Source organism: Malus domestica, chromosome 08, assembly GCF_042453785.1.
Source record: "Malus domestica chromosome 08, GDT2T_hap1".
NCBI lineage: Eukaryota > Viridiplantae > Streptophyta > Magnoliopsida > Rosales > Rosaceae > Malus > Malus domestica.
Window position 1 is genome coordinate 28,388,084 of NC_091668.1, and position 72,089 is coordinate 28,460,172.

Genomic DNA, 72,089 nt, shown 5'->3' on the forward strand with positions numbered 1-72,089 from the left:
TGGAAACTTTGTGGCGCGTGAGACGCGTTGGGAAGATTGGGTTTTCGGGTGTGGGCTTCACAGTCCATTTTTCACTCTCATCCGTGGGTCCCACGTCAATTTGTGGGCTAAATTGTGGCTGGTATTTGCCTTCCTTTTAGGTTTTAGGTTTTGGGTTAGAGTGGATTTTTGGGGGGGGGCGAGGGAAAATTTAGGTTTTAGCCCATGGTTGGAGTGGGTTTAAGGAGGGACCTTGGGTTACAAAACGTGTCGCCGCAAGGTGGTGGCTCCAACGACCACGTGTCGTTGTACGCACCTAGATAGGTCGTCAAAAAAGTCAACGGGGCCACCGTGGACGGCAGCAGAGCACAATGCCTCTAGCGGAGGAGCTTGTGCTCCACGTGCCGACCAAGGCTCAGCCTCATGTGCTGCCTATGCACAGCCTAGGGTTATGTGATCTGGCTGGGTTGGGCCAGATCCAGGTCTAATATGAGCGGGGGTCTTGGGCCGGTCTAGTTCGTTTTGGGCTTAGGTTCATGGGTCGAAGACCCAAGTCCTACACGACCTGAAAGCCTGGAGTAGGTTTAGGCTGAGTAGGCTGGGCCTAGGCTCTTTAAGCTTAAGGCCCAAGTCAATACGACCCAAAGACCTGGGCTTCTAGGTTTAGCGGGCCAAAAGCCCTAGGTTTGGGTTAAGGGGATTTGGGCTTGAAAGCTTGGCCTAAAAGGTTGAATTTGGGTCTTGTCGGGGAAGAAGACTGATGCGAAAATTAACTTAACACACAAATTAAACTCTCTTGTTGACAATTGTAGTATGGATAAGTAGGGATCATTCTTAAACCGGGTCATGAGGGATTGCTAAAACACTCTAAATTGACTCAAATATATAAAACTAGGCTAAAAACACTTAACTAGACTCAAAGAACTCAAAACAAACTGAAAAGACTCAAAACTAACTAGAATGACTCAAAACAACTTAAAACAACTAAATAGACTCAAACTAGACACTAGGAATGACTTGAACGAAAATTGATTGAAACTTGACTCAAAACACTTAAAAACACAAACTAAGACAGATTTTAACTAATTAGACACTCTAAAGTAAAAGGGGATTGAGTTTTGGACGAAAATAACTAAAAACAAAACAGAAATTAGAACTAGATAGATTTGCACAAATTTGGTTGAATTAGATGGATGATAGGCTAGCTAGAAGGTCTTTCTCCACACATAACACACTTGTATACAAATTGATTTCCAGTTGTTTCTTTCAATAAACCATAAATCTCAACACCCCAGATTAATTAGGTACGCTTAAATTAACCCTCAGATTTTCATTATATCATTGAATTGGACGGAAATAGCGCATCGCAATCAAATTATTCTTCAAAAGTTCCTTACATGAAAGCGCATAATAGAGATACAATCAAAGATCATTAAGTTCTATGAAAATCATAAGTATTGACAAGACATTCGTAACTATGAAAGCGCATGATACTTATACCAGGAATTTACTTAACACGATTGTGCCTAGCAACCTCCACTACTTATGAATACAAGGTCATAACGATTAGGTGAAACTATCTTATATCCTAACATCAGATTTATGCATGCAAATTAAGTGTGCACTCTCAACCCACATACACAAACAAGTTTTAATTCCAACAGATAAGTAAATTGAATTCACAATTTATGAAATTACAACTGGATGTAATCAAATCATATTGCAAGTATAGTCCTGGTTTAATAAAGGAATTTGATTTGGTGCAGGAAATAGGAAAGAAGACCTTTCCCTTGCATGGCAAGGAAGAGAAAGGACAAGGGAAAAGGGTTAGGTCCTGCGACACAAAAGAATAAGGAAAGGGAAGGGGTCCCTTTTCACGGCAAGGGAAAGGGAAACAAAGAAAAGGTGCGGCATTGCCTTAAATGGTGCAAGGAACCTTTGGTTTGTGTCCTAAAATGCATAGGAGACCTTCAATGTTGCTGGAACTTAGGGACATTTAGGATTAGGAAAGGTCAAACCAAAATAGGAAACCTTGGCTTAACTTTCCTACTTCAAGTAGGAATCCTCGTTCTTCTAGGAATCCTAACATCTTTAGGTCTTCAATTTCGTCCATTCCTTTAGCTCCAAGCATGTGTCATCCATTCCAAGCCCAATTTTGCTCCAAAAGGCTCTGAAATGCACTTCTTTGCCACATTAGCCATATAAACCTAAAAACACACAGAAATGGCTTGAAATACTAAATTAACTAAGAAATAACAACATAAATGCACAAGAACAAGCTAACTAAGTCGCATAAATATGCTCTTATCAAATTCTCCCACACTTAGCTTTTGCTAGTCCTCAAGCAAAACAAAACAAACAAAACATAACCTAGACCTTCCAACATTTAAACAATAGTAAGCAAAGTAAGCAAAGTAAGGATAGACAAACGTTCTTAAAGCAATAGTAAGCAAAGTAATGATTTTGACACTTATAATTCACTTTTGAATGCAAAAATCCATTTTAAACACAAAGGGAAGGTTCATGCAACACTTAGGTCAAATGCAAACTTTTGGACCCTTTCTTCAACAGCCAACACTTGTGAGCTCATTCTCCTTATTTTCAACTCTTTTTCTTTCTTTTCACACAATGTTTTTTCTTTTCTTTTTATTTTTCTATTTATGCCGTGCCTTTTCACTTTGGTACACAAAACACACACTTTAAAAACCCTTCCCCCACACTTGTTTTCTGCAATAATGTCACTCAAAAGGAATTCCTTCTAAGTCATGCTCCACTATACTTTAAGAACAAGGGTATGGAAAGTCCTATTCTAGGCTAGGTAAGGATAATGTGGTTAACAAAGAAAATAGGCTAAACAAGGTTCAATGGGGTTTAAACCTACTAAACAAATGACAAAGGTGGGTTCGGCTATTTGGCTTTGGTTCACTAAACAACTTCATCTTGAATATGTGTTATGCAAATCAATGTCATGCTTTAAATGGAACGGGCATGAGTTCTAGTATTTAGATCTATAATGATGAAATGCATTCTAAGTAGCAACCAAGCAAAGAATAATGAGATCATGCAATGACTTAGAAAACAAGAATGCACATATTAATAACTCTCCAAATAACGTTTAGGCTCAAGTCTCTCAGGGATGTAGCGTTTGTTTGAGTTCCTTCCTTCAAGCATGTTACAAAAACTGATTTTATCCTTTGTGATTACATGTGAATTTGTAAACTATAACTACAACCAAGTATAAACCAAAGAGCCTATCAAACTTCCACCTATGTTTGTAACTTTCTTTAACAGTTACGCACTTAAAAACCAAATGCTCATCATTGTGTTGGAAGGTACCCTAAGACACGAACAAACACACAAAACAACTCTTTTTGGGTTTATCAAAACACTTTTTCCATATTTTGTTTTTCAAATTTTCGGACTTTTAATTCAAAACACACCAAAATAGCTTAAAATACACTAAAAACACTTAAAAACAGTGAGAAACAACATTAGAAGTGATAGGTGATAGAATCTCACGAAATTGCATAAACCACTTGTTTACCCCCCCCAACACTTAAATCAAACATTGTCCTCAATGTTTCAAACATAGACTCACACATAAGCAATCAAACAAACAACTAATAGAACATGGTAAAATAAAACAGTAAAGAGAAGGGATTAGGAATGTAAATCTGGGTTTGGAGTGAAAGGCCCTCTTCTCCTTGGTTGAATACATGGGTTACCTCCCAAGAAGCGCTTGCTTTAACGTCTTCCAGCCGGACGAATCTGCCATATTAAGCTTCACTATTGCCCACGACATGGAGGGGTACATCCTCGACAACATGCTCTTCAAAATTCCTCATAGTATGGCTTTAACTGATGTCCATTCACTTTGAATTCTTGTCCCGTTTTCAAGCTTTGAACTTGGACTGCATCATAAGGGAAGACATTAGTAATAACAAATGGGCCAACCCACTTAGAACGCAACTTACCAGGAAACAATCGAAGGTGGGAATTAAAGAGTAACACTTTCTGCCCAATGGAGAATGATTTGCCTCGAATCATCTTGTCATGGAAAGCCTTTGTCTTCTCCTTGTAAATTCAAGCGTTCTCATAAGCCTCATGCCTAATGTCTTCAAGTTCATTCAATTGGAGCTTCCTATGAATTCCAGCGGCATCAAGGTCCATGTTGAATGTTTTGACAGCCCAATGCGCCCTGTGCTCCAATTCTACGGGAAGATGGCATGGTTTGCCATAGATGAGCGAAATGGGGACATGCCAAGGGGTGTTTTATATGCCGTGCGATATGCCCACAATGCATCATCCAAACGCAAGCTCTAATCCTTCCTTGTTGGCCCAACGGTCTTCTCTAAAATCTACTTGATTTTTCTATTCGAAACCTTGGCTTGGCGAGGGTGGTAAGGTGTAGAAACCTTATGGTTGACATTGTACTTCTTAAATAGTGCCTCAATGGTTCGATTGCAATTACTCTTGGCATTCCAAACCTTGCAAATAGGTTAGTTCTAATGAAACCTGCAACCACTCGAGAATCATTAGTTCGGGTGGCTTTTGCTTCTACCCATTTCGACACATAATCCACAGCAAGTAAGATATAAAGGAAACCATGTGATGAAGGAAAAGGACCCATAAAATTTCAACGGGAAGTATGACATTTTGCGACATTTGATCCCTTGCACTTATATTACCCATTCTTTGGCAACGATCACAAGACATACAAAAGGTTCTATCATCTTTAAATAGAGTTGGCCAATAAAATCCACATTCTAAAACCTTAAGGGCCGTGCGTTGTGTCCCAAAATGTCCCCCACATGCATAAGTGTGACAGAAGGTTAAAATAAAATTGAACTCCATATCATGCACACACTTACGTATAATCTGATCCGAGCAATATTTCCATATGGATCATCCCAAACATAAAATCTAGCATCATTTTTCAATTTATCACGTTGGTTTCTGTTTAGAGTGTTTGGAACTTGTTTAGCCACCAAATAATTCACCAAATCAGCATACCAAGGCTCACTTACCTTAATGGACAGCAATTGCTCATCAGGGAATGTTTCTGAAATAGGTAAAGAGGACTCGTCCTCATGTACCATATGGCTTAGGTGGTCAGCCACCACGTTTTCACTCCTTTTTGTCTCGAATTTCGATGTTAAACTCTTGAAGAAGTAGCATCCATTGAATTAGCCTTGGTTTGGCTTCTTTCTTGGTGAGCAAATACTTCAAAGCTGCATGATCAGTGAAAATAACAACTTTAGTACCAAGTAAATATGATCAAAATTTATCTAAAGCAAAGACAATGGCAAGAAGTTCTTTTTCAGTGGTAGAATAGTTTAATTGAGTATCATTCAATGTCTGGGATGCGTAGTAGATAACATGCGGCTTCTTGTCCTTCCTTTGGCCTAAAACAGCCCCTAATACATAATCGGAAGCATCACACATGAGCTCAAAAGGAAGGGTCCAATCAGGTGGAACAATGATTGGGGTCATGGTCAGCAACTCCTTGAGGTGTTGGAAGGCTGCCTTGCATTCCTCGTTGAAGTCAAAAGTCACTTCTTTTTTAAGGAGATGGCAAAGAGGTTGGGAAACCTTTGAGAAATCCTTGATGAATCTTCGATAGAAACCTGCATGTCCAAGAAAATAACGAACCTCTCTAACCGAAGTAGGAGAGGGTAAGTGGCGCACAAGATCTATCTTTGATTTATCAACCTCAATTCCTTTTTTAGGAATTATATGACCTAAAACTATGCCTTGTTTAACCATGAAATGACATTTTTCCCAATTTAAAACAAGGTTAGTTTCAATGCATCATTTTAAAATCAAATTAAGATTATTCACACAACAATCAAATGAATCACCAAAAACGCTGAAATCATCCATAAAAACCTCAATAATCTTCTCATCATACATCTTTGAAATGTGGCAGGCGCATTGCATAAACCAAATGACATGCGACGATAAGCAAATGTACCAAAGGGGCATGTGAAAATGGTTTTTTCTTGATCTTCCGGGGCTATCACAATTTGATTATAACCTGAATATCCATCAAGAAAATAATAAAATGCATAACCCGCTAACCGTTCAAGCATTTGATCAATGAATGCAAAAGGGAAATGATCCTTCCTTGTGGTGGCATTGAGTTTCCTATAATCGATACAAACCCTCCAACCTGTTTGGATTCGAGTAGGCATAAGCTCATTTTTGGCATTTGTCACCACAGTTACTCCAGATTTCTTTGGAACACATTGAACCGGAGAAACCCAACGACTATCCGAAATTGGATATATCACTCCACAATCAAGTAGCTTGATTATCTCCTTCTTCACAACTTCCATCATTTGAGGGTTGGGTCGGTGTTGAGCCTCTCAAGATGTTTTAGACCCCTCCTCCAAAAGTATACGATGCATACATGTCGTAGGGCTGATTCTTTTTATGTCGGCCAACGTCCACCCAATTGTTGTTTTGTACTCATTTAGCACCCTCACCAGCTTACCTTCTTCTTGTGCCATGAATGAGGAAAAGATAATGACGGGCAAGGTCTCTTGGTCTCCTAAGAAAGCATACTTCAAATGGCTTGGCAATGGTTTTAGTTCAAGGGATGGTGGCTGCACAACTGAAGGAAGTGGCTTATTAGCCAAAACTGAAATTGAAATTGAGTCCAAAAACTTACCAGATTGTGGTGGCAATGATTCGAGGACAGCCACTATCTCAATCATATCTTCATTAGGAGGCACAGCATGATGTTCTCCATGCATGCCGTGGGTGGGCATTGTGGCTGATCCATTGTTTTTTAATTCCATTCCTCTTGTAATGACCAATTCAAGTGCATCTTCATTCAATTGTTCAAAATGGTCCTACGCCAAGGAATCAATTACATCAATAGAAAAACATGAATGATCATCACTAGGATACTTGATAGATTCAGAAAGATTGAAATAAATAACTTCCCCATCAAATTCCATTGCCAAGGTCTCATTAAACACATCAATCTTAGTGCGGGCAGTTTTCATGAATGGTCTTCCAAGGAGGATTGGTAATGAAGGAGAATGGTCTGATTCTTCCATTTCAAGCACGTAGAAATCCACTGGAAATATTAAATGATTGACCTGCACTAAAACATCTTCCAAAACTCCCTTTGGGTAGGCATTAGATCGATCGGCCAATTGAATAATCACACCATCATTTTTTAACTCACCTAAGTTCATAGATGCATAAATTGAATAAGGCATGACATTAATAGATGCACCTAAGTCTAGCATGGCATGTTCAAAACGATTACTGCCAATAACACAAGGAATTGTAAAACTACCAGGATCCTTGCATTTATAGGGCATTTTACGTTGTAAGATGGCTGAAACATTTTCACTTACCTTGACAACCTCCTTGTTCAAAATTCTCTTCCTAGTGGGGCAAAGTTCTTATAAAAACTTGGCATACCTTGGAACTTGCTTAATTGCATCCAAAAGTGGTATATTGACTTGTACTTTTCTAAATGTTTCCAAAATGTCCTTTTTAGCCTTCTCCTTCTTTAATTGCATGAATCTGCGAGGAAATGGTACATTTGGGGGAATAACATTAGAAATAATCGAATTTGGAACCTCCTTACCTTTGAAGGATGAATGAGGGTGTTTAGGTGGCTGCGACATGGGTGGTTCTACCCTTGCCGTGGCCTGCTCTTACTCTTCCTCGAATTGCAACTTCTTGTCCTCTGTTGGGGTTGATTTAGATGGTTGTGGGGCTGTTTCAACTTGTTTTCCACTTCGCAACATGATTGCTTTTGCAGATTCGAATCCTCATTTCGGTTTGACAACGGTTGAACTAGGCAACTTGCCTTGCTCTCTGAATTGGCCCATGAACTCCGCAATCTGTCCTACTTGCTTATCCAATTCATCCACCTTTTTGTCTCTATTTTGCATTCCCAGTGCCATAGAAGTTAATAATTGAAAATTTTGATCATTATCTATGGACGAACCTGATTTGGTATGGGAAGGTTATGCTTGGGGTTGTGTGGGTGCGTATGGCCTTTGGTAGAATCCCGGAGGTTACTGCCTAAATGCACTTTGTTGTTGGGTTTGTTGGGGCTCCCTTCACTTGAAATTTGGATGATCTTTCCAACCTGGATTGTATGTATTAGAGAAAGGATCACTCCTTGGTTGGTTTTGGCTCCCAAAACCCACGACATTGGCAGATTCTCACCTTCCATTCTCGATCAATTGAGGGTACTTATCCGTGAGATGTCCGTGCATTGAGCACACGCCACAAGCAGCTACACTTTGTACTTTGGTATTTCAACCACCTGTGAAAAAAGAGTAGTAAGATTAGCCATTTGATTTTGAAGTTCGGAAATAGCACTTACCTCATTCACATGTTGCTGCCGTGGGGTGTCTCTTTGGCCAACGCCTTCATATTGTTGAGCATTCAAAGCTCGGTTAGCAATTAGGGTCTTGGCAGTCGTGGGTGTTTTGTCCACCAAAGCTCCTCCCGCTAAGGCATCTAGCATTTGGCGTTCAATGGGAAGAAGTCCTTCGTAAAAGTATTGAATGAGCAATTATTCCTTCATTTGGTGTTGAGGACATGAAGCAACAAGACGTTTAAAATGTTCATAGTATGCAGGGAAGAATTCTCCTTGATTTTGCTGAATACCACTAATCCTTTTGCGTAGAAAAATGACTCGAGAAGTTGGGAAAAACTTCTCCAAGAAAGCCCGTTTCATGCTCTCCCAAGATGTGACAGTTCCGGGGGCTAGTTCATACAACCAATCTTTAGCCTTTTCCAAGAAAGAAAAGGGAAAACCCTTCATTTTCATAATGCTCCCATCAACATTCACAGGGGTCATGCTTGAACAAACAACCTCAAACTCCTTCAAATGTTTATTAGGATCTTCCATGGACAAACCATGGAACTTAGGAATATGGTGCAATAAGCTAGACTTTAATTCGAACTCATCGGTCTTGTCTTGGGCCGCCCTTGGATATTGAATGCATAAGGGTGCGGTATTATCCAATCTCGAAGCAGAAAGCTCATTGATTGTTCTATTGTCCGCTGCCATGTCTCGTACTTCTTCCAAAATCTGAGACGTGGGCTCCTCTTGCTATGCTACCTCTTCTTCTTCAAGCACGGGGTCAGGGCTAGGTGGATTGGATTCTTGCTGATTTCTCTTCCTTCTCAAAGTCCGCTCAAAATCGTCGTCAAAGTCTAAGATATGCTCACGAACCGGTTGAGAACTCCGAGTCATAAACTAGTACCTAAAACAAGAAAACAAACAAGGTCGGTAACTAAAATAAAAACACACGAAAATACACAAAAAGAAATAACAAGGGATTAGCAAAGTTGCTAATCCCCGGCAACGGCGCCAAAATTTTGATGCGAAAATTAACTTAACACACAAATTAAACCCTCTTGTTGACAATTGTAGTATGGATAAGTAGGGATCGTTCTTAAACCGGGGATTAGGAGGGATTGCTAAAACACTCTAAACTGACTCAAATATATAAAACTAGGCTAAAAACACTTAACTAGACTCAAAGAACTTAAAACAAACTGAAAAGACTCAAAACTAACTAGAATGACTCAAAACAGCTTAAAACAACTAAATAGACTCAAACTAGACACTAGGAATGACTTGAACGAAAATTGATTGAAACTTGACTCAAAACACTTAAAAACACAAACTAAGACATATTCTAACTAATTAGACACTCTAAAGTAAAGGGGGATTGAGTTTTGGACGAAAATAAGAAAAAACAAAACAGAAACTAGAACTAGACAAATTTGCACGAATTTGGTTGAATTAAATGGATGATGTGCTAGCTAGAAGGTCTTTCTCCACACATAATACACTTGTATACAAATTGATTTCCAGTTGTTTCTTTAAATAAACCATAAATCTCAACACCCCAGATTAATTAGGTACGCTTAAATTAACCCTCAAATTTTCCTTATGTCATTGAATTGGACGGAAATAGCGCATCGCAATCAAATTATTCTTCAAAAGTTCCCTACATGAAAGCGCATAATAGAGAATACAATCAAAGATCATTAAGTTCTATGAAAATCATAAGTATTGATAAGGCATTCGTAACTATGAAAGCGTATGATACTTATGCCAGGAATTTACTTAACACGATTGTGACTAGCAACCTCCACTACTTATGAATATAAGTTTATAACGATTAGGTGAAACTCTCTTATATCCTAGCATCAGATTTATGCATGCAAATTAAGTGTGCACTTTCAACCCACATACACAAACAAGTTTTAATTCCAACAGATAAGTAAATTGAATTCACAATTTATGAAATTACAACTGGATGTAATCAAATCATATTGCAAGTATAGTCATGGTTTCGAAATTACCCCTAGCTAAGAGGGGTTTAGTTTTTTATACTTACAAAACAAAGATTATTGAACTTAAACATTGAAAACAAAAGAAAGATTACACCTAAAACGTTCCAGCAACTCTAACTTGAATGGCAAACACGTCCAAGGGCTCCCTTTCTTCTTCTTTGATGCTGCACAATGTGTGGTTGATGGATGGTGTATTCTTATTTAGGATGATGAATGATGGCTGATAAGAGTGAAGGGTGCGGCTGGATGTGTATGGAAGTGAATGGATTTTAGAATGATGTGTCTAAGGGAAGTATTTAAGGTTTTAGGAAATCAAAACCCTAACTTATTTAGGGTAACAGAAATTAAGTCAAGACTACTAGAAAAAGGAAAACAAAATCAGAAATCAAGGGAAAGAATAAGGAGATATGCGGCAAGGCTTTAAATTAATAAAGGAATGTGATTTGGTGCAGGAAATAGGAAAGAAGACCTTTCCCTTGCACGGCAAGGAAGAGAAGGGACAAGGGAAAAGGGTTAGGTCCTGCGGCACATAGGAATAAGGAAAGGGAAGGGGTCCCCTTTCACGACAAGGGAAGGGAAACAAAGAAAAGGTGTGGTATTGCCTTAAATGGTGCAAGGAACCTTTGGTTTATGTCCTAAAATGCATAGGAGACCTTCAATGTTGCTGGAACTTAGGGACATTTAGGATTAGGAAAGGTCAAACCAAAATAGGAAACCTTGGCTTAACTTTCCTACTTCAAGTAGGAATCCTCATTCTTCTAGGAATCCTAACATCTTTAGGTTATCAATTTCGTCCATTCCTTTAGCTCCAAGCATGTGTCATCCAATCCAAGCCCAATTTTGCTCCAAAAGGCTCTGAAATGCACTTCTTTGCCACATTAGCCATATAAACCTGAAAACACACGGAAATGGCTTGAAATACTAAATTAACTAAGAAATAACAATATAAATGCACAAGAACAAGCTAACTAAGTCGCATAAATATGCTTCTATCAAAGGCAGGAGCTTCCTAAGCTCCGGTTGATACCGATTCGCCACCCCAATGGGCGATCTGACTACCAAAATGGAAGTAAGGACGAGGGGAAGAGTTTTCGTACCTCGATTACCTCGTGCGGTGGCCGAAGTTAGCCGAATCTTCACTCGAAAGCCACGAGGCTCGTTGGAGGGTTTGGGTGGCCTTTGGGTGTCCCAATGCTTCGCAGGGATGAGGGGGAGAGAGAGGGAGAAGGTCCTTCACGGTAGTGATGGTGGTAGTGCCGTCGTGAGGAGTGGATGTGTGTGTGTAGGTGTCGTTGGGAACAGAGAATGAGATGGGTCCGAGAGAGGTCTGCAAGAGAGGGAGCTTGAGGAAGAGAGATGTGAGGAATGACAGAACTGAAAGAGTACAGGAGGATGAGTGACACGCGGACGCAAGGAAGAGGAGACCCACATGGGTGGGTCCCACCATGCAAAAAATCTTACATAGAAAAATTAATACAATTATGAAGAACATTATCTGAAATAATGAATTTACCAAATGTCCTTGAACTTCACAAGTCCATAAAATCTTCGTTGTAGCTCTAAATTCACTTCTGCTTGTGCCTACGCGTTCGTATCATTGAGAACTATGCAAATACGCTAAAAGAATAAGTCTAACCGATGGTCAATGAAAGTCAAAATCTTTGCCTTTAGGGGCATCTTCGTCAATTCACGCTTTTAAAATTAATAAAATTGTAAAAGTAGGGATGGGTTGTCACACTAAGACCTCTCACTTTTAAGTAAAGGGGAATACTACTAGACCATAGTACTGAATGACAGTAGGTAAGTTATTTTAGCTTACCTATTTGCATATAAAATAAGGAGTAGACAAGTTATTTTAGTAGGGTAATTAATTTATATGAAAAAACGAGTCCATTAAACAATACTAAATGATGTAGTTATTAAATATGGCAATGATTTAGATTGTTAGAAAACTAAAAAACAAATGCTATAAAAAAGTTACATTATTTGTTTGTTTTTAACGGTTTGATTGGAGCCAAAATTCAAGTGTGAGTGAGAAACAGCTTAGAAGCGAGTGCCTTTTTACCATAGTGGTAAAAAATGAGTTGAGCCAATGCATAATAGCGTAGGTTTGAACTCTGTCATTAGCTAATCTAACATCAATCTAATAAAATCTATGTTTGACCAAAAATAATAAATAAATAAAAGAAAAACAGTTAAGAAGAGATGTGGCATAAGTTGTAAATAATTTGTAATAGATTACTTATATATTTTTGTATGGCAGTTTATTTTAATTTTAATTTTTTTGTTAAATATTTATATATAAGCAAGTTTTTGTCTAGAAAACACGAGTTGTAAGGAATTGTTTGTAATGAACCTTTATTTCTAGTTGTAAGGACATTTTTGTAGTAAGAGTCGTGATTTAGACGGTTGTCTAGGTGAATCTAAATAGATTTAGTGGAAATCTAAGCAAGTTTAAATGATATTTTTTTAATTTTCAAATACTTAATAATTAATTGAGATGATGATCGGCCGTCTAACGAGACGGGTGATCATATTACATAGCAAGAAGCACTGTGGTTGCAAATATGATTCCAACAACAATAAAAAAAAATGATGCCGTTGAAATTGATGAGATGGTGGATGCTGATGTCCTCTTCAATGATTGCCAGTTATATTGTTTTTAATGTTTAACGTTGTAAATGTGGTGAATGGCCCAATGCAGAAATTGAAAGCTGATAATTGCAATATTACTGTGCACGTGAAGACTTTAAGCCTGATAATTGAATCTTTACTGTTTACATGAAGACTTTGTACGTAAGGTTAGTTTGCTTTTTGTAATTGTCGGATGAAAAACCTTTATATAAAGAGGTGAATTTACATCGTTGTACACGCAATAAAATATCACACGCAAAGGAAAGAAGCAAGATCTATATTCTTATTAGTTCAAATAATAAAAGAAATTATTACTGCTCCGAACATATAAGTTCATTTTTTGAACTTCGTAAATATTGTGCTTTGTTTTATATTCTGCTGCACACATATAGTCTAATTTACAACATTTAACAACTTTTCTGTTAAAGTTCCATCATTTGATCCTATTTAATCATATACTTTAACATAATTTTTTTTTTACTAAGATTCTATCTGCAATTCTAGAGCATGCTCACGCATTTTTTTTGTGATCCAAGTTTTTTAAATGTATCTTCAGAGGCTAGGGACTGGAGTGGCCACCACCCGGAAGCTCAAATTAGTGGCTGTGAGAACCTCTGAAAACCAATCAAATTTGGGCTGTGGTGGAGTAAAAGAGCAACCATGGCTGCCGATTGCAGGGCACGTTCTGCAAAACAGAAGAAAAATGAAGAAATTTTTTTTTTTTTAAATGACTTGATCAAAACTATAAGATCCTACATCGTTCAGGAGAGTGATCCTTATATTTATATTCTCATCTCTACCTAGCACGAGACCTTTTGGGAGCTCACTAGCTTCGAGTTCCATTGGAACTCCAAAGTTAAGCGAGTTCGCGCGAGAGCAATTCCATGATGGGTGACCCATTGGGAAGTTCTTGTGTGAGTTCCCAGAAACAAAACCGTAAATGCATGGTCGGGGCCCAAAGTGGACAATATTATGCTACGGCAGAGTAGAGCCCAGGTCGGGATGTGACAATTTGGTATCAGAGCCTAACCCTGGCCGCGTGTGTGCCGACGAGGACGTCGGGCCCCTAAGGGGGTGGATTGTAAGATCCCACATCGTCCAGGGAAGTGATCCTTATATATATATTCTCATCTCTACCTAGCACGAGACCTTTAGGGAGCTCATTGGCTTCGGGATCCATCGGAACTCCGAAGTTAAGCGAGTAGCGCGTGAGAGCATTCCATGATGGGTGACCTACTATAAAGTTTTTGTGTGAATTCTCAGAAACAAAACCGTGAGGGTGTGGTCGGGGCTCAAAACGGACAATATCGTGTTACGACGAAGTCGAACCCGGAAAGTGATCCTGCCCGGACTGGGATGTGACAAAAACAACGTGATCTTGACCAAATCATGAAAGAAATTTAAAAAGCTTAGCAACGTGAAAAATCCTACTAATCCACATGAAAGAGCATTTAGTAGCAGCAGCGTTTTTAATTCAAAAGTTCAAAGCATTTTAAGAAAAAGGCCAAATGAGTCAGACACCAGCAATTAGTAGCAGCTGCATTTTTAATTCAAAACGTTCAAAGCATTTAAATAAAAAAGCCAAGTGAGTCAGACACCAATTCCAACCTAATCCCATTTCACTTCTTCACTTCACCTAATTCAAATTCCAATTGGCTTTCCCCCGATCCCCGCCCCACCCAATCGCCGAAGGCCACCACCAGCAGTGCACTACCAGACTCCCTTTCCATGGTGCTGACAATAAAATTATCATGACATATTTTTAAATTATGAAATTTTGTCGTGGACAAATTTAGTCTTTTAGCTTATAATGTTATTTGCATAAAGATGATGGATAAAAAGTTATAGTTTTTCGCTTATTTTTTCAACATTATTTTTATCTAATTTTGTTTGGAACTTTTATATTGAAACCATCCGATGTTAAAATTCTAGATCTACCACTGTTTACTTTAAATAAATGACATGAACTTAAAAAAAAAAACATATTAATAGGTTGACTCAATAAAACATCTGACCCGTTAAACTTCAAGCTGGTTTATGATTTTTTTCGTGTTGTTCAAAGAACTGCTAGATTGCAATTAGTACTTCTAAAATCTAGTACTTTTGTGCTTGTAAATAGATATTTTTTCAAAGTTCAACTGTATAAATGGTGACTTTAATATAGGGATGACAATTTAACATATTAAATTCAATAATCGTTGATAACCGTCCGAATGTGGCAGATTTGGAGATGAAAATTTAGGTATTTTTTCGGATTTGAGAAAAACCCATGAAATATTATTTGATTATGGTGTTGAATATTTATAAGGGTCTCAATTTGTATCGATCCCTATATCTACTCTGATTATGATATAATATACTATAATATATAGTTTTATATTCACAAGTATTGAAATTATTTGATAGCTTGTTTAGCTTTATCCCATAATGGTTATGGTATTTGTTTTTATCATCCCTTTCCTTTTTTAATGGAACCAATTTGCCTTAATTTGCAATCATATTTGGCTTATCATGAACACCTCTAGAAGGTATTGTAATCTTTTGTATAATTTGGATGTTGTTATAAATAAACAAAAGTTAGAGAGATAACCTTTACTAGGGACAAAGCAAAGCAGGTGCAAAGTATCACACTGTTTAGTTTCTTAACTATAACACCAAATGATTGCAGGTAAACAGATGAGGGGAGAGATACTGATATTATTTCTTTCACTTCTTCCTTTGTTGTGTGTGTTGATCACACATGGAGTGCTCTTTATATAAACCACATCCATGAATGTTTACAAGAATGAATAATTGCCTTTTTTGGAGAATTTCATACAACAACAACAACACTATTGGCATTTGAAAATATAACTATTAGCATGTGAGCATACATTCTCACAATTTACAGCACTCCCCTTTGGATGCCCACATATCAACATCAGTTGCCTCGTTAAAACCTTGCTCGGAAAAACTCAGTGGGAAAAAACCTTAGTGAAGGAACAAGAGTTCAACTTTGCTTCGATTGTTGATATAGTGTTAAGTATGCTTATGTTGCCTTGTTAAAACCTTGATAGGAAAAACCCAGTGGGAAAAATCCTAGTCGAAGGAAAAAGAGTACGACAGGCATGTATCATGGATGCTCCCCCTAAAATGTATCTCCCCATGTTTCCGAATTCTTCAAATTTAACTTATTGGTAAGCCGACGTAATCTGATACCTTGCACTAGCTTCTGAAACATGCACTTTGGTAAAGATTTGGTGAATAGGTCTACCAAATTTTCATTGGAATGGATTTGTCTGAGTTCAAGAACTTTAGCCTTTTGAAGCTCATGTGCACTGAAAAACTTTGGAGATATGTGTTTAGTCTTATTGCCCTTGATGAATCCTTCCTTCATTTGGGCAACACAAGTTGCATTATCTTCATGAATGACAGTTATAGTGTCTATCTTTGAATGTAGATCACATGAATTCCGAATGTGATGGATCATTGATCTAACCAAGAACATTCACGACTTGCTTCATGTAAAGCAAGTATTTATGAGTGATTGGAAGATGTAGCAAATAATGTTTGCTTTGTTGGGCGCCATGAGATTGTCGTATCTCCATTATGAGCGGGCTTTATGCGGATCAAAGAGAAAACCAGCATCTGCATATCCAACAAGGATATGGTCATTTGTGGATTTCTCTGAGTAGAAGAGGCCCATGTCTGTTGTCCCACGAAGGTATCGTAGAACATCTTTAACTCCCTTCCAATGACGAATTGTTGGAGCAGAGCTATACCTTGCTAACAAGTTGACTGATAAAGCTATACATGGTTTAGTACATTGTGCTAAATACAATAAAGCACCTATTACACTCAAATATGGTACTTTTGGACTAAGGACTATTTCATCATTCTCTTTTGGACGAAACGGATCTTTCTTAATGTCTACAGAATGAACGACCATTGGCGTGCTGAGTGGATAAGCCTTGTCCATGCCAAATCGCTTCATGATTTTTTCAATGTAAGTTGATTGATGGACCAAAATTCCATTAGCACAATGCTCGATCTGCAGGCCGAGATAATATTTGGTTTTCCCAATGTCTTTCATTTCAAATTCATTTTTCAGATATTCAGCAGTTTTATTGAGCTCTTCAGGGGTTCCAACTAAGTTCATATCATCAACATATACTGCCACCATAGCGAATCTATAATTTGATTTATTAATGAACACACAAGGGCAATTGACATTGTTGGCATATCCTTCTTTGATCAAATACTCACTGAGACGATTATACCACATTCATCCAGATTATTTGAGCCCACATAATGGTTGCCTTAATTTGATTAAGAGCATACCTCGTGGTTTGTTGGTCGTTTCAGGCAACTTAAGTCCTTCGGGGACCTTCATATATATGTCAGTGTCTAATTCTCCGTATAAATACGCGGTGATGACATCCATAAGTCGCATGTCAAGTTTTTCTAAAACTACCAAACTTATTAAGTAACGGAACGTAATTGCGCTTTCTTGTGAATACCCATTTGTAACTCACAGGGTTTACACCAGGCGAGGTTTGGACTACCGGTCTAAAAACACTTCGCCTTTCCAGCGAATTTAATTCTGCCTGAATTGCAATTTTCCACTTAGGCCAATCTTGTCTCTGTTTTCATTCATCAACAAAGCGGGGCTTAATGTCTTCACTTAATATGATTTTAACGGCTACTGCAAATGCGAACATGTCGTCAATGATCATTTCATTTTGATCCCATAATTCATTAGTACATGCATAATTTATGGAGATTTTTTTGCTTTCATGTACTTCTGTCTCTTCAGGGACATATGTCTCATCAAGGACATTTTCTTTTTATGGAAGTACAAAATCATGGATTGTGGATTCTCCATTCACTTTCTTTTCCTGAACGATTTCATTTGGATTCAGCTATGCCCTCACATTTCTCTTTTGAGGGGCTTGATCTTTTGAACCTGGGGGTCTACCACGCTTCAGGTGTGCACATGATGAATCATTTGCTACCACTATATTTTGTTCAATAGGGACATCAATTCTTGCAGGCATATTTGCAGCTGGTATATGTAATTTTGTCACTTTTGTGGCATCATTAAATGCATTTGGCATTTGATTAGCAATACCTTGAAGATGAACGATCATTTTCACTTCATTTTCACATTGAGTGCTTCATGGATCAAAATGAGATAAGGTGAGGTATAACCCATGTCAACTCTTGCCGTTCTTCTAAAATGGTTTTTTCTCCCCCTAACGACTAGAATATTGTTTCATCAAAGTGACAATCCACAAAACGAGTTGTAAACATATCACCTATCAAGAGTTCCAAATATCTAATGATAAATGATGAATCAAAACCCATATAAATTCCCAGTCTGCATTGGGGTCCCATTTTAGTGCGATGTGACGGTGCAACATGCACATAAACAGCACAACTAAAAACTCGTAAATGTGAAATATTTGGCTAATTCCCTAACATGAGTTGTATTGATGAGTATTAGTTGTTAGTTATAAGTCTCAATCGAATCAATGATGCAGCATGTAAGATGGCATGTCCCCATGTAGAAACTGGCAGCTTTGTTTTCATAAGCAGAGTGGGAGCTATTGATTGAAGCCACTTGATAAATGCTTCTGCTAAACCATTTTGAGTACAGGCATGAAGAACAGGGTGATCAACATCAATGCCTAATGTCATACATTAATCATCAAAGATTTAAGGCGTAAATTTACCAGCGTTATCAAGTCGGATTGACTTAATAAGGTAATTTGGAAACTGTGCTCACAACTTAATTATCTGAGCAAGAAGTCTCGCAAAAGCTACATTTCAAGTAGACAAGAGGCAAACATGTGACCATCGGGTAGATGCATCAACTCCACAAGGTGGTTAAATAAGCCCACAAATATCCCCTTGAATTCTTTGCAAAAATGATGGGGATTCAGCATCAACCTTTCATTGTGATGGTCTAATAACAAACTTCCCTTGAGAGCAAGCACTGCAATGGTTATCATTTAAGATAGTAATGTGTTTGCTCAGTAATGGATGTCCATTAGAGTTGTTGATGATTCTACGCATCATGGTGGATCCTGGATGACCTAGACGGTCATGCGAAAGCATGTAAATCTTTGGATCAATGAACTTCTGGTTCATGACAATATGTGCTTCAATTGTCTTTATGTATGTATAATACAATCCACTCGATAAACCACGCAACTTCTCGAATGTACGCTTCTGGGTATCATTAGAGGTAATGCATAGATATTCCACATTTTTTGCACTTTTTGTTTCAATGTGGTATTCATTTAAACGTATGTCTTTAAAACTAAAAAAATTTCAAGTAGATTGAGTAGCATACAATGCATTTTATATGGATAATATCATTCCATTTGGTAACATGATCTAGGTTTTTCCTGAGCCTTCAATTACATCTGACTGGCCTGATATTATTGTTACTTTTACTTTTGCAAGTATCAAGTATGAGAAATATTTTCGATCTCGAAGTATTGTATATGTGGTTGGCCTGTTTGCAAGACAGATATCTCCGCCATTGATCTTGTTTTGAGAATAACCATAGTTTTTCTCCATGCTCTATGAATAAGGGAATCATTGTTAAAAGCAATTTATTCATAAAAGGAAATTGAAATGCCACTTTTATTGAATTGAATGCGAGTTTTGAACTAGAAGTTCATATAATAAGAGTACATCAAACAGAAATGATTCAATCGAACCGATACACTTCATTCCCTCTTTCCATAATGAAATCTAAGGTATCCAGGTGGGTTGTGTTTAATTGCCCTGATAAATCGAACATTGGATCAGGTATATCCATTGGTTTAGCCTGATCGAGAAAATTAGTTTCGACACCCTTCTTCTTAAGGGAGGCTTGATACAGGTCCACCAGATGTTTTAGGGTACAACAAGTATGCGCCCATTGCCCATCGCCACCAAAGTGTTATTCATATGAGCTTTTCCATTGTGGCAATTAGCATTTTTGAAGCTCGGGGCTGAATTATGCCTTGGACCCTGGTTGTAAAACTGGACACCATGATTCTTGCCTTTCCCGTTTCACCAGCTTCGCTTGTGACCACGTCCTCGTTTATTGCCACGAGAGGATGTGCTGTTCATTTCAAGGGAAGCAGCATTCACTTCTGTGAATGGTGTCGATCTAGTAGGTCGAGACTGATAATTTTTCATCAGAAGCTCATTGTTTTGTTCAGCCACAAGGAGCATCGATTCTGATTGTACTCCGTAAAACTTCGCTCTCTATATTGCTACTACAGGAGAACTTTGGAGGCATGAAATGTGTTGAAAGTATTTTCCAACATATCTTCCTCGGTGATGGTCTCCCCACAAAGTTTCATCTGGGAGCTAATTCTGAACATTGCAGAGTTGTACTCTGCAACCGACTTGAAATCCTGGATCCTCAAGTGTGTCCACTCATAACGAGCCCTTAGAAGGATCACTATTTTCTGATGATTGTATCTATTTCTCAATGCGTTCCAGAGGGCTAATGGATCTTTAACCGTTAAGTACTTGCTTTTCAGTCCTTCATCAAGGTGGTGATAGATAAAGATCATGGCCTTCGCCCGATCTTGAGAAGATGCATTGTTTTCCTCCTTAATGGTTTCTCCAAGATTCCCTGCCTCCAGATGGATCTTGGTATCCACTACCTAGGTAGGTAGTTCTTCCTAGTAATATTAGGCAACAAAATCAAGTTTTGTCAAGTTCGCAATTTTCTTTTCTGAAAGAAAAATGAGATGTGTAAGAACTTGCAATAATATGTATTCTGGAGGAATGTAGTGTTAGAACTTCTGGTTCTTACAAAAAAAAAATTCATTTTGATTTTCAGGCCAAAATGATAAGCGCTTGAAACTTCAAGCTTGAGATTTACATGATTAATGAGGAGGGCGATTGTATTGCACCACTCTCATTGAAACAATATAGCATAGGATGGGCAATATACTGCACCACTCAAGCAGCATGAAAATTTAAATATGCAGAGTAGAGTGGACGATTATACCGCACCATCTAAAATTGTAATGAAATTAAATAGCAGGAAAATTTAAATATGCAGAGCAGGGTGGACGATTATACCGCACTACCTAAAATTACAGTAAAATTAAATCTGCAGTTCAAGATGGGTGATGAAACCGCACCATCTTTGATCGCAGTAAAATTAACATAAATAAATAATGGTTTAGTAATCAAGAGCTACACCAAACAAGAAATAAAAAATATAAGTAATTGCTATATTGAGAACTAGGAGCAAGCAAGGTGCTAACAGATCTTCGCGAGGGTACATCAAACAAGTGAGGCAAAGGAGGAAGAAGAACAGTAAAATCCTTGGAGGAAGCATTTTTTTTTTCTGCAAAGGGAAATGAGAACTGGTTAGAGTTAGAGAGTCGTGCTGATAACGTGTTATAAATAGGCAAAAGTTAGAGAGATGACCTTTACTAGGGACATGAACAAAGCAGGTGCAAAGTATCACACTGTTTAGTTTCTTAACTATAACACCAAAGGATTGCAAGTAAAGAAAGGAGGGAAGGGATACTGATATTATTTATTTCACTTCGTTCTTTGTTGTGTGTTTTGATCACACATGGAGTGCTCTTTATATAGAGCCACATCCATGAATGTTTACAAGAATGAATGATTGCCTTTTTTGGAGAATTTCATACAACCATAACAACACTATTGGCATGTGAAAATATAACTATTAGCATGTAGGCATACATTCCCACAATTTACAATAGATGTGGATATTTAATGACGGAATTGATTTTTATTAAATTATAATGTGTGAGTTGAAAGAATAATTTTTTTGCATTGACTAAGATGGATATATGACCATTAACTGTTGGATAATCCATTGCCCGGTTGGTATGGTTATGGATAATTCCTGATTATTAATTTGCGATTATAGATATGATTAATTTCTATAGTTACGGGTATGAATATGGCATTTTAGTCCCCAAATCAAACCTTTGCCACCCCCTACTACTACCAAATACAGACCTACACATTTTCATAAATAGTTCCGAAATCAGTCCGAAACACCTATTTCGTAAAAATGTTGTGTGATGATTTTAATTTGTGTACTCCAACTCCAAGGGGCTTTAAGTTCCTCAACAGCTTCAGCAAATATACATGCCAATAAGGAGGAAAACACTCCAAATCACATAAAAATACATGTACAAGTAATCAACACGCTAGCCGAATAAACTCTAAAACGTCTTAACTCGTGTTTACAAGACTATCAAGAAATTAACGTGTGCATCGGGCGCACCAAAGACCATAACTTTACTTTTTTTTAAAAATTTTTTTTAATCACAAATTCAGTGCCTCCATGTTCATAAAATGTGTCATACATCCAACCCTGGTTCAGGGTACGAAACATACTGTTTTGAAACTCTTAATTGACTCAAAATTGAAAAACCAAATGCCGTGATTCTAGGACAAAACTAATCACCACATCACATCAGTTTTGGCAAAAGCTTAGGAACAACCTGCATCTCGCAATTGTTGCTTTAGGCTTTTAGGTGAACAAACAAGGCGGTGTAAATGAGTTTCAAGACGCTACTACTTACACATTTGTCGATACAAGACCAGAAATCAAAATATTGTCCAGTACAATGCTTGTCTGCGCTATCATCATCTTGGATCCTCTTAACGCATGCTTGTTGCATGAAATTGCCATTTTCACACACCCTTTGCAAACTAATTCAAATTATAGGGCCACAAATTTCCGAGTAGGTAAACCATTTTGGGAAAGACTTGTGTTTCCTTGTTCATCTCTGGCATGTAGCAGAGAATGCACAAAAGGTAGAAAACCACAAAATAATTACAGTGAAGAGTTTGACAGTTAATATTCTATATTTTATCTCTGGCTTGATACATTCCCTTTTAGCCAAATGGCTGACGTGATTGTTGGCAGATGATAAGTTTCCACTTGGGTAATCGATCTTTGATTCTTTTAATTTACGATTTTTTTCATTGAAAAACAATGGCGGAGGCAGAAACTTTTTTATGGGTGGGCAAGCTAAAAAAATTACCCTAAAATTATTATTATTATTATTATTTTGCTACATACATATTGTATGCAAAAATTTAAGTTTAACTTCTATATTTGTATACTTAAAATTTACTTGGCATAAACTCAACAAGCTTCACATTTGCAAACTGCAAAAATTACATCATCAAATTTACATATATTTAGATGCAAACACAAGAAGAAGATAAAAAGCTTGACATCTCAATTACAATCACACAACTAGCACAAATCAAAACAATGAAAGTAGATGTAAAAGCAATCTTAAAAAAATTGATTGAAACTAATATAAAGCTTGCTGAATGAAAACAGAATAATCTTGAACAAAACGGCATCACAATTTTCTTGATAAGTTTTATATTTCTAGTTGTGCTAAATACTCGCCGGGCTAGTTTCATTAAAGAATAATTTTTTTGGCAGTTTTTTTTATCTATTATATTAGACTATGCACTAAAATATACATAAATATGCCACAAACTCTCTCTAGGCTACAACCCACCGTAGCCTTTGGTGTGGCTACGCCATTGTTGAAAAATGCTTTTTTTCCTGCAAAACACCACCGATAGTGTGAATAGTGGTAAACTTGCCACTCAAAATAACCATTAGTTTTTTTTTTAATTTTTTTTTTTAATTTTTTTGAAATTTTTAATATCCACTTGGGCCTATATTGACACGTGACGACCAATTATTGTCCATGTGGATGCCACATCACCAGTTAATGGCTGAATTAACAGACAGCTGAACGGGTGTATGAGACTATCCCAAAATTAAGACTTGAGGTATAATTCTGAGATGAAAAAAACTTCACGTACCAAATGTTGAAAACCACGAAACTTTAGGGTAGTAAACTGAGATTTCTAAAATTAAATACCCATTATGAAGTGAGCTTATTTTGAGGGAATTGGGATGTGGTTGGCTGGCCCCAATGCATATTCTCGGTCCAAACGTAAGTTGTAAACCATTGCAAGGGTTACTAAACCAAATAGTAGTAATCACTTCTCTCAATCGAGGCATTCTCATCTGATTGTCGATTTGCTTCACCTATGTATGTGACGTTGACGCAGCACGAGCGTAGAATGATTACAAACGTAAATATTCAAGATCAAAGGTTTCTGGAATTCATCAAAGATTGGGACAAAATCAAAAGGTTGTTTGATTAGTAATTGAAAGATGACATTACAATAAAAGCCAACGGCTTAAATAACCTATTCAAAATGCCATGGGGATGTTAATGGGGCTTAGGGATTTGACGAACGAGTTTTGTTCAATATGCAAGTTCCTTATTAATTTGGCAGAAATCTGGGACTGAAGTTTGATTTGGGGAAGAATTTTGATTCACTCACGCCTCACCTGGTCACCCCCGCATGCAACTCTTTTGCTAGCTGGAAAGATTGATGTTTTTTTTTTTTTTTTTTCCTATAACTCTTTGCTTGAATTTTTTATGTGTTCATTTCAATTTCGATGAGCTCTTGACATTTTGTATGAATTCAGATGACATTCTATTTAGTTGCAAGGATGAAGGTAAAGGTTTAATTCTTGGTTTTCTGGGTGAGTTGAGAATTTGTGTTCAATATGATTCGACACCATTTTTGGTCTAATTCTCGATTTATTAGAGCAGCAATGACATTTCAAGGCATAGTCACACAACAAGCAGAAAAGAAAAAAAATCAAAACCGAACTGATTTCGATTTCGATTTCAATTTTGGTTCGGTTTCGATTTTGGCAAAAAACAAAACCGATTTGAATCGAATCTTAGCCCGTATTTGGACAGCCCAGAACCAGAAACCCAGCCCACTTCATCTTATTTTCAGCTAATTGTTTTAAAAGCCCAAATGAGCCTTAGACCGGTTTTATCCAAGTGGGTTAAGCCCAACTTTCTTTTCTTTGGTTATTCGGCCTGTGGGCCGTGCCTTGCATGGACTGAGGACTGTGTTTGTGTGTGGTGTGTATGTTATGTCGTGCGTGTGTGGGTGTGTACGTGTACGTGTGTGTGTGTGTGTGTGGTGCACGTGTGTGTCTTGTGCTGTGTGTGTATATGTGTATATAGGTGTGTGCATGCATGTGTGTGTGTGTGCAGGCGTGACTGTATGTATGTGTTGTGTGGGTTTGGGCTCAAGCCCAAACCACTCCCTTGGTTCCTAAACTACCAAAATCCAATAGGCCCTAACCTTATTTAATCTAAATCTAAACCTTAATCCGGATCCAAAACCAAGACCCATTTCCATTTCTTGAAATTCTATAGTTGGGTAGTTTGATAAATTGTACATTTTTGTGTTTAGGTGAAGTTGCTAGTGAGGATTTCCTTAATCCTTTTCCGCACAACTCTGCTGCTACGGAGTATCTGTGAGTGGACCCCTTCTAAAATTTGCATAATTTTATAGTTTATTTGCATAAATGAAATGCATGCCTTACGAGTTTATGAACTGATTTTTATGTTAAGCATGTTTATGAAATATGTTGTTTATCGTCTCGTTTTTTGTGATGAATTAATTATTAGCCTATATTGAGCTATAGTTTGATATATCGTATTTTCTATAAAAATCATGAACTGGTAAACTATCTGATGGATGACGATAGGATGCTAGAACATGTTTTAGAAACCTATCTTTATAGTATAGACAATTGATGACTTTATACTATGAAGTGGTTATTTATGAGAGGCGTAATTATTTGTGCATACCTAGTGGACACTATGCCGCCTAGGGCGATGATCTAGTGTTGGCAGTTAGGCCGGGAGAAATAATCCCTAGCTATGGGCTGAGGGACATGGAGCAGGCATTGGCCCGGGAGTTGGTAATCTCTGGCTACGGGCGTAGAGACCATGGTGCAGGCATAGGGCTGGAAGTTATATTTATTCAGTGATCTTACTGGCAGCACACCGCGCTTACGAGACGATTTGTGAGACGTTTGCTATCTTGATTTCCGCGATATGTCTTTTGAGATGTTTTATGGCATGCTAGAGTTTCAAAAAACCTATCACTTATTATGCTAGTAGTTTTTATTGTATATAAACCTAGGGGCTAGTATGTTCATAACTGTTTTCGTATTATGCATATATATATATATATATATATATATATATATATATATATAAACTTGGTCCACTAACTCTTGTTTTGCACCCCCTTTCAGGATTTAGAATCGAGACATACAATCCCAACATCAACGCTTTCGCATTGGCATATTCGAGTCCTCTCAGTGTAGGACCCACATCCATTTATTTATTAAAATTTACTTTAATTATTTTAGAACTTTAGTTAGTTGTATGCTCTGAACACGTTCCTAAATTATTAATTGATTGTATTTTAAATTCATAACCCTTATTTATTTCTTATTCTTAGTTTTTGTATCAATTAATGGCTTTCGTCACCTTCGAGTGTCGGCCAGCACGTGTCTATCCTGGTATTCGGGGAATATCAGGGTCGGGGCATGTCATAATTTCTTTCTTATGGCTTAAAGGCCCCTCCTGTGACCGATTTCTGGTTCTGCCACTAACTCAAATCTTACACCATTATTGTATGGCTTTCATTTTAATGTTTCCTTGAAATACCGTGTTCGTCTAGTTATTCTACTGAGACTTGATATCTTACAATTTTGGATTTGTCTCACATGAAGATGAACTTTGAAAGAAGACAGTTCGTAATTTCAGATTATTGAAACAAAATCTGGAGTGAACCCATAAATAAAAATAACAAATAAAAAAAATAATAAAACGCTGAACGTGATCTTTTAGTTGGTTAAAAGTCAGTCAGCTATGGCACAATATCATCATATATTACATTAAAACTTTGTTATTGATATCTAAACCAAGCATCATCTGACAAGCAACTAGAAGAATGATATCATGAGATACAGCACATATGATTTCTTTACTTCCACGAGTCACGAGTTAAACTAAGCTCTCCAAACCTAAATTTAATAATATAACAGAAAATATTAATAAATCGTCGTAAGTTTGCTGTTTATGATTTATGGTGTCATGCAAGCGTAAATCTGACTTAACTTGTGGAAATGATTATTTCCATCTGGCTCATTGGGTGGGATGTTAACTATGCTGGATGCCATTGAGATAGATGATGCCCTCCTAGCAAACTGTGCGAGATCACTGGAGACAGTGGTTTCGATCCGTTGGGATGAAGTTAGGCGTGTCCAAGAAACAAACCAAGATTGGGTTGCCAAACTTAGAAAAATGTGTACGTTGAAAGATAGAGATAGCTATATTTCCATATTCATGCTGCTGGACTAGGATTTCAGCGTACTCGACGGGTAGGAACTGGTTGATCTGAAATTGATTCATCTTAACACGAGTTGCTTATTTTTGTGACAACATAGTCGCAGCAGCCACCCAGAATGATGCTGAAGCTCTGGAGAAAGTACCAGAACTGCCTCTCTTTCCACCCAATCAAAACCCAAGTCATCAGATCCGGCGATCTCTGGGGCGTCGGCGACCTTTGACTGCCCGTGAAGCTCCAACAATGGCGGCATATCTGGTCTTGACACTGCCATCAGAGACTGGGTTCCAGCACGAGATTGCTAACGAGCCCTCCAATCACTTGTCTGCGACTCTTCGTCTGCAACGCCCCGACGCCAGGAAATTCCGACACGCGTTACTAACGGGCCTTTAGACCAAACCCAAAATTGAATTCGCTCCTTCCTCCTGCTCATTGAATCTTCCGAGTCGAGTGCGGGACTAAGAACAACCCGAGAGAGAGGAGAGACGGTGATGATGAGTTGCAGGTTCGACGGGAAGGATAAAATTAATAAAAAAATAAAATATCTTTTTATTAATTTCTTTATAAAAAATAATTTTTAATACCAATACTTTGAGCAATTTGTTTACGGGTGGCAATTGTAAGGATGACAAGGATCGAGCTGCATCAATGATGAAGATGCTGACATTTGTCAGTAGATTAGGGGGTAAGAGCTGAGAGATTTTTTAATGTGACTGATACACGGAGTGATACACCATGTGTCACTATACAAATGGTGGAATATGTATGTTAAAAAGTTAATAACTTAAAAATTACAATTTTCCACCATTTATATAAAAACACGGAATATAATGGTGTACCACTCATATTCCCGTCATAATGAATAATTTCTCGTAAGAGTTGTTAAGTTAGTTGTTTATTTTTTTTATATTATTATGAAGTTAGTTGTGTTTGTTGAGAGAGGAGTAAGCACTGTAACTAGTATAAAAGGCAAGATTACAGTTGTATTCATAATACAGTAAAAATATACAATAAGCATTTCTCATTTTTCTCTCAATATTCTGCAATCTCATTCCCTCCATTGATAACCTTCAAGCTCAGATCTCTGCATTCTCACAACAATCACTATTCACTAGGGCAATACTTGTCTTTGCTCAATTGTCTGGGCAATTATTGCCTTTGTGAGGTGGACTTTTGCTCAAACATGCTCCATTTACTGATAAACTTGTACAATAAGGCAATAATTGTCTTTGCCCAATTGTATGATCTAAGTGCAAAATATTTTACAGGCCCATACAAAGGGAACAACAATAAAGCATTATTTTATTAGTTCCCAACGCGCACGTCCATACAAACAGTATATTTCAGCAAGAATATGGAATAGCTACGACTTTAAGAGGATATTTTTTATGGACAGTCCCACCCGGGGATTCGGTCATGTCTAGGTCCTCACCTCTTGCCCCACCAGGCAATGCCCAATCAAACTTGTGCACTAAACTTGCCAAAACAATCTCTTTAACAGCCGCAGCAAACTGAATTCCGGGGCAACGCCGTCTGCCAGCCCCAAACGGAATTAATTCGTAGTCAGTCCCTTTATAATCTATGTCATTACTCAAGAACCTTTCCGGCTCGTACTCCTCTGGGTTGTTGTATGACTTGGGATCTCTTCCAATCTGCCATGCATTCACAATAACTTGCGTGTTGGCCTTAATGTCGTAACCGCTTATTTTAACATCTTGGCTTGTCATCCTGGGCACCAGTAGCGGAAGTGGAGGATGTAAGCGAAGAGTCTCCTTAATCACGGCCTTCAGGTAGTGCATTCCGACTAAATCATCCTCTGTTAAGTTTGTTTTGTTGCCGACTATTCCCCGTACCTCGTTCTGCAATTTTTTCATCACTCTGGGATGCCTTAAAAGCTCAGACATTGTCCACTCTAGGGCTGTAGATATCGTATCAGTGCCAGCCGTAAACAGATCCTGCAAGGTTATTCATTAACTTAATTATCCTAAACAACATATATTGATTGCTTATTCGTTATCATTTGGTAGAACTAGTTCAAAAAAATTTCGACCATAAAATCAATTTTTAGTGCTTTAGGTCGCGCACACAGCAGTAAGAGAGAATGTTCGCTACCATGGTAATAGCTTTGATGCAAACTCGATCAATAGGAATGGCAAGCACGTTTTCTTTCTGAAGGGAAAGCAAAACGTCCACAAGATCCTTTTCGTCCTCGTTCCTGACATGATCGCCATCCATATGCTCTTGAACAACGGTCTCTAAGAAGTCATCATATCGTTTAGCGAGATCGTCTTGTTTGGCATCCAAACCATTGAGACGTGAGAACCAAGAAAGCCATGGGATATAGTCACCAATATTGATGCGTGACATGATCTCAGTGAACTCCACGGAAAGCCCCTTAAACATCTTCCCATTTTCGCCACCATCGTTGTACTTGGTCCCGACTGTAATTCTACAGATAACATCATTAGTAAGTGTCAGAAAGATATCGCTTAAATTAAAAACTGACGATGTAGTTGATGTCGATTGCTTCATGATGTTGTTGATCATGGATTTGACTTCCTCTTCTCTCACAGCGCGAAAAGAGCGAACCTTTTTGCTGCTCAGAAGATTTAACACACATATGCTCTTGACCTGCCTCCAGTACTCGCCATATGGCGCCGATGCCACGTCTTTGAAGTCGTAGAGCAATTTCTTAAAGAAGGTGATCTTGGGTCTGTCGGAGAATGTGATGTCATGGGTCTTCATGACCTCGGAGGCAGACTCAGCCGACGAGACCACGAGGACTGGCATGCTTCCGAAATGGAGCATCATGAGAGACCCGTGGCGTTGAGCTAAAGCTCGAAGTGAGCGATGAGGGTACAACCCTAGTTGGTGAAGGTTTCCGATGACAGGCAACTTTCGCGGAGAAGGTGGCGATGAGTTTGGGGTGGAGGTGAATGACCATTTGTATATGAGGATGAGGAAAATGGCCACCAGCAAGAAATATTTGAAGGAAAATGGGTGCAATAAGCATAGGGTTTCAGTTATTAGTTTCATCAGCTCCACCATTTTCTTTTCTCTTAATCTCTTCTTCTTCTTCCGTGACCTGCAGACAATATATATAATATCGATCAGACCCTGGCTTTCCACGGAAGAGATTGGACAGCACATATCAAATCAAAAAATAATAATAAACTAACACTAAGTTTAAATAAAGGAAATAAACTTGAAATTTTGATAAAATTCAGAATTTATAAATTAACGTGCATCAATTCATTTGTTTGGATTCATAAACATAGAAAATTTAAAATTTTCACTTGGGAAAAAAACTTGGAATTTGAGACCTCAAATTCTCAAGTTTAAATTCCATGTAAATATGTGTCATTTCTGAATTTTCATGAGTGAGAGTTTAAAAATAACAAATTTCATTGTGTTGCAGTCCTATTAGATTAGAAATGTGATAGTGTAAATCCTATCATAATTGGGATATCCTTATGGGATTCTATCATATGTCTTAGACTATATATTATCATATTAGAGTTATAATCCTATTAGGATAAGGATTTAACCTTCCATATTACTATAAATAAAAGCACAATGGGGTGAGATAACACACACCTCACAATTACACATCTTTTTTCTTTCTCTTTGTGCCGCACCCCTCTCTCTATGTCCTTTATATGATTCAGTAAATTAGGCCTACAACACATTATCAGCACGCTCTTGACGTTGCCCTAAAAAAAGTTTGATCTTCAATCAGGAGAGTATTACGTTTTAATCATTCATTTTATGATTAAGTTATTCTTTTATTGAATTGATCTACATGTTATTGATTAATTTTTCTTTGTTGAATGTGATGCAACGCATTGGAGATGTAATTCCGACTTTCCAAGAAGGATCTTCTACAAATTCAAAGGCTTATTTGTTTTCTGCCAATCAGGTACGCTTAAAATAAAGTAAGATATTCGAAACGTCCACGAAGCATGAAAACATTCTCCATGATGCATGAACCCCCTACATTTATATTTACCTTCCGATATATATATATTCGACGAAAGTCCCCTTCTTCTGTGAATCAACTCTTCTTTTGTAGGGAGAGAATTGATAATTGAGATCCGGGAATCCCGCTCTCCATGTGCTGTGGACTGGAAAGGTGCAAAATGCATTGGGAATATCAGAACAGATTTCATTAATAAGTTTCTTTTGAAATTTATCAATTGTTTCTAACAAAGATTTATTTGTTAGCTGTTCTTCAATTCGTTTGTGATTAATTTCTTCCTTTAAGAAATTAATATGTTGTGACTTATTAGTGATAATACTAACAGTTTTTGAAATATTATTTTTCTGTAAATGTCTAAGTTTTTTTAGGTCTGTTTCCCGACATAACTCAAATGTGACCTTTTGTCCTAAGACATTGGTGGTAATCCTATTGTGATGTACCTTAAAAGGATATATGAATGCTAAAAAAGGAAGACCTAATATAACCGGGTCAGAAATATTTTTTATTAAAACAAATGGGGTTTTGAAACAAATGTCATTTTGACAAACATGCGCTTTTGATATTTCATATTTCAAATGCATTGGTGATTGATTAGCAGCACTAAGTATTTCTATGGATTTATGAAAATACTTGGTAGGTATTAACCCTTCTTGAATACAATTTAAGTCTACACCCGAATCAATTAAAGCTATGGTTTCTAAATGAAAATCTTCAATTATTATTTTGATTTTAGAATACCATTTCTGGATTCTTATCTTTTCTAAAAGGCTTAAGATTAAATTCTCAGTAGATTGAGAACCTGATTTTGAACTAGATGAAGAACTAGCAAGCTCTTCTTCATGAGAATTTACTAATAAATGTGTTTGGACTTTACTAAGTTGTGTTCGGACTTCTGTATTTTTAGACTTTAAAAGCCTAATTTCATCTTTGATTTTATTAATTTCCTGCTGGAGATCTTTGATGGTTATTTCTTTCTTAGTCTTATTAAACCTTTCTAAGGTTTTGCTAAGAGAAATTTTGGGAGTAGAATGAATTTGACTAGTGCCTGGTTGAAACTAATTTTTTTAGTTTCTTAAGATAGAAAGACTTAAGTTCTGGGTCATCAACTTTACTTATTAGTTGAAGTAGAAAATCTTCTTGTTCTTCTTGTTTATTAAGGACTGAAATTTTATTACTACAACAAGCATCAGTACATCCGACCTTGATGTTTGGAGATGAGCTATTGCTCATTGAGTGGTAATCAGAAGAGGATAATTCCAAATCATCTTCTGACTGACTATGGTCTGTATCTTTTAATTATAAAACCTGGATTAACTGATCCCAGTACCAAACCCCCTATATCAGACCAAAGAACTTAGTACCAAACCCGAACTCATCCCAAATAACAGATATAATTATTTTGATTACATTCAGGCATGGACCAATATTTTGTGAGTAAACTGACTCACAAGACCTTCTGGCAGGACCGTCAATATTGATCCCATTAAAATATTGTTCTATATTATCTAGGTTAACTAGACTGTTTTGGATAGCTACTGGCTTACTTTCATTAATCAAACACCAATCTGAAGGAGGACTGATATCTGACCACCTAATGGTCCTTGGTACTTTAATGTTTGCATTTTCTTGATTAGTTTGAATTAAAAGTGTATGATCTCTTGGACTTTTAGTTAAAGCCTGAAAGTTCATGTTTGTGCTAGTGACTTTGTAATAAACTTTGTAAATTAAGGCCAATGCTTGTGTTCCTTCAAGGACTTGATATCCCAAAGTCTTAATGTTTAATGTGAGTGCTTTCAACATATAAGGGTCTGAAAGACTTATGGTAAGATTTGGAAAACAATCAAAATGGATAGGTCCGTTATAGAGACTAGACTCAATCATACCAAGTATGCTATCACTAAAATTAGTGAATCTAGCATCTCGGAGACATAATAAAATGGAGGTATTAAGACCTTTCCTGGTTAATGGTTTTACAGCTATTTGTACTAAGCCTATATGAATATAGTTATCACTATCTTTCCTATGGGATTTGATTTGTTCTGAAGAAAACAATTGACAAGTCTCATGTTCTTTGCTAAGAGCATAAGCCTTTTCAACTGTCTTGACATGATGTTCACTTCTAAATGAGGCTACTGGCCATTTCTTTTTATAAATATTTTTACTAGATACTTTGGGGATGTTCCAATCTCCAAAATCTATACTATCATCAGTTTGAAAATCAAGTTTTTGTTCTTCATTGACAATATCAGGTATGGCGCCTAAACTGGACCTAGAGCTAGTGTTGACCATTGAATTAGATCTAAATAATCTACTCATAATTTTCACAAATCAAACAATCAAAATACAGAAAACTTAATATGGCTTGCCATCGTGCAAAAATTTGTTTGGATGCAATGTTTTGAATATCTTTTTGTAAAACATGTTTTGCAGATTTGCAATCGACTCGGACCAAAAATTTTCGATTTAATAAATCATCTTGAAATTAGTTTGTGTTGGATTCCAAACTCTTGAATGGAAACAAACAATTTGTTCAGGAGATTCGGAAGAAGTTTTTTGTTTGAGGATACCTCCATAACCTGCATCAGATGCATCAGTTTCAACTATTTTAAAAGAGTTGGGAGTTGGAATGCCAAGACAAGGCAATGTCTTAACATGAGTTTTAATCTGTTTGACAATAGAAGTATGAATGGTAGACCATGCTGGAGGATTATCTTTAAGACGATCAAACAATGGTTTACACTGTTGTCGAAGATGAGGATAGAATTCTGATACATAATTTAATGATCCAAGGAATCTTTGAAGTTGAGTTTTATCAGTAATCTGATCTGGGAATTTATCAGCAAATTGAATGACTCAATCTATAGGTTGCATGGTAGAATGATAGATATTATATCCTAAGCACCTAACATTGGTCTGAAACAGTTTAATTTTAGAAGCTGATACAACTAATCCATTGGACTTAATAATTCTAGCAAACAAATGCAAATGTTTCCAATGTTCATCTATTGACTTTGAATATATAAGCACATCATCAATATAAACAATCGAAAAATGGCTATATTGATTAATATATATATAGGCACACACACACACACGTTCATGCACTACGCAATTTTTGCTATGTGGAATTTGTGAGTCAAAGAATCAAAATAAAGTAGAGGCAATTTTAGGTTTTTTTCCAAACCCTAACCAAGAAAAAAAAAGAAAAAAAATGGAACCAAGTAACCCTTCTGGGCTATATATATATATATATACACACACACACACACAAGTTCATGCATTACGCAATTTTTGCTATGTGGAATTTGTGAGTCAAAGAATCAAAATAAAGTAGAAGCAATTTAAGGCTTTTTTCCAAACCCTAACCGAGAAAAAAAAAGAAAAAAAAGGGAACCAAGTAACCTTTCTGGGCTTGCTGTGCACGAGAACCAAGCCCACTAGTTGGGCCTTCATTCTTTGGTGGGCTTCGAGCCCTGATATCCTTTGGGTACCCTACAACTAAAACTTGATAAAAAAAAAGAAAAAGACGTTGGAGCCACGACTTGAAGCCATGCTCGCGCCAAGCCAAGTCGAGCCGCTCAGTTTCTAAGCCGACTCCAAAACCTAGACATATAACGCATACGACGTCGTTTTTGGCGTCGTCTTCTTTGTCGCACCTAACATCAACTCGCTTGCAGTTGAGCTCTGGCATTTCCTAGAAAGTTTAGGTCACCTACGACGACTGGAAGTTGTCCCTGACCTCGAAACCTTGATATTTACTTTGAAATCTCGATGCTGTTTTGGAGGCTCTCCGTGAATCTCACTGGTTTATGGAAAAACCACCGATGTCGAGAATCCATATGTTTCTGACAAATCCCAACTTGTTTTCCAGTCTGAAACCATCAAGATTGGGGCGGGGCCGTTAAGCTACTTCGGAGAAACCTACACTGCTAGGCCTTTTGTCAGGACACCCTAGGCCTTTTTTTTTTTCTTTTTTTTTCCTGGGCTTGTTATTCACTCTGCCCAAAAGCCTAACTGGGTTATTTTTCTTGTTCTTTACTCAGCCTTCTTCATAGCAGCTGGGTTAATAGCCAGAATGCTAATCGATTGTTTTGCAGCCATGTCCCCAAGGCCCATTAGGGTTGCAGCATTGCTGCAGAGCCTTGACCTGTGACTTTGCAACCAGCCTATACGAGATGGGCTGCGTCATTTTTTTCTTTTTTCAACCCGATGCCATATTTTGACATCCCGTGCTTCTTAACCATACTTAAATATTTTTGGGACATTATTTGGCTAACGCTAATTAAGTTATAATTCACTTGTCGCTTGGCCCGCCGCCAATTAAGGCTAATAATACCAGCATGTCATTATTTTGCTTCCACGATCGACCCCGTATGGTCTCAATCTATTAAATTAATTAAAAGTGATCAGCTGTCCATTAATTTGACAAGAACTCCAAAATTATTGGCCTGAAGCTCATTATTGGACATTAACGATTCAATAAATTTATTTTTCTTCTTTGAACCCTTGACATCATTTCGTAGTCTCGAAGCGCTCACACTTGAGTTTCCAAAGTAACTCAAATCCACTGCACTTAAATCAATACCTTGTATACTATGTTCTTGCAGGAACCTCTCTTTTATTAACTAAATGTTTATAAACTAAATTGAACATGTAGTTTTGAATTTAGTGCATTTGAAACCCAAAGTTTTCATAAAACAATACACCCATGGAAACTCGACGTTTTTCATGCAAACCATGTCTTAGAACTCGAATGTTCTAACTTTGATGCTTATGGATGTTTGTATTTCCCATAGCACTATTCACAATCTTGTTCCCTTCATTTAGTGGATTGTTAAATTGTAACAAATTCGATTTCCTTAATTTGGATGTTTCTAACAGAAACCACTTTTTGTGGGTACAAAATGTAAATCTCCACTTAACTATGAAGAAGCTGAGAAACCATTAAAGCCAACAATGGCAGAGAATAGCTAAATAAGCCTCTGCCATGATCTTTACTCGAAGACCTATGCCCGAAGCACTACAAACGGAAGTACCTCCCGAACGAGGATTCCATGGCAATTTGGCTTGCTCTTACTGACCATCTAATCATGAAAGATATTTCCTGAAGGACACCATGATTCCGTGTATGAATGAGTATAGTTTTGAAGTTTATATATCCGATAGAATTTCAACTCGAGAATACTTTTTCTTGTCCTTCCATGTTTCTAACTCGTTCCTGAGGCAATAGAAGTTTACCAAATTCTCGGATCTGACCACTTCTACAAATGTGAGAGAACAATATAGATCTAGTTCGGCTGGAGTCTACCGAATGGCTCAGCCTAGTTCGGTCAAGCCTACCGAATGACATGCCTTACTTCGGCATGGATGTACAAACATACTCGCATGGTTCAACTGAAACCTTTTAACCCATCTGTCTCTTTCACCCACTTTAAGGTTTGGTTTTACAATGTGTGGTAAAATCCTAGCCTGCTAAGGTGTGGCATCATGCCTAAAGCATAATCCTTGGCACTTAAGACCTAAAACTTCAAGAATAAAGGATAGTATTGCCGAACCTCAACCCTGTAGAATCTACTTCTATCTTGATGTAATAGATCGTTGGTTATGCACCTATTTGTGCCCTTACCAATGTCGTTAAGAAGTATCATTCTAGTAGTCAATATGTTAGACTAATTTTGCTACACCAAATACTATTGGAAAAGCAAAATTTTGACATGAATGGCCATGTTGGCCGAATCCACCTTAGTAACCTTGGTTTACTTTGTGAGCATTTTTCTATGTTCTTGGATTCACGTTTGGTGTTTGTTTTTGTTATGGATAATCTTATCAATACTGTCCTCGAATATGAGTTAATTGAATCATGTTTCTTGTAAACATGTGACCGAATTCAATTAAACACGTGATTAGGTACGAATGTGGGAAAGTTAGTTGTCTGGATGAATGCGATACTATAACTTTATACTTAAATCACATTTCTATCAACGACTTCAGGTCTATCCAACCTAATTAAGAGTATTGGCACGTTCCTCGCTGTATGAATGGTACTAAATCACCATTTCAGAGACCTTATATTCTCCTCGTTTTGGAAGAACGTCGCTCAGTTTTAAGGATATTCAAGTGAACAATAATCATGAATGAAACCACTGATGGAAAATAGAGTAGAGTATCTTTGCACCACCTCCAAAAATAAGCCTAAAGATTTGCTTTAGGGCCAATGAGTTCTCTCCCAATTGGGAACACGTCACATGTGGCCAGCTTGAAGCCTAGTGATTAAGCAGTTTACTTGCCTTGGCACGACCTTTTGGGACACTTAGGTCTAACAATGATGCCATGACGCACCTCCTTACCAAAGTATGGATTGTGTGCCAACGTGCCTACAAGCACACTTTGCTAAGCCTGCTCGTTAGGGAAATTGATTTTCTAAATCATCCCTAGCAAAGATACGAAATGACCTTCTTTTCACAATGGATTCAAGGGGGACTAATCCAACCAAAATGCAGACCGTATAAATACTTATGGTTTTGGTTGATGAATCGACAAACTGGTCATATGTTTGTCCACACACATTGCTGCTAAACCTCCTGACCAATTTTAAGGGTTCATCACCCTACTTATCCCATAAACTCCAGAAGACTGGATAATGCCGGAGATTTTATATCGAAGGTTTTCATTAAGTATTGCATGACTTTTGGGTTTATAATTGAACATCGAATTCCCATGTTCACCCCAAAACAGCCTTGCAACGTGATCATAAAGCGCAATTTCAATGATCGCCCGAACCTTGGTAAACGCACCAAGCCTTCAGTTTCTGCCTAGGGCTATGCAATATTGTACGCAGCTATGTTGGTCTACTTTGAGGGCATATTGCCACACAACCATTTCTGGCGTTACAATTGGTTATTAGGTACGAGCATGTCGTTTCTTATTTATGAATTTTGGGTGTGCATTTTTTGTGCCAAGTTGCGCCGCCGCAACGTACCAATTTAGGTCATCACAAAAGGTTATGAATCTTTGTTGATTACGATTCTTCTTCACATTAGCTCCCATAGAGCTTTTGCATGCGATCTCTTTACTACTCATTTGCGAATTGTCACTTCAATGTGATAGTCTTCCTGTCGTTAAGGGGGGTAAGAATGTCAATGTTCCTATAGAATGACACAAATTTCTGTGGACGTTGCCTACTATATCTCATCTTGATCCCCATACCGCACTAGTGTGATAAGCAAGTGCGATGTATTCTAGCTTTCAGAATGTTACTCCATACACATTCCTCTAATCTAGCTAAAGTGACGAGATCATATACCGACTGCAAACATACCTGTAAGGATAGACGTACTAAATGGACACCGAGTTAACATCCTCGAAGGATGTGCCGCCCCTAAAAGATGGTTTAGCAGCCCATGTTGGACGACCCAGTACACCGGTGGATAGTCAATCAATCTATCTCGGCCTTAAGCACGACAGATCACTCGGTTCATAATATTTATTCCCTAGAAGAGGAAGATCACGGCACAACATGAATCCATACTCGATCGCTGTCTCAAATCATTTTCATCTCATAAGATTAATCTGGATTACTCTCAAGACTTGAAGTTCTTGGTCCAGTATACTAGTTTGGATAAGATATGTAATTGGAATAAGATTATCATTGATGATGTTTTCACTTATATGATAGTTACCGACATAAATAAAAAACGACGATCTCGAACTGTGTTCCATTTATTAGTTACAACGTAGAACTGATTAGACAACCGAAGTCACAATCTAGGTTAAACTCCTTACCAAAGTGTGTTTGGACCTATCGTTCCTACACTGCCCAAGGTAACCCAGTTGTGTTACTATTGGTCCAGTATGCACATCTTACTGCGTAAGGTTTCTCTCAAACGCCCTGTGATTGATTGCAGCATTACAAATATGGTTAGTGTTTTTCCATGGGGATATAGATACGAAGATTTACATGTATGTTCCCAAAGAATTACATGGACTAGTTCAAATAGTTCCAAACCACGGAACACTTTCTTAACTCGTTTGAAGCGTTCACTTACAAATTGAAGCAATCCGACGGATATGATATACCCGTCTAAGTGATTATTTGATCAGTTAGGGATGAATTATACCCTTGCGTGTTCAATTATGTAGTCTTATTCCGAATTTCTAGAGTTACAGTTTATGTTGTTGACATGAATCTCACTAAGACTCTTGAAGAGCTTGAAAAAACTACCTTGCACCTAAAGACGAAATTTGAGATAATGGATCTTAGGAAACTTGTTTACACCTTGACTTGAAGTTCAAGTATTGTTTTGACAGTACTTTGGTCTACTAGTCGAACTACACCTTGAAGGTATTACCTTTGAGTATACCTAGATTTTCCTTACGCTACATGCAAATGAGACCCTTGAAGAGGTTATGGAATCTGAAGTTCCATATTTGAGTTCAACTTTGTGCTTTGTTGTACTTAGCTCATTGCATTCGACATGATATCTTTTTCATTGTTGATTTATTGGTAAAGATACAGTACTGCGCCTATATGCAGCCACTGAATTGGTGTTAAAGATGTTTTCCACTAACTTGAAGATACTATGGATTCGGCTAATCCCAATGCATCCTGAGCGGATATGACCCCTTTGATCGTTAGAATGATGTTTTCCTTGTTGTTATGCTGACGTTGGTTACTTATCAAATCCGCACAAGGTATGTCCCCGGATGGTTATGTCTTTACCGTTAAGGATATCGTAATATCTTGGAGGTCCATGATATGACCTTAGTTGCGAAATCTTTGAACTATTCCAAGACTCCTCCCACTTCACTATGCCATTTGTGAGACATGGTTGAGAGCTCTTGTTGAGCATATTTGAAGTACTTGTTGTTTTTATCCATCGTTGAGTCCCGACGACAATCTATAAAGACTATGCCACATGTATCAACCTGACCAAGACATGATACATTAACGAAGTCAACGCCAAGACATATTACGACTATATTACATCAGCAAAGCATCAGGAGATTGAAGTCAAGCAAACCAATCCTAGACAACCTTGCCAACCTCTAAACGATGCCATTGTCAAAGTCAATCTTCCAGAAGCTTGTCCGAGGAATTGGTATGCCTAACTATTCATATGCAATGCTTGTAGTTCTCATTTGGAAGTTCTATCAAACTTAGAAGGAGTATCCAGAAGTATACTCACTTGATCTTAATGTACTCTTTTTCCCACTATTAAGAACATTTTTTTCCAATAGGTTTTTGCTACCTAACTAGGTTTTGACGAGGCACCCATCCTGGGTTGGTCATACCCTTGTGAGATCTTCTAATTGCGTCTAGAAGACGTATAGTTTTGACTTGATGCAACTTCTCACTTTTCTCCTTAGCCTATGGGTTTTTCTCCCACCTTAGGTTTTACCATATCGAGGTTTTGTGAGTTGTACCTTTTATGCATTCTTCCGTTGTTTTGAGACTCACATTCGCTCATTGTGCCGATGACTTCATTAATTGTACTTACTTCATCGCTAAAGACCTGATGCACCATTTGTGTGAGTATTTACACACTTAAAAGGAAGTGTTGCAGTCCTATTAGATTAGGAATGTGATCGTGTAAATCTTAACATATGTGGGATATCCTTATGAGATTCTACCATATCTCTTAGACTAGACATTATCATATCAGAGTTGTAATCCTATTAGGGTAAGGATTTAACATTTCCTACTACTATAAATAAAGGTACAATGGGGTGAGATAACACACACATCACAATTACACATCTCTCTCTTTCTCTCTCTGTGCCTCGCCCTCTCTCTCTATTTCCTTTATATGATTCAGTAAATTAGGCATACAACACATTATTCTTTTAGGTTAACAAAACAAGAAAATTCACAAATTCTAGAAAATAAAATTTCGTCATTTCAATTTTCGTCAATTTACAATTCCTTAGTAATCTTAAATTTTCTCATCCAAATAGAGTGTAACAAAATAATCGTCTGTGTTGTAGAAATTGTACGACTGAATAAACAAACAAATTACCAGACTTTAAACAAATGCGGGACTATAATTTTTCTTTCAAAAATGTTACTTTTACCACATATATGTACCACATCTCCAATAGAGATGAGACCCACATGTGATAGTAAGCCCTACCTCTATTAGTGAGATGGTACAAATTTAATGATCGTACAAAAATATTATCATGTAACATTACTCTTTTACTTTTATTTTCTAAGAATGACAATTCACAAACCAGTAATATTTTCTTTCATGTTCCAGTCATATTTAGAAAAGGAATGTGATTGTGTAAATCCTAATGTATCTAGGGATATCTTTGAATATTCCCTTTAATAGTTAATATCCTATTAGAGTTGTAATCCTAAAAGGGTAAGGATTTAACCTATCATACTACTAGAAATAATGGCAAATGTTTTACAACACATACCTCACAATTAAATCTCTCTCATCTCTTTCACTACCGCCGGCCTCCCTCTCTTTATTCCCTTGGAATAATGCAGTTAAAATAGGCCTACAACACGTTATCAGCACACTCTTACTAGAAACTTAAGAACTGAAGAAGCGTAGGAGGAGACTCTATTCTACAAAATTCAAAGGCTTTTATTTTTATTTTTTCTACCCATCAAGTACGCTTAAAATAAAGGAAGATATTTGAAACATCCACGAAGCATGAAAACATTCTCCATGATGCATGAACCCCTCTATGTTTATTTTCTCCTTCCGATTTATATATTGTATATGTTTCATATATTTGTCAACATATATATATATATATATCATGCATTACGCAATTATATTGCTATGTGGAATTTGTGAGTCAAGCATATAAATAAATTAGATGCAATTTGGATTTTTCAAACCTTAGAAAATTCAAAAAAAAAAAAAAAAAAAAAAAAAAAAAACTGGAATTTTTTTTTGCGGCACCACCGCACTACCGTGACACCATGCTGGCCTAAAACCTAGCCGCATTGGGAAGGAGTGTCGTATTGACACCTGGACAAGGCGCACAACCCTTTGGGCTCGCTGCCCTATTGGAAACTAACCAGGCCTCGGCCTGGGATTGCATAACCTATGGGCTTGAAGCTCTGGTCCAACCCGAGCCCATAACCCACAAGCCTTTGGCTTGTTGGGCTTGATCCACCTTGGCCTGTATGTACTGCAACCAGCCATGTAGGCTGGGCTTGTCCCATGGTCCAAAGACTCGGCCCCAACTTCGACTGGGCCTTGCGTGTGCTGACCCACAAGCCAGCTTCGACTTGGCTTGCTCCCGCCTACCCCTTGGCCCAAAAACGCCAGCAGCTTGTTGCTGGGCTACCCAATCCCTCGGCACGTGGCCTGTAGCCACATGTTTGCTGCTTAGCAGCCAAACCTGAGGCCCAAAAGCCTCTAGGGCTTTGCCCTACTCACAAAACCCAAGCCCAAATGCTATTGGGCTATGGTTTTTTGAATCCAACGCTAATTTTTGGCATTTTTAAATAATTTTAACCCAAATTTTATTATTATTTTTGCTTCCACGATCAGCCTCGTTTGGTCCCGATTTATTGAATTAATTAAAAGTAACCTACAGTCCATTAATCTGATAATTAATCCAAAATTATTAACCTGACGATCACTTTTGGACATTATCGATTTAATAATTTATTTGTATACTTTGAACCATTGACATCCTTTCGTAATCCCCAAGCTCTCACACTTGAGTTCCCAAAGAAACTCAAATCCACTACACTTTAATCCACATATTGCATTTTGTGTTTCTTGCAAGAACCCTCTCCTTTATGAACTAATCATTCATAAAACTAAATTGAACCTATAGTTACATATTTAGTGCCTTTGAAACTTGAAGTTTTCATTCAAAACTTACCACATAAAACCTGTGGCTTTCATGCATAAATTAAACCAATACATGTCTTTAGAACCTGAATGTTCTATGATGTATGTCTATGGATAACCATATGACCAACCACATTTTTTTGTACCCTCCATTTTAAGGACATGTCGAACTTGAATAACCTCGATTTCACTGCTTTGGAATTATCTGCAAGAAACTACCTGAAGTGGGTTCAAGAAATGAAGCTTCATCTTACTACAAAGGGTATTAGAGCCTCAATCGAGGCTCCTATCGACGAAAAACCTGTCGACGAAGCTTAGAAAGCTACTGCAGACCGAGTACCTCGCTAAGGAGGACTCACACACCCTCTAGCTTGCTCTGGTCGACCGTTTTGATCACCAAAAAGACATCTACTTGCCTGAAGCAAGATACGATTGGCAGCATCTACGCTTCCAAGACTTTAAGTCCGTGAATGAATACAACTCTGAAGTTTGTAGGATCCAATCACTGTTGAAGTTTTGTAAAGTAGAACTAACCGAATTAGATATCCTGGAGAATACCTATTTGACCTTCTATGCTACCAATATTGTCCTGCAGCAACAATATAGGGTACATAAATTCACCAAATTTTAAGATTTGATATCTATTTTACTTCTTGTAAAAGCAGAACCAGCTTTTGATAAAGAATCATCAAGCTCGACCCACTGGCTCAAACACCACACCTAAAGTGCATGTGACCAATTCTAGAAGCCACAAATGATGCAAGAATCGTCATGGCGGTGGCAATGGGCTGCAAGCCCCACCATGGGCCCAAGGTCAACAGAATCAAGGCCCACCCAAAGGAGGAAATGTGACCCAGAAGCGCCAACCCCTTACCCCTAAGGCCCCAAACTTCAAGAACAAGGGAAAAGCTACCGTTCAATCAGTTTCCACTAAAATAGACATGTGCTACCGCTGTGGATCAAAAGATTATTGGTCACACTGCCAAGTTACCCCTGAGACTATTGCCAAATATCATTCCCCTTGTGAGTATAACTTTGCACATTTGGAACATCCGGACGATGCTACTACATCCATGGAGATATCAGATTTTTAGGAGGCATGGATGAATAAATTTTAGACATATTTTAGGGTGTTTTACCCCTAGTGGCCGAGCCAACCAGGAGCGGCCGGAACCCCCCCTATTTTGTAGGTTTATGGTTTAATTTTGGATAATTTTTCTAAGTATTTGGAATAATTTGTTTGGTTTTGGTTTGTTTTGAATTATGGATAGCTATTTTATGGATATTATTTCTTGAATTGATTAATTGAATGAATGGAATTATATTTATGCATGTGACCAATTGAATCAATTTCTTTCTAGGTATATGTCTAGTGGGGCAGTTAGTTGTATGGCTGATAGTGTTACCACACACACCATATTGCGTGAGCGATACTATTTTACTAACTTCATACCTAAGAAAGCATCTCTAACAACTCTCTCAGGCTCATCCGACTTGATTGAAGGATATGGAAAGGCTCGTATTATGTTGTCCAATGGTATTGTCTTAACCATTAAAGAAACCCTCTATTCTCCATGTTCCGGAAGAATGTTGCTGAGTTTTAGAGATATTCGAGATAATCAATATCATATTATAACCACTAAAGATAATGGTTCTAAATTTCTTTGTATCACTTCTTATGAGTATGGCCAGAAGTATATTCACGAGAAGTTGAAACGTCTTCTAAGTGGGTTGTACATCATAACCATTAACGGCATAGAAGCCAACCATGTAGCTGGCCCCGTGCCTGAGTTCCAAAGCATTTTGCTACTTTGGCATGACTGTATGGGACATCCTGAACGTGACATGATGTGTCGTATCCTCAAATCATCACATGGGCATCATTTACCTCCCTATGTTGGATTTCCACCATGCAAAGTGTGTTCTTTGGGGAAGTTGAATACTCAACCTTCGATTACAAAGATCATTCATAACCCTCATAGTTTCTTCAGAGGATTTAAGCGGATATTTGTGGACCTATCCAACCAATATGCGAACCATTTAGATACTTTATGGTGTTGGTTAGTACATCGACACGATGGTCACATGTTTGCTTGTTGTCCACACGTAACGCTGCATTTATGAAACTCCTAGCACAAATTATTAATCTAAGGGCTCACCGCCCTGATTATCCGATCATGTCGATTCGACTGGATAATGCTGGAAAGTTTATGTCACAGACTTTTGACAATTATTGCATATTAGTAGGGATTGAAGTGGAACATCATGTACCCTATGTTCACACCCAAAACAGCCTGGAAGAAGGTTTCATAAAGTGTATTCAATTGATAGCTCGGACTTTGGTTATGAGAACCAAACTGCCGGTATCTGCCTGGGGCTATGCAATATTGCACGCAGCTATGCTGGTTTACCTGAGGCCCATCACTACCCAACCTCATTCACCATTACAATTGGTTACTGGATACGAGCCTGACGTTTCACATTTATGTGTGTTTGGGTGTGCAGTTTATGTGCCAATAGTGCTGCCATTATGTACCAAAATGGGTTTTTAGAGAAAAATGGAAATCTATGTCGATTATGATCCGCCATCAATTGTTCGCTATTTAGAACCATTGACAAGTATCACTTTACTGCATGTTTTACGAATTGTCACTTTGATGAAACAGTCTTCCCGTCGTTAGGAAAAGATAAGCATACTAACATTCTTGGAGAACGTCGCGAATTGTCATGATATGCTCCCACTATGTCATAGTAGGATCCTCGTATTACCTAGTCTGAAACTGAGGTGCTATGAATTATAGATCTTCGTAGCATTGTTCAGAGCATGCTAGATGCTTTTAATGATCTAGCTAAGGTGACAATATCACATATACCTGCTGTAAACACACCTACAAGGATAAATGTACCCCGCGTACGTCACAATCCAACCTGGGAAACCGGACCATCCCCGAAGATAGGGAGGCCTCACCTTCCATGCGGCCCGATACATTAGCAGCTAACCAATCATTTGCTCTGACCCTTAACCATGGCAAACCTCTTGGTTCAAAGGATTCATAACCCCGAAGAAGGAAATCGACACCAACTAGTGACCCTAGTTTGAATCTGACCATCGCTCACTCATATGTTCCAACACATGAGGTTATTTTAGGTTATGGTGATGTCTTAGACGAGACAAACCGACCTCTCGAGAATCGTGAAATTTTGGCTTACTACGCAATATTGGATGAGGTTTGGACTCGAAATGAGATGATTGTCGACGATGCATTTGCGTACACGGTAGCTACTAACATTATGCTTAGTGATGATATTGAACCACGTTCCCTTGATGAATGCTGACGTAGAATAGATTGGTCAAACTAAAAACAAAGAATCCAAGTCAAACTCGATTCACTTGCGAAACGTAAGGTGTTTGGACCTATTATTCCTACATCATCACATGTGAAGCCCGTTGGCTACAAGTGGGTTTTGTGAGGAAGCGTAATGAGAAGAATGAAATAGTGCGATACAAAGCACATCTCATAGCACAAGGCTTCTCTCAGCTCCCTGGGATTGATTATGAAGAGACGTATTTCCCCGTAATGGATGTCATAACGTTCTGCAACCTAATTAGTTTGGTAGATTTTGAAAAACTAAATATGCAGCTTATGGACGTGGTAACCGTGTATCTCAATGGGGATCTAGATACGGAAATCTACATGAAAGTTCTATAAGGACTTCTATTGACTGGTTCAAATAGTTCTAGACCACAGAACACTCTTTCTATTAGATTAAGAAGGTCACTCTACGGATTGAAACAATCCGGACGGATGTGGTATAACCCTCTGAGTGAATATTTGACAAGTCAAGGTTAAGTGAACAACGAATTATGCCTATGAGTGTTCATAAAGAAGTCACATTCCGGATTTGCAATCGTTACAGTTTATATCAACGACATGAACCTCATCGGAACTCCTGCAAAGATTAAGGAAATTGTCGTGTACTTGAAATCGGAATTTGAGATGAAAGATCTTGGGAAAACTCGATATTGTCTCGACTTGAAGATTGAGCATTGTTAGGATGGAATCCTAGTACATCAATTGAACTACATCCAAAAGGTCTTACGATGTTTTAATGAGGATAAAGCGAAGCCTTCGAGTACTCTTATGGTCGTTCGGACTTTAGATGCTAAACGAGATCCTTTCCGTACAAATGAGGATGAGGAAGAGATTTTAGAACCTAAAGTTCCATAACTAAGCGCAATTGGGGCATTATTGTACTTGGCTCAATGCACTAGCCTCGACATCGCTATTAATATATTGGCTAGATACAATAATACGCCCACACGCAGACACTGAAATGGTGTTAAAGACATCTTCCGCTACCTCAAAGGTACGATGGATTTGGGCTTATTCTATACCCGTGAATCTTCGAGAGTTGTCACCCCCCTCGGTCCTCGGATTGATTCCCGCCTTGTTGGTTACGCATATAGTGGATATCTGTCTGACCCACATAGGGCATATTCTCAAACGGGCCATGTCTTTACCGTTTGAGACACCGCTATATTTTGGAGGTCTACCAAGAAAACACTAATTGCAACTTCTTCAAACCATGCTAAAATTCTCGCCTTGCATGAAGCATCACGTGGGTGCTTTTGGTTGAGAACAATTGTGGAACATATTCGAAGCACTAGTGGTCTTACTTCTATCGTTGACCTTCCTACGATGATCTTTGAAGACAATGCAATATGTATCGAGCAGTTAAAGAAGGGATACATCAAGGGAGACAACATCAAGCACATTGCGCTAAAGTTCTTTTATTCTCATTAGCAACAACAACATCACGACTTTGAAGTTAAAGAAAATCCGTTCCCAGGACAACCTGGCCAATCTCTTGCCCAAGTCTACTTTTCAGAAGCTCGTCCAGGGAATCGGTATGCGTAAATTATCTGAATTGAATTGCTTGTAGTTCTCTTATTTGGAAGTTATATCTAACTCAGAGGGAATATCCAGAAGCATACTCACTTGATCTTAATGTACTCTTTTTCCTATGATTAGGAGTATTTTTCCCACTGGGTTTTTGCTACCTAACGAGGTTTTGATGAGGCACCCTTCCTGGGATGATCATACTCCGTTGAGTTCACTACTTTCATCTTGTTTGATGTTTATTTTAGACATCATGCATACTTCTCACTTTTCTCCTTAGCCTATGGGTTTTTCTCCCACCTTGGGTTTTACGATAGCGAGGTTTTGTGAGTTTTACTACCAATGCATACTTTCTTTAAATTTGAGACTCACATTCGCCCATTGTGTCACCAACTTCATCAATTGTTCTACCTTATCTGCTGAATATATGATGCGATGTTTTGTTGAGTATTTACACACTCAAGGGGGAGTGTTGCAGTTATATTTGGAATAAGAATGTGATTGTGTAAATCCTAGTATATCTAGGGATATCTTTGAATATTCCTTTTAGTAGTTAATATCCTATTAGAGTTGCACTCCTAAAAGGGTAAGGATTTAACCTATCCTACTACAATAAATAAAGGCACAATGGGGTGATACAACACATACCTCACAATTAAATCTCTCTCTCACTACCACCGGCCTCCCTCTCTCTATTCCCTTAGAATAGCTCAGTTAAATAGGCCTACAACATTTCCAATATTAATTAGATAGGTTTTGATGATTTTGAATCTTCCCTCTCCGTTAATAAAAAAAACTTGGTACATATACACTTTATACATTACCGTCTTCGATCTACATATATGGCCTCGTTTTGGTATGGAAGATTAGATTGGAATGAATAACTCTTTAATTTAAGTTATTTTGAAGGAAGAATAAAATGACGAAGTGGTAAGTTGCCTTGGTGGATATAGTCTTCCTCTTCAACCACTACAAACCGAACCGAACAAACAGTGACTTCAATTTTGTTTTTGGTTGAGGTAAAAAACCGAATGGAACCAAACCCACCCCTAGTTTAGATCAATTTAGGTAGATTATCTATTGCTCTTTGGTAAACCTCTAAAAAAAGTATAGGAGGATGATTTTTCATTTCAAGGGGATTAGACTAAAATTTTCATTTTCTTCTTTCAACATAACTTGAAAATAGATACTTATCTATTCCAATCCAATCCTTCACACCAAACAGAGGCTTTTTTGAAAATAGGTACTCATCTATTTCAATCCATCCAGCTTGTACTCTATGGTTGATAACTCGATCTAATTCTCTGTTATTTTGCAAAATAGATTTAAGATAATTAAAACGTTCACCCAATTTTATGGTAGATTAACTATATATATAATTGTAAAATGTTAGGTTGTCAATCAATTTTATGGTAAAACCTCAATTTTATTTGATCGTTATACGTTAGGCTGCTAACAAAAAGTTGCCTCGATCAATGTCTAATCATTTTTTTAACCCCATTTAATCTAGAGATGACTAGGGTAATAATGTTAGAATTATTTTTAATGCAAAATAACTTTAGCCTTTGAGACTCAATTTTTTTACTTAAAACCCGATATAATTTACTTTTCTAAATAAAACTCAGTGATTAAGCTCCACCTAAGTAAATTTCTTAATTACGTTTGACCTTACACAAATTTTATTTTCTATATGCTTAAAATACCCCTAACTACTTATTTGTTATCTACAATTAATTATATGGATTATGTGAATCAATGTCATCAAATATTTTTCGAACTAAGCAAATTGAAACGGGAAATTAATGATTCTGAAAAAAAAATATTAAAAAAATGTTTAAGGGGTATTGATGCTATTGGCCAACGCATAAAATATAGGAAACTTTAACGAAAAACTTCCGACACTGTTTATTTTAACGAAAAATCACATTTTTACACTAAAAAGTCAATCCTGATACTATTCACTTTACCTTTTATTATGTCCTTATCATTAAAACTCAAAGTTTTCAAGCCATTTTCATTAGTTTTCCTTAAAATATAAGCCAATAATAGGAAGACTAATTTACCTACCGATGCATATTACTCTTCGTCTTCCACATCTATCTATCTATTATGAAAAAAAAAATATTATGTATTACTTTCTTTGATAAATATTAGTAAATTAATTATTTAGTATTTCTTTGATATTTTTCCATAGAATATTGTAGTAACTTTGTATGAAAAAATATCTATGTCACAATGCAAAATATAAGTAATATTTGCATTCAAAGGTCTTGTGCCTGCACTATCGAGTCACATGCCTAACTTCCAAAGAATGAATCATATGGTAGAGGAGCAAAAGTTGCTGGCAACGATGTAGAATGAGTAAGGAGCGGCATGTTGATGACCGAGCCACTCTTATTTGGTTGGGAATTAATGTTTGACTTTGTCTATAAAGATTTTGGATTTGCTCATAATGATCAAATTATATCCGGTCTTATTTCTACTTTTTCAGTCATATTAGATACAATTTTTAAATACTGGATCTTTTGTTATTTAAATCATGTATCTCCTTCACTTGTAGTAATTTATCATTCAATGAATGAATGAAAAGTGTTTGAACAATTCAATTATAATATTTGTTACTTTATAAACAATTTCCAGACTTACATATATATAAAATAAGGAAAACTGATGAATGGGGTTTCAAAACTTTAAATTTTAACAAAAAATCATCTCATTGTTGTTTTCCTATTAGATTAGGAATGTGATTGTGTAAATCCTAGTGTATCTAGGGATATCTTTGAATATTCCCTTTAGTAGTTAATATCCTATTAGAGTTGTAATCCTATTAGGGTAAGGATTTAACCTTCCCTTCTACTATAAATAAAGACACACAATGGGGTGATACAACACACACCTCAGAATTACATCTCTCTTTCTTGCCGTCAGCCCTCTCCCTCTCTAGTCCTAAATACAGTTCAGTAAATTAGGCCTACAATATGTTATCAGCATGTTATTGCCAGAAGTTAAGGAACTGAAGGAACGTGGATGAGGCTGTCTTCTACAACATCAAAGGCTTTCAATTATTTTCTGTCAATCAGGTTCTTTTAAAATAAAGTAAGATATTTGAAACAACCTTGAAGCATGAAAACATTCCCCATGACGCATGAATCCCCTATATTTATATTTTCCTTTCGATTATATATATTGCATGTGTTCATATATTTTGTCAATATACATATTTGTTCATACAATACGCAATCATACTATGTGGAATTTGTGAGTCAAAGCATTGAAATTAATTTAGAATCACTTAGGGTTTTTAACCCTAGAATTCGAATAAAATTTGGGAATTAATGTGGCATAAGTCAAGGTTCACCACCGCCGAGCCCCGTCGCTTGCCTGCAACCCAGCCGTGTGGAGCATCTTAGGACGATGTCGTTGGACGTCGGGACCACACGGCAGCAGCCATTTAGGCTTTGTTGCGCACACATTACACCAAACCATTGGCCTAGTTAGGGTTTTAAAACGGGCTTGCAGCCTAGCTCACTCCAGCAAGCTTGCAGCTCTGCTGGGCTCGCTCATGCACCCTTGGCCCATCTCCAGCAAGCCCGATGCTTGCTAGGCTCATCCATCTCGCTACCTGCAGCAAGCATGCTTGCTTACTAGGTTCTCGTGCCTCAGTCCGCGATCCGAAAACAGCTTTTTGGTTGGGTTTCTCACACCCAAGCCCAAACCGAAACTAGCTTTTGTTGGGCTTTGCGCATACCCCACACCCAAGCCAGCCCCCGTGCTGGGCTTGTGCTTCTTAGCCCGTGGCCTATAGCCATGATTGGGCAACATTGTAGCCAACCCATGACCCACTAAGCCCCCTTAAGGCCTTGCCCCGCACACAGCACCCAAGCCCACTGAGATTGAGCTATAATATTAACCTGAATGTTATTATTATTTTTACTTCTACGATTAAACCTGAATGGTTACGATCTATTGAATTAATTAAAGTGACCAACAGTCCATTAATCTGATAATTAATCCAAAATTATTGACCTAAAGTTCACTTTTTGGCAATTAACGATTCAATAAATTATTTTGTTTCTTTGAACTGTTGACTGTCTTTCGTAGTTCTGAAGCACTCACACTTGGGTTCTTGAAGCAATCCACACTTTATTGTATATTGTCTTTTGTGTTCTTGCAGGTACCCTTATATATGAACTAAACATTCATAACTAAATTGAACCTATAGTTTCGAATTTAGTGCCTTTGAAACCCGCAGTTTTCATTCAAAACTTACCACATGAAACTCATAGCTTTCATACTTAAATTAAACCAATACATGTCTATAAAACCTAAATGTTCTATGATATTTTTCTATGGCTTTCCATACGACTAACCACGTTTTGTTGTACCCTCTGTTTTAGGGACATGTCGAACTTGAATAAGCTCGATTTCACAGCTCTGGAAGTCTCTAGAAGAAATTACCTAAAGTGGGTTCAAGACGTGAAACTCCATTGTACTACAAAGAGTCTTAGAGCTACTATTGAGGAACCTACCGAAGACAATCTCGTCGACGAAGCTCAAAAAGCTACTGCTATGATCTTCATTTGTAAACACATCCATGATGCACTGCAGATTGAGTACCTCACAGAGAAGGATCCACGTCCCATTTGGCTCGCTCTGGCTGATCGCTTTAATCACTAGAAAGGCATTTACTTGCCTGAAGCAAGATAAGATTGGCAGCATTTACACTTCCAAGGCTTTAAGTCTATGAATGAATACAACTCTAAAGTTTGTAGAATCCGATCACTGCTTAAGTTCTATAAAAAAAGACTTAACCGAACAGGATCTCCTAGAGAAAACCTATTCAACCTTCAATACCACCAATATTGTCCTGCAACAATAATATAGGGCATAGAAATTCACCAAATTTTCAGATTTGATACTATTTTACTTTTCACTGAAAAACAGAACCAGCTTTTGATGAAGAATCCTCAAGATCGACCCACTGGCTCGAACGCTCCACCTAAAGCACATGCGACTAATTCTAGCAGCCACAATCGAAGGAAACCCCATCGTGGCTGTGAAAATGGACGGTATGCCTCGCCACAGGCCTAAGGTCAACAAAATAGAGGCCCACCCAAGGGAGGAAATTTGACCTAGAAGCGCCACCTTGCCTCTAAGGCCCCAAACTTCAAGAACAAGGGAAAAGCTACCGTTCAATCAACTTCCACTGAACTAGACATGTGTTATCACTGTGGATCAAATGATCATTGGTCACGCGTATGCCGAGCTACCCTCGAGGCTATTGCCAAGTATCATTATCATCGTGAGACTAACTTTGTGCATGTAGAACATCCTGAAGATACTACTATAACTCTGGAGGTTTCAGATTTTCAGAAGGCATCCGCTCCCATGGAAGAATAAAGTTTTATTTTTCTAAGACATGTTAGGGCGTTTTACACCCCTAGTGGCCGCACCCACTAGGAGTGGTTGAACCCCTCCCCTAAATTTTGGGTCTATGGTTTAATTTTTGGACAATTTTTCTAAGTTTTTGGAATTATTTGTTTGTTTTGAATTATGGATAATTATTTTACGGATATTATTTCTCAAATTGATTAATTGAATGAATGGAATTATATTTATGCATGTGACTGATTGAATTAATTTATTTCTAGGTATGGCTAGTGAGGAAGTTAGTTGTTCGGCTGATAATGCCACCACACACACCATATTGCGTGAGAAACACTATTTTACTAACTTCGTACCTAAAATGGCACCTTTGACAACCCTTTTAGGCCCATCCAACCTGATAGAAGGATACCGAAAGGCCTGTATTACGTTGTCCAATGGTACTTAATTAACCATTAAAGAGGCATTATATTCTCCACGTTCCGGCAAAAAGTTGCTGAGTTTTAGAGATATTCGAGATAATCAATATCATGTTGAAACCACTGAAGAGAATGGTTCTGAATTTCTTTGTATCACTTCTTACAAATATGGCCAGACGCTTATTCACGAGAAGCCGAAACATCTCCCGAGTGGGTTGTACATAACTACCATTCGATCCGTGAAGACCCATCATGTGGCCGGCCTTATGGCTGGGTTCCGAAACACTCTCTTACTTTGGCATGATCGAATGGTACCCCTGGTTCAAAGGATTCATAACCCCGGAAGAAGAAAACGGCACAAACTAGTAACCCTAGTCTAAATCTGACCATTGCTTACTCATCTATTCCAACGCATGAGGTTATTCTAGATTACGGTGATGTCTTAGATGAAACATATCAGCCTCCTAAGAATCGTTAGATTTCGGTCCATTACGTAATATTGGATGAGATTTGGAATCAGAATGAGATGATTGTTGATGATGCATTCGCTTATATAGTTGCTTCGGACATCATGCTTAGTGATGATATTGAACCACGTTCTGTTGATGAATGTCGACATAGAATGAATTGGTTAAACTAGAAACAAGCAATCCAAGTCAAACTCGATTTGCTTGCGAAACATAAGGTGTTTAGGCCTGTAGCTCCTACTCTACCACATGTGAAGCCCGTGGGTTACAAGTGGGTTTTCGTGAGGAAGTGTAATGAGAAGAATGAAATAATGTGATACAAAGCACGCCCACTACCTTATCAGTTTGGTAGTTTTCGAAAAACATAATATACAGCTTATAAACGTGGTAATCGTGTATCTCTATAGAGGTTTAGATACAGAAATCTATATGAAAGTTCCAAAAGGACTTCCATTGACTAGTTTAAATAGTTCTAGACCACGGAACACTCTCACGATTAGATTGAGGAGATCACTCTACGGATTGAAACAATTCGGGGCAAATGTGGTATAACCATCTGAGTGAATATTTGACAAGTCAAGGTTATGTGAACAACGAACTATGCCCATACATGTTCATCAAGAAGTCACATTCCGAATTTGCAATCGTTGTAGTTTATGTCGATGACATAAACCTCATCAGAACTTTCGCAGAACTTGAGGAAATTGGTGTTCACTTGAAATCAAAATTTGAGATGAAAGATCTTGGGAAAACTTGATATTGTCTCAGCCTAAAGCTTGAGCATTGTTCGAATGGAATCCCAGTACACCAATCGAACTACACGCAAAAGGTGTTGTGGCATTTTAATGAGGGTAAAGCAAAGTCTTCGAGTACTTTTATGGTTTTTTGGACTCTAGATGCTAAACAAGATCTCTTCTGTCCCAAGGAGGATGAGGAAGAGATTTTGGAGCCTGAAGTTCCATACCTAAGTGCAATTGGTACTTTATTGTACTTGGCCCAATGCACTAGACCCAACATCTCCTTCGCTGTTAATCTTTTGGCTAGATACAGCAACGCGCCTACACGAAGACACTGGACCCATGAATCCTCGAGAGGAGTCGCCGCCCCCTCAGTCCTTGGGTAAATTGCTGCCTTGTTGGTTACGCAGATGCTGGTTATCTGTCTGACCTACATAAGGCATGTTCTTAAACGGGCTATATCTTTACCGTTAGAGGCACCACTATATCTTAGAGGTCTACCAATCAAATGCTAACCATGCTGAGATTCTCGCCATGCATTAAGCATCACGTGAATGCTTTTGGTTGAAAGCAATCATGGAACATATTCGAAGCACTAGTGGTCTTACTTCTGTCGTTGACCTTCCTACGATGATCTTTGAAGACAATGCAGCATGTATCTAGCAATTGAAGAAGGGATACATCAAGGGAGACAACATCAAGCACATAGTGTCGAAGTTCTTTTATTCTCACCAGCGTGTCGAAGTTCTTTTATTCTCACCAGCAACAATAGCATCAGAACATTGAAGTCAAGCAAATCCGTTCTTAGGACAACTTGGCCGATCTCTTCACCAAGTCATTGCCCAAGTCTACTTTTCAGAAGCTCGTCCAAGGAATCAGTATGCGTAAATTATCTGAGTTGAATTGCTTGTAGTTCTCTTATTTAGAAGTTACGTCTAACTCAAGGGGAGTATCCTAAAGCATACTCACTTGATCTTAATGTACTTTTTTTCCTACGATTATGAGCATTTTTCCCACTGGGTTTTTGCTACCTAATGAGGTTTTGATGAGGCACCAATCCTGGGATGATCATACTCCGTTGAGTTCATTACTTTCATCCTGCTTGACGTTTGTTTTAGACATTATGCATACTTCTAACTTTTCTCCTTAGCCTATGGGTTTTTCTCCCACCTTGGGTTTTACCATAACGAGGTTTTATGAGCTTTACTACCAATGCATACTTTCTTTAAATTTGGGACTCGTATTTTCCCGTTGTGTCGCCGACTTCATCAACTGTTCCATCTTATCTGCTGAATATCTAATGTGATGTTTTGTTTAAGTATTTACACACTCAAGGGGGAGTGTTGCAGTCCTATTAGAATATGAATGTGATTGTGTAAATCCTAATGTATCTAAGGATATCTTTGAATATTCCCTTTAGTAGTTAATATCTTATTAGAGTTGTAATCCTATTAGGGTAAGGATTTAACCTTCTGTACTACTATAAATAAAGGCACAATGGGGTGATACAACACACACATCAGAATTACATCTCTCTCTTCTCTCTCTCTTGCTGTCAGCCCTCTCCCTCTCTAGTCTTAAATACAGTTCAGTAAATTAAGTCTGCAACACTAATAATTTTATTTAATAATAAAAACAAGAGAAAAAAAAAACAAAAAAAAATCCCAACTAGAGGCGCGTGCTAAATATGCGATTTTGTTCTTATAAAATAAGGTCTACTGATTGGTCACTCACACTCATATCACGTACTTCTTCGTGACTTATGACTAATTGGTTTTCTTTGCTCCTTCCCAGCTTCCTCGTCTCTTCTTACTGGCTTAACAGGAGAAAGAAATTGATAATGGAATCTTTTATTTGCAGGTCTGGGTTGGGAATGAGGCATGCCTTTTCTTTTCTTTTATTTTATTTTATTTCTTTGTTTTTAAATCATACATTTTTCCGTTCTTGGTTTATAAATTGATAATGGAAGAAAATTAAGTAATTGGTGTAGAAAACTATGAAACTAAAGAGATTCAAAAAGAAAAATTGACGAGAATTGAAGAAATTTAGAAGAAGAAAAGGTGTTTCGAAGGTGAGAAGGTGCTGAGAAAATTTAAGAAGAGAGAAGAATGGTCGTTAAACTTCTTGGAGAGGTACCATATTCAATTTAAGAAATAGTCAGTGCATGCCAACTTGTATTCAATTTCAGAAATAGTACTCATGTTCAGTTTCAAAAATAGTGTAATACTCGTGTTCAATTTCAGAAATAGTATAATACTCGTGTTTAGTTCAAAAATAATTAGTGTTCAGTTTTCATAAATAGTGTTCAGTTTCAAAAATAATGTGTGCGATGGATGCATGGGGTCACGTGCATCCGTTTTTAATTACTTTTTTCTATTTTATTTTTATTATTAAACTTTTGTCATTTTATTGAAATTTAAGTTGTTTTCATTAAAGTTTAAACTATTTTTATTAAATAAAATTATATAAATTTTTTTGTTAAAATTAACTTAGTCCAACTCTTTTCATTAAAAGTTCCTATAAAATAAGGAGTAGGTAAGTTACTTTAGCTTCACATTTTGCATATATAATATGGAGTAGGTAAGTTATTTTAGCTTACCTATTTGCATATATAATAAGGAGTAGATAAGTTATTATAGCTTACCTATCTGCATATATAATAAGGAGTAGATATGTTATTTTAGTAGGGAAATTAATTTATATGAAAAATGAGTTCATTAAACAATACTAAATGATGTAGTTATTAAATATGGCAATGTGTTAGATTGTTGGAAAATTCAAAAACAAATACTATCAAATGTTACATTATTAGTTTGTTTGTAATGGTTTGATTGGAGCCAAAATTCATGTGTGAGTGAGAAACAGCTTAGAAGCAAGTGACTTTTTACCACAATTGTGAAAATAAGTTGAGTCATTACAAGAAGGTGTGGGTTCGAACTCCATCACTGCCTAATCTAATATCTAATCTAACAAAGTCTATCGTTTGACAAAAAAAAGAAAAAAGAAAAGAAAAGAGAAACAGTTTAGAAGAGATGTGGCATAAGTTGTAAATAATTTGAAATAGATTACATATTTTTTTGTATGGCGGTTTATTTGAATTTTGGATTTTTTTTTGTTAAATATTTATATATAAGCCAGTTTTTGTCTAGAAAATATGAGTTGTAAAGACCTATTTGTAATGAACCTTTATTTCTAGTTGTAAAGACCTATTTCTAGTAAGAGTTTCTCAGGTGCCTAGGTGGGTTTGAACAGATTTGGCAAGCGCTTAAGTAAATTTAAGAGTCATTTCTTAATTTTTAAACACCTAAAAATTAATTAAGGTGGTGACCAACTGCTTAGACGAGACGGGTAATCATATTACATACCAAGAAGCACTGTCGTTGTAAACGTGACACGAACAATTGCAACAACAGCAAATAATTGATGCCAGACTGTTGAAATTTATGAGATGGTGGATGCTGATGTCTTCTTCAATGATTGCCAGTTATATTGTTTTTAATTTTTAATGTTGTAAATATGGTGGATGGCCCAAATGCAGAATTTCAAAGCTGATAATTGCACATTACTGTGCACATGAAGACTTTAAGCCTAAGTAAGGTTAGTTTGCTTTTTGTAATTGTCGGATGAAAAACCTTTATACAAAGAGCTGAATTTACTTTATTATACATGTAATAAAATATCACACGCAAAAGAAAGAAAAGAGATTTATATTGTTATTATTTCGAATAATAAAAGAAACTATTACTATCCTAAATACGTAAGCATATTTTCGGATTTTGTAAATATTGTGGCTTGTTTTATATTCTACTGCACACCTATTATTTATTTTATAACATTTAATAACTTTTTTGTTAAAGTTCCATCATTTGATCCGATTTAATCAAATACTTTAACATTTTTTTCTTCCTAAGATTCAATCTGCAATTCTAGAGCATGCTCATGCAATCTTTTGTGCCAGGATCGGAGTGGCCAGGATCGGAGTGGCCACCACCTAGAAACAATTCATGTTTTTTTTATATATTTTGAGTCAAATCATGAAAAAAAATTTAAAAGCTTAGCAACGTGAAAGATCCTACGAATCCAAGTGAAAGAGCATTTAGTAGCAGCAGCATTTTTAATTCAAAAGTTCGAAGCATTTAAATAAGAAAGCCAAATGAGTCAGACACCAATTCCAACCTAATCCCATTTCACTTCTTCCCTTTACCTAAATCTAATTCCAATTGGCTACCCCCGATTCCCGGCCCCACCCAATCACCGAAGGCCACCACCAGCAGTGTAGCACCAGACTCCCTCTACGTGGTGCTGACAATGAAACTAACATGACATGGGTGAACACTTGTGGCGTGTTTACATACCGGGGAAGGATATGGCGGAATGGGAATCATTCCCCATTCCTGATTATTCATCCGTTTACCAACTTAAGCGGAATGAACAGTTTTGTGGGTCCCACGTAAAATCAGGAATTCAATTCCTGATATTGTCGGAATTGGATTACCTAGAAGGAGGTAGTATTTGGATTCCGGGGAGAAGGCTCCATCCGGAATCAAATTTTCCTTCCCAAAATGCCCTGCACCTTCAGTACTCCTCTCCATCTTCTCGTTGTCAACGTTATTTTCGTTTTTGAAATTTTTATATTTGGATCATCCGATATTAAAATTCAGAATTCATCACGGTCTACTTTGAATAAATGACATGGACTTAAAAAATACATATAACAGGTTGACTCAATAAAACACTTGACCTGTTAAACTTCGAGCTGGTTTCTGATTTTTTTCGTGTCGTTCAAAGAATTGCTAGATTGCAATTAGATACTTCTAAAATCTAGTGCTTTTGCGCTTGTAAATAGATATTTTCAAAGTTCAACTGGACAAATGGTGACTTTAATATAAGGATGACAATTTAATCTGTTAAATTCAATAACAATGTGGCAGATTTGAGGATGAAAATTTAGGTATTTTTCAGGTTTGAGAAAAAACCGTGAAATATTATTCGATTACGATGTTGATTATAAGGGTCTCAATCCGTATCCGTCCTCGCATCCGTTCTGAATAATATACTAGAATAGAATATAACGTAATGTAATGTAATGGAATGTAATATAATGTTTTATATTCACAATTATTGAAATTATTTGATAGCTTGTTTCACTTTCTCCCATAATGGTTATTGTATTTGTTTTTAAGGAAATTTTATACTTATGTAACTTATTTCTACACCCAACTTACTCTTTGCACCCATTTGATTTTTAACTAAACTATTAATATCTCTTTAAACCCAAAATTAATACCTAATATACCCCCATAAACCCAATTCAACATGTGGATTTATTTTTACATCCATTTGATTTTTAATTCTATCTTTACACCGTCTGGAAACAGAAACTGAGAATTGAGGTGTGAATTCAGTCATGGCTTACAACAAGACTGACACTTCTATAGATATTGACGATATTTTGAAATCTTTTCTGGGCATATTTCTTAGACAAATCCTGCATAAACATCAAACTCTCATAATTGACCCCTTCAATGGCTTCTGTAAAAGCATTCTTCTTCACATCATTATATATTTCCTCTCCTTGCTTGATTTATAGGTGAATATGGATTATCTCCAGTAGCTATAGTGGGAGGTTCCTTCTTTCCTAGCCTTTCTGGCCATAACATGTCAGATGAAGAAAAATAAAAATATAATATAAAAACAGAAGAAGCAAACGAAATCCAAGGTCCTTGCAAAATCTGCAAGTCTTTTTGGTTTTTTGGGGTGCAGATGAACATTGGAAGAGCGACTACAGCAATTTGCTATTGCAGAAAGATTTGAAATTAAATGAACAAAAAATTCATAAATTGAGTCATACCTTGGTTGGAGGATTCAAAACTTCAAAATCACCATGTATCAATTAAAAAACTTGTTGTTCTCTATGAGAGCTATTAGCGTTTTAACCGGAATGAACGTAGGATAAACAAAGAATGATCGTAGAGTTTAATTATAGTGTTTGGGTTTATTAATAAACTTGAGTTTTATTATTATTTTCACTTTGTACTTAATTGTAATTATGCAATAGGGTAAAATAGATAATTAACATTTAAAATTTAAGTTGGGTGTAGAAATAAGTTACATGGGTTTAAATAAAACTTCTCTTGTTTTTATCATCCCTTTTCTTTTTTAATGGGACCAATTTGCCTTAATTTGCAATCATTTTTGGCTTATCATGAACACCTCCTGAAAGTATTGTTATCTTTTTTATGATTTAGATGTGGATATTTAATGACATATTATACGCCCAATTAATTTTGACACCAAAATATTCTTATTACCTTTTATGTTGCTATATTGATTTAATCCAATATTCCAAATTTTATTTGATTTAATCCAATATTCCAAATTTTATTTATTTATTTTTGCAAAATTTGAAACACTTTAGACCCTGTTTGATATTCAACTCGATACAATTTTTATAACTCAAAAATAAGTTTTAATTCCAAGTTCAAATTTTTGTTTGGTGGTCTAGGTTTTAAAAACTGAACTAAAAAAAAAAGACTATTTGATAAAAACACACTTTTTGTGTTTTGTTTACACTACAAAAAATATGTGGACCTTCAACAACCTCCAAATACAAAAATCGATATGGCTGACTCTCTCTCCTGTCCCTCTTTTCTCTCCCTTCCCGATCTGGACTCTCTCTCTCTCTCTCTCTCTCTCCTGTCCCTCTTCTCTCAGATCTCTCTTTCCTCTTGTCTCTCACGTCTCTCTTGTCCTTTTCTCTCACATCACAACCTGAAAAAGGTCATGAAGTTCAACTGAGTTCTATAATTTTGAGATTTAAAACAGTTTATGAGTTCAATACCAACAAATAATTGGATTTTATGAAAAAACTAATTTTAAGAGAAATTCTCTTTAGTTGTTTTCAACAATGATCATAGATTTTGAGTTGAATACCAAACAGATTTTTCTTTTTGTTTTTATCTTTTTTCATCTAAGTTCACCCATATCCAATCCTTCATCGGTGATGAAGTTCAACTGAGTTCTATAATTTTGAGATTTAAAACAGTTTATGAGTTCACTACCAACAAATAATTGGATTTTATGAAAAACTAATTTTAAGAGAAATTCTCTTTAGTTGTTTTCAACAATGATCATAGATTTTGAGTTGAATACATTTTTATCTTTTTTCATCTAAAGTTGACCCATATCCAATCCTTCATCGGTGATGAAGTTCAACTGAGTTCTATAATTTTGAGATTTAAAACAGTTTATGAGTTCAATACCAACAAATAATTGGATTTTATGAAAAACTAATTTTAAGAGAAATTCTCTTTAGTTGTTTTTAACAATGATCATAAATTTTGAGTTGAATACCAAACAGATCTTTCTTTTTGTTTTTATCTTTTTTCGTCTAAGTTGACCCATATTCAATCCTTCATCAGACTCCTCCACTTGTAAGGAACTCGACCTCGATTTCATCTTAAAATTGATTTTGACATTAGGAATCACGAAGATGGATAAACACATATTATCTCTTAAGATGAGGAGCAAAAAAAATTTCAAACATGGTTGGTACAACCATGTGGTCAGTTCCATAAATAAGATTTGAATATGTAGTTTACTCATCTTGTTGTCCGGGTTCATATGTTTGGTAGTTCCTGTTTATGTTTGAGTTTTATTAATAACTTGTTCGCCATGAATGCTAAATTGAATGTCTTCTTCTATTTTGGCTTGTTATTCAATCTTGAACTCATTTTCAATTGGCGATTTAGCTTCCTTTTCTTCAATTTATTCCTCTATCTTTTCTAGGCATATGTGATCTCAAAATAATTTTTCATTCACTACTTTTTTTTTCAAAATAATGTTTTCCGTTCTTAAAAGATGCAAATCATATTCAAACGAAAACTGTACATTTATAATAAATCTCTTCATCCTATGCCAAGATCGGATATGGTTTTTTCCTTCTTTCTTTCGTGCCCTTTGCTTAGCAATATTTCCCATTACATGTAAAGTGGCTATCTTGACCATCTTCTCCTCTAGAATAGTTATTTATTCAAAGAATTGCTCCACAACTGAAACCCAATCAAGAAAATCTTTTATGGATTCACCACCCTCAAACGAGGAAGCTTCCCAACATCAAGTTAATGAGTTTGCATTTAGGCAAATCCTCCAACGCATTCCCCACCAATAAAAAACTGTCTGCAACCACCATAGAAGATCTTTGGTGTGCCACAAATAGCATTCCTCCCACATTAACGTTGAAGAGAGGTTTGCATCTCCCCATGATCGATTGCCATTAGAACATGGCAAACCAGTGCTCTAATACCAATTGGCGCAACATGAAACTAACAAGGGATACCAACTTAAGCCCAAGTTCTGGTGTCCACTAGATTTTGAGAGAAATTCTAAAGAGATATTTTTTTTTATTATTAATAATTGAAAGATGATTACAACAAGAGCCAACCGTTAACTTAAATAACCTGATTACAACACCCTTAGGTGGCTCAAAGGCTTTAGGAAATTGAGTGAAAATAAAATGACATTAATCGGACAACAAACAAAAAATTTAGTCTTTATTATACAAATTAAAATGCAATTTTTTTGCCTTAAACACGACATACTCATGGTATCTCCCACGATCAACATTGAAGAGAGGTTTGTATGTCCCGATATCAATTGCTATTAGAATAGGGAAAATCTCTACTCTGACACCAATTGACGTAGAACCAGTGCATAAGGATTACAAATGTAATCCTAATGAAGAACAAAGGTTTTTAAAATCCACTAGAAATTGGGATAAAACCAAAAGGTTGTTTGATTATTGATTTGAAAGATGACATTACAAAGGAACCCAACAGCCTAAGTAACATAATCAAAAAGTCCTGGGGAAGCTCAAGGGGCTTATGGAATTTAACAAAATCAAAATGACATTAATCAGATGATCACAAATGACAAGTTTGACTTTTATAACAGAAATTAAAATGCGCTTTTGAAAGCCTAAAAGATCATTTTATTTTCTTTATCTTTCTTCGTTTGAGTTGACGCATCTTGTCCTACACCAATCATCGAGTGCAAAAAACTTTAGACGAGCACACGCACACAAACACATAATTCAGCAAGAATATGGAATAGCTACTGCTTTTAGAGGATATTTGCTGTGGACATGCGCACCCGTTGATTCGGACATGTCCAGGTCCTCCCCTCTTGCACCACCAGGCAATGCCCAATCAAACTTGTGCACTAAATTTGCCAAAGTAATCTCTTCAACAGCCACAGCAAACTGAGTTCCAGGGCAAACACGTCGGCCAGCCCCAAACGGAATTAGTTCTTAGTCATTCCCTTTATAATCTATTTCACTACTCAAGAACCTTTCCGGCTCGTACTCCTCTGGATTGTTGTATGACTTGGGATCTCTCCCAATCTGCCATGCATTCACTATAACTAGTGTGTTGGCCTTAATGTTGTAACCGTTTTCACATCTTGGGTTGAGATCCTAGGCAACAGTAGCGGAAGTGGAGGATGTAAGCGAAGAGCCTCCTTAATCACCGCCTTCAAGTAGTGCATTCCTATTAAATCATCCTCCGTTATGTCCGTTTTGTTGCCGACCGTTCCTCGTACCTCGTTCTGCAATTTTTTCATCACTCTAGGATGCCTTAAAAGCTCAGACATTGTCCACTCTAGGGCTGTAGATGTCGTATCAGTACCAGCCGCAAACATATCCTGCAAGAGTATTCATTAATTTTATTAAATCCTGAACATATATTGCATTGCTTTTTCGTTATCAATTAATAGAAATAGTTCAAATAATTTTCAACCATAAAATCAATTTTAGTTCTTTGTGTCACACACAGAGCAGTACGAGAGAATGTCCATTGCCAAGGTAATAGCTTTGATGCAAACTCGATCAAGAGGAATAGCGAGCACGTTTTCTTTCTGAAGGGAAAGCAAAACGTCCACAATATCCTTTTCGTCCTCGTTCTTGACATGACCATCGCCATCCATATGCTCTTGAACAACTGTCTCTAAGAAGTCATCTAATCGTTTAGCGAGATCGCCTTGCTTAGCATCCAAACCATTGAGACACGAGAACCAAGAAAGCCATGGGATATAGTCACCAATATTGATGCGTGATGTTATCTCATTCAACTCCAGGGCAAGCCCCTTAAACATCTTCCCATCCATTGCTGTACTTGGTCCCAGGTGTAACTCTAAAGATAACGTCATTAGTCAGCGTCCGGAAGATATCGCTTAAATTAAAAACTGACGATGTAGTTGACGTCGATTGCTTCATGATGTTGTTGATCATGGATTTGGCTTCCTCTTCTCTCACAGTGCGAAAAGAGCGAGCCTTTTTGCTGCTTAGAAGATTTAACACACATATGCTCTTGATCCGCCTCCAATACTCGCCATTAGGCGCCGATGCCACATCTTTGCAGTCGTAGAGAAATTTCTGAAAGAAGGTGATCTTGGGTCTGTTGGAGAGTGCGATGTCATGGGTCTTCATGACCTCGAAGGCAGCCTCAGCCGACAAGACCACGAGGACTGGCATGCTTCCGAAATGGAGCTGTTTGGGTTAAAACTTGAACTTTGGGCTCAAGAAGGAATTGGTCCAAAAGGAGGTCTAGAAGGGGAAAAGCCCGAAGCCCAACTAAAGCCCAGAAGGCAGGAGAGGCCCTTTTCTGACTAGGTGCAAGCTATTTAAACCACTTGCTCACCTGCCTAGAGACCAAGTGGTGTAGTCCAGCCAACTAATCAACCTAAAAGTACTTTACCGTGGCAGTACAAGTAAATAGCTGATGAGTCACTACCCTTCAAGCTGCATTCGGGCAAGCTTAATGCTACAAGAGGCTAATCCGAAGTGTCTACAAAAGAAGAAAGAGAATTAGAGATAAGGACACACAAACAAATAAACAAATACAAGCACAAACTCTGCTCAAACCAGATTTGCCTTCAACGAAGCTGTAGTCAACCCAAGCCTTCATCCCTTTCGGGATCAACCCTCACCAAAAGCCTTTGTAATAGCTCTACTACCTTGTCTAAATCTTGCTGTAGTATCGATTTGCTTCTGTAAACTCATCTCCCTATCCCTCTTTCTAAGCTTTCAAACCCCTTGATAAATCACAAAGATAAGAAGTTACAAGACGATCAGCCTTGCCCGACAAGGTGAAACCTTGCCCGACCCTCTTTGTATTTTGTCTTTTCATTCATTAGTCTAGCAATATGTTGTATACTTTCAGTTATATCCACGTTATTTCTAGCAAGTTGGTGATTAAAAGACTCCTCAATTCTTAAATCCAATTGACATGTGTCTTCACAGTTTAAATCAGATCTAAGTGCTAAGCCCTCGGGCATGTAAAATTGATCATTCAAAAGTCCTTGGTCTCAAGGCATAAAAAAGAACCTTATGTGGACTTAACTCATCCACGACAGTCCTTGATAGACAAGAAGTCCGAAGTTACTTGGGGTGCAAGTAATCGACCAATCCCTTAGTTTTATTTATGTTATATTATGATTATCATAGAACGTTTGAGTAGAGATGGAGTTCTGATGGGAAGCCTCAAGGCCTATATCTAAGGCCCTACAAAGGCACCTATTTGGATTCATTCTGCTCTTCGGGCTCGGGTAATTATAAGTATAATGGTTATAACACTTCTGCAAACATTTAAACAAACATTATATGTTTGGGTACTGGGTTAGTTATTGACTGAGAGCCTCAAGGCCTACACCTAAGTCCCTACAAAGGCACCTGTCATAACTAAAACGGTCTCTCGGGTATATATACAACTAAAACTCAACATCTGTTTTACATTTGCCATGCTAAAGATGGCAGTGCCACGCCTAAGCACCTAAAAGTTAATCTTGATTGTGAGCCTCAAGGCTTACACCTAAGGCCCCACAAAGGCACATTTCAAAGTTAACTCTGTCATTTTCTTTCAGCCTTGCCCAACAAGTCTTGCCTGATAGGTTTTGCCCGACAAGCCCCTAGTAAGCAGAAGCCCGAAAGAAAGCATCAACCGACGCCAACCTCTTGGGGAGCTGTGTGCTCGTCGGCTAGGAAACATCCTCAACGGAAATTCTAGCCACAAACATAGTTTTGGCACGCCCGGTAAGATCCACTTGATCAAAAGAAATATGTCAAAACTGCCAGAAGATTTGCAAACTACCTTGTTGCAAATGTTGCAAAGATTGGAGAGTGCCTCCGCAGGCTTCAGAAGGGAAGCAGACCTGGTTATAAGACCAACTATTCCTATATCTTTACGTCAACTTAAGGAAAAAGATGATAGGGAAAAAGAGAAACTTAAAACCAACCAGCCAAAAGAAGAAGTGGTCGACAAACCTGCAGATCCCTTCTCAGAGGCCCTAGTGAATTTGATCAGTATGGCATGGGCTGAGAAAGGGAAAGAAAAGGTCACAAGGGAAGAAGAAGGAAGATTGGCTGACAAATCCAAAAAAAGGATAATCAAATTGCCCGAACATCCAAAAGCAGCCATAATCAAAGGGATGGTTATGTGCAGTAAATGCCAATGCGAGTGTGAGCTCGAAATACCACCAATAGGAGTCCTCATGGATCACAAGCTAATCAGGAGGAATGAAGAAAAAGAAAGAAAAGAGGCCTGTGAGAAAGTTAGGCGGACTGCAGGATGGGATACTTCCCGAAGTGTTTTTCAACGGTTAGGAGGCAATTCCTAACCTAAAGCTTTATTAGAGATATTTCGTAATCATGAAGTTTCTGAAGAGGCAAAAGATAAAGATGCCGAAAAGCCAAAAGAGATGAGTATAGAGCATTCTCAATATGGCCATATGGGAAGAGAAGTAAAGAGAAATGATAGGATAATAAATCCTGTCAAGAAAGATAACCCTGCCCGTCTCGAATGAAAATGGTACGTGGTTGGGAAAAATGGACAGCTCGTTAAACAAATGGGAGCCTCCATGGTCAGAAGGGTCCAAAGGCAACACAAAGCCTACATGAACTCCTTAAAGACCCTTGCGACGTCTGAAGCATCCAAGAATCAAATGTTGGAAAAAACGTCATCTGGGGGAGTAGTCAGTTCCGCTGGAGGAGTAAAAAAGAGGTGAAAAAGGCTAATAGTAAGATAGAAGGCGAGGGAAATCACATACCACAAAGCCTACACCCTGGGAAATATAGGATCTTGAGGAAAGCTCAAGAAGATATGATCATGGTACCAACTCCCGGATGGAAGACAGAGCCTATTTGTTTTGGAACTATTTCACCTGAAAGAAAACCACCTTCTTTATCATTAGTGGATCCTTTCGGTAAAGTTCCAAAGCAAACACCATATTCGGGCATGAATCAGCAGGAGGGGGCACCAGAACCACTACTTCCAGAAGATGTGATGGCTTGGTTAGATGAGTTTATGGACCAGATCGAGAGTAAGAAAGAAGAACTGCCAGAGCCTAGCAATTTTCATATCAACATGGCGTATATGCTATCCGTTATGTTTGGTGCCAGACTTAATCAGCCCGCCACTATGGAAGTTGACTATGTGACAACTGAGCCAATGATGGCCCATGTCAGTATTGAGGTAGCTGAAGAGGGAGAGTCGGGAAAAGCTGAATCATCCGAAGCATCCAAGGATGGTCCTTTAAGGATCTATACAGATAAAATGGTGTTCAGCCACCCAAACATTTTGCTTGCCAATCATCTTAATCCAATATATGTTACAGCTCATTTGGATGGGGTGCCCTTCAAAAGGGTTTTAATAGATGGAGGAGCAGCTGTTAACATGCTACCAGCCAAGCAAATGAAGAAGATGGGGAGAAGCACAAAAGATCTTATTCCTACGGACCTCATGGTTTCAAGCTTCTCGGGCACTATCACCAAAACTCATGGAATATTGCCCTTAGAAGTGGATTTGGGGTCTAAACAAATCATGGTGGCATTCTTTGTGGTAGATTGCACTTCCACCTATGGAGCCTTACTTGGAAGGAATGGATCCACCAAAGTCTTGCCATACTCTCCACTCTACATCGACAAGTGGCTATTTATCATGAGGCAGGCACAGAGGGACTAAGCTTTTGGGAGATGGTAGAGGCCGAATCACGGCCATTTCTCCCTACAGCTAATGTTGCGGAAGCAAGTTTCTACAATCCCAATGTAGGAATTATGAAATGTTCAGGAGCAGATGAGAACAGCCGCCCTACCAAGGTGACGGCCCAAAAGCTTTTACAACAAGGAATGTTCCTTACTAGAGAGGAATGGGATAGACCTTGTATCGTCTTAACGCCCCTACACCATCAATGACTGAACAAAAGATGAAGGATCAGGTAATGGCAGTCAGGTTCTTGATCAAAAGACTGTTGATGTATGGGAAAGGAAGAAAGCAAGAAATGGAGCTCTTAGACAAAGAAGAGCAAGAATGGCAGCTAGGAACTCCGACCAATCAGGATAAAAGCAGAGAAGAGCTTTGCGGAGAAGAGTTGGATATGGCCATACGAATGGCCGCGTGCATATATGACCTGGATGGGCCAAACGACTTGCCCGAGAACCCGGAGTTAGTCAAATTTTTGTGTTCAGAACCTGATGAGCCACCATCAGAAGTTCAGGATCTTTTGGAAGTTATTGATCTAGGGACAGAGGAAGATCCAAGACCGATACGAATCAGTGGTTTATTAGAGACTAATGATCGGGCAAAGATTATCTGTCTTTTGCAAGAATTTAAAGATTGTTTTGCTTGGCATTATACTGAGATGCCAGGTTTAGATTCAACCTTGGTGGAACACAGAATGCCCATCAAGGAGGGATATAAACCTGTTAAGCAAGCACCACGAAGGATGTCAAATGAGATAGAAGAGAAGGTCAAAGAAGAAATTGAAAGGCTAGTAAAAGCTGGATTTATTAGGCCAGCCAAATATGTAGAATGGTTAGCCAACATTGTACCCGTTTTAAAAGCTATAACAAAAGCAGTACGATGTTGTGTTGATTACAAAAATATTAATGGCGCTACACCAAAAGATGAATATCCCATGCCCATGGCTGATCTATCCATAGATGCAGTAGCAAAACACAAAATCTTATCTTTTATGGATGGAAATGCCGGATACAATTAGATAAAGATGGCCTAGGAAGATATACATAAGACATCTTTTAGGTGTCCCGGGCATGCGGGGGCATATGAATACATGGTCATGCCATTCGGGTTCAAGAACGCTGGTGCAACCTACCAAAGGGCAATGAATGCCATCTTTCATGATTTGATTAGCCAGAACATGAACGTGTACCTCAATGACATCGTGGTGAAATCCAAAACAGAAGAGCAGCATCTGATAGACCTCAGGCAAGCATTGACAAGAATGGGGATCCACAAATTGAAAATGAATCTAAAAAAGTGCGCGTTTGAAGTAAGAGCAGGCAATTTCTTGGGATTCATGGTTCATCAAATAGGTGTAGAAGTGGACAAGAACAAATCTCGGGCAATAATGGAGTCGCCTTCACCCATCAACAGAGTGCAACTCCAGAGGCTGCTAGGCAAAATTAATTTTGTAAGAAGATTCATTTCCAATTTAGCGGGTAAGATCCAGCCGCTGACTCATTTGCTAAGACTGAAGGATAAAGAAAATTTCGAGTGGGGACCACCACACCAAAGGGCTTTCGACAGCATCAAAGCCTATTTGACTTCTCCACCAGTGTTGGTACCACCTCAAATGGGAAAACCCTTAAAACTATATATCTCTGCTTCAGAGAAATCAATTGGGAGTTTGCTAACTCTAAACAATGAAGGCGGGAAGGAGAATGTGGTGTACTACCTCAGTAGAATTCTGATCGAGGTAGAAACAAGATATTCCCTAGTAGAAAGATTGTGCTTAACTTTGTATTTTACTACCAGTAAGCTGAGGCATTACATGTTACCTTGTCACGTGCACATCATCGCCAAGACAGATGTGATAAAGTATATGTTGTCAAAACCAATGCTAGCAGGAAGGATTGGGAAGTGGATTCTAGCATTATCAGAATTCAGCTTTCAATATGTACCCCAAAGGGCAGTCAAAGGCCAAGCAATTGCCAACTTCTTGGCGGAGCATCAAGAGTCTCAAGATGAGATAATCAATATCCTGGGAACCCTGGAAGTTACAAGTGTTTGGATCCTGCCAAGCAAAGATATTTTGGGCAAAGATGAGTGGGTCCAGCAAGAGATAAAAAGAGTGACTGGCCTCTGGATTACTCCTTGGAAGCTGTATTTTGATGGTTCCTACACTCAAAAGGCTTCAGGAGCGGGGATTGTAATTGTCAACCCTCAAGGGGTTTATCATTATTACTCATTTCTCCTAGATTACCAAGGGAACACCAATAATCGAGCAGAGTATGAAGCCTTAATAATTGGTTTGGAAATCTTGATGGATCTGGGGGCAGTGGAGGTAGAGGTCTTTGGTGATTCAAAGTTAGTAATAAACCAGCTAAATGGGGAGTTCAAGTGCAGACATATCACCATGGCGGGGTATTACTTGGCGGCCACGCAATTGCTGAGTTATTGGGATTCTGAGATATCAGTTAATCATGTTCCCAGGGGATCCAATCTAACGGCCAACAAGATGGCGCAATTAGCCTCAGGCGTGCCAATATAGGAAAGAAAATATGGGGTAGATGTCAAAATTCAAAAAAGAAACCTTCTTTCTATCCTGGAACGAGGATTTAGTCTGGATGTAATGTTTCTAGAAACTGAGATTGAAGATTAGAGGTCACCCATCATTCATCATTTAAAGGATCCCTCTTCACCAACAAGCAATAAGAATAGACAGCAAGCAACCAAGTATGTTTTATGGGCGAAGAACCTGCTAAGGAAAACTCCAGACGGGTTACTATTGAAATGCTTAGGCCAAGAGGAATCCATGAGAGTGAAGGCCGAAGTACATGAAGGGGTATACGGATCACACCAGGCTGGAACGAAGATGAGGTGGTTGCTTAGAAGGTATGGGTATTTTTGGCCCGACATGGAAAAAGATTGCAAGTCCTATGCTCAAGGCTGTGAAGAATGTCAAAGGCGTAGACCCCTCCAACATGTGCCTTCAGTGCCTTTAAATCCAGTGGTCAAGCCTTGGCCTTTCAGAGGATGGGCAATGGACTTCATCGGGCAGATCTATCTAGCTTCTAGCAAGGGGCACACTTTCATAATTGTAGCAATGGATTACTTTACCAAATGGGTAGATGCCTCGGCC

At 37.7% G+C, this 72,089-nt stretch overlaps 3 protein-coding genes across 3 annotated transcripts; all 3 read right to left on the reverse strand.

The window, feature by feature from the left end:
* Positions 1-5,256: 5,256 nt before the first annotated feature.
* On the reverse strand, positions 5,257-7,751 carry LOC139198154 (uncharacterized). Its single transcript, XM_070826423.1, has 7 exons — positions 7,663-7,751; positions 7,420-7,524; positions 7,178-7,260; positions 6,927-7,066; positions 6,476-6,836; positions 5,891-6,016; positions 5,257-5,606 (listed from the first exon to the last, which is right to left on the reverse strand). The coding sequence occupies exons 1-7, from the start codon at positions 7,749-7,751 to the stop codon at positions 5,257-5,259; spliced, it is 1,254 nt and encodes a 417-aa protein (XP_070682524.1).
* Positions 7,752-20,219: 12,468 nt separating this feature from the next.
* Positions 20,220-27,499, reverse strand: LOC114826315 (uncharacterized). The gene is made up of 2 exons (XM_029106417.2): positions 27,371-27,499; positions 20,220-20,615 (listed from the first exon to the last, which is right to left on the reverse strand). The coding sequence occupies exons 1-2, from the start codon at positions 27,497-27,499 to the stop codon at positions 20,220-20,222; spliced, it is 525 nt and encodes a 174-aa protein (XP_028962250.2).
* Positions 26,769-30,292, reverse strand: LOC103445356 (cytochrome P450 736A117-like). The gene is made up of 2 exons (XM_008384353.4): positions 29,338-30,292; positions 26,769-29,180 (listed from the first exon to the last, which is right to left on the reverse strand). Exons 1-2 carry the CDS (start codon positions 30,271-30,273, stop codon positions 28,569-28,571), a joined length of 1,548 nt encoding a protein of 515 aa, XP_008382575.3. The 5' UTR covers positions 30,274-30,292; the 3' UTR covers positions 26,769-28,568.
* Between the last annotated feature and the right edge of the window lie 41,797 nt (positions 30,293-72,089).

Excerpts from the sequence above, each read along its gene's own strand:
- LOC139198154 (XM_070826423.1), bottom strand. The coding sequence starts at position 7,751 with ATGTTGCGAAGTGGAAAACAAGTTGAAACAGCCCCACAACCATCTAAA. Across the intron at positions 7,261-7,419 it reads GCAATTAAGCAAGTTCCAAG|TAATCGTTTTGAACATGCCA; the intron begins GTATGCCAAGTT and ends TGTTATTGGCAG. Across the intron at positions 7,067-7,177 it reads TTATGCATCTATGAACTTAG|TGGATTTCTACGTGCTTGAA; the intron begins GTGAGTTAAAAA and ends TAATATTTCCAG.
- LOC114826315 (XM_029106417.2), bottom strand. The coding sequence starts at position 27,499 with ATGGCAGTGTCAAGACCAGATATGCCGCCATTGTTGGAGCTTCACGGG. Across the intron at positions 20,616-27,370 it reads TGGAAAGAGAGGCAGTTCTG|GTAGTGGATACCAAGATCCA; the intron begins GTACTTTCTCCA and ends CTACCTACCTAG.
- LOC103445356 (XM_008384353.4), bottom strand. The coding sequence starts at position 30,273 with ATGGTGGAGCTGATGAAACTAATAACTGAAACCCTATGCTTATTGCAC. Across the intron at positions 29,181-29,337 it reads GCATCAAAGCTATTACCATG|GATCTGTTTACGGCTGGCAC; the intron begins GTAGCGAACATT and ends ATAACCTTGCAG.